Source organism: Homo sapiens, chromosome X (assembly GCF_000001405.40).
Source record: "Homo sapiens chromosome X, GRCh38.p14 Primary Assembly".
NCBI lineage: Eukaryota > Metazoa > Chordata > Mammalia > Primates > Hominidae > Homo > Homo sapiens.
Window position 1 is genome coordinate 33450316 of NC_000023.11, and position 72089 is coordinate 33522404.

A 72089-nucleotide genomic window follows, 5' to 3' on the forward strand; every position below is an offset into this window, starting at 1 on the left:
AGAGATCAGAGAGAATCAACCCAAGAACTCCGGTAACTCAGATGGCTAGAGTGTCGTATGTCTTCCAAACAGCTGCATGAGCTCTCCAACAAGAGTTCTTAATCAGGCTAAATTGGCTGAAATGATAGAAATGGAATTCAGAATATGGATAGAAATGAAGATCACTGAGATTCAGGAGAATGGCAAAACCCAAACCAAGGAAACTAAGAATCAGAATAAAATAATAAAAGAGCTGAAGTACACAATAGCAGGTATAAAAAAGATCCCGATGGATCTGACAGAGCTGAATCACACAAAACAAGAATTTCACAATGCAATTACAAGATTTAACAGCAGAATAAACCATGCTGAGAAAAGGATCTCAGAACTTGGAAGACTGGCTCTCTGAAATAAGACAGTAAGAAAAAATTTAAAAAAGAAAAGAAGAAAACCTCTGAGAAGTAGGGGATTATGTGAAGAGGCCAAATGTATGAATCATTGACATCCCTGAAAGGGTGAGCAAACAACTTGGAAAATATATTTCAGGATATTTTCCATGAAAATTTTTCCAACCTTCTTAGAGAGGCTAAGAGTCAAACTCAGGAAATATAGAGAACCCCTGCAAGATTCTACACGATAAAATCAACCCCGAGACAGATAATCATCAGATTTTCCACGGTTGAAATGAAAGAATATTAAAGGAGCTGGAGAGAAAGGGCAGGTCACTTACAAAGGGAACCCCATCAGCCAAAAAACAGATGTCTCAGCTGAAACCCTAAAAGCCAGAAAAGATTGGGGGCCTATATTCAACATTCTTAAAGAAAAAATATCTTCTACCAAGAATTTCACATCCAGACAATCTAAGCTTCCTAAGCAAAAAAGAAATAATATACTTTTCAGATAAGGTAATGATGAGGGAATTCATTACCACCAAACCTGCTTTACAAAGAGACTTTAAAAGAAGCACTAAATATAGGAAAAAAAAGATTGCTACCAACTAATACAAAAACACTCTTAAATACACAGACCAGTTACACTATAAAGCAACCACACCAACAAGCCAGAATAATAACCAGCTAACAACACAATTACGGGATCAAATCCACACATATTGACACGAATTTTGAATGTAAATGGGATAAATGATCCATTAAAAAGCACAGAGTGGCACTATCTCATTCCAGTCAGAATGGTCATTATTAAAAAGTCAGAAAATAACAGATGGTGGTGAGGTTGCAGAGAAAAGGGAGCAGTTATACACTGTTGGTGGGAGTCTAAATTACCTCGGCCATTATGAAAAACAGTATGGTGATTCCTCAAAGGGCTAAAAGCAGAACTACCATTCAACCAAGCAATCCCATTACTGGGTATATAGCCAGAGGAATATAAATCATTCTACCATAAAGACACATGCATGCGAATGTTCATTGCAGCACTATTCACAATAGCAAAGACATGAAATCAACCTAGATGCCATCAATGATAGACTGAATAAAGAAAATCTGGTACATATACACCATGGAATATTATGCAGCCATGAAAGGAAGTAGATCATGTCTTTTGTGGGAACATAAACGGAGCTGGAGGCTATTATCTTTAGTAAAATCGGGCAGGAACAGAAAACCAAATATCACAAATTTTTCATGTATAAGTGGAAGCTAAATGATGAGGACTCATGAACACAAAGAAGGGAACAACAGACACTGGGTTCTAGTTGAGGGTGGAGGGTGGGAGGAGGGAGTAGAGCATAAAAGAAAACTATTGGGTACTGAGTTTCATACCTGGGTGATGAAATATCTGTACAACAAACCCCCATGACACAAGTTTACCTATATAACAAACCTTCACATGTACCATTGAACCTAAACTAAAAGTCAAAAAAAAAAAAAAAAGAAAACATTTGTGTCAGTGCCAGAAATAAAGACACTGAAAATGTGCACAAAAGAAAAAGACAGTAAAAAATTAGAAATAATTTTAAACTGGCTTTCTAGTATTACCATATTATTCAACACTGCAACCATCTCTAACACTTCCAAATCTTTTTTCCACACCATCCTCTTTTCTACAGCATATGTACCTGTTTTAGTTGAGTCTTCCACCATTATATAGCCTTGAATGTTAAAAAAAAAAATCAAATACTAAATGTCCCTGCTTTGGCTTTTCTACTTATCACATGAATCTATAACATACCCATGAGGTTGACTTTTCAAAATACAAATGTGTTTATATTGCTTCACTTTTAAAATGATCCACTCTATCCCCAATAACTTAAACATAAAAATTAAAAGTCAATATTCCCTCAAATGAAGACATACAAATGGCCAACAAGTATATGGAAAAATATTTAACATTGCTAGTCATCACAGAAATGCAAATCAAAACCACAATGAAATATTTTCTCACCCCAGTTAGGATAGCTAGTATCAAAAAGACCAAAAACAACAAATGCTGACAAGGATGCAGAGAAAACGGAGCTCTTATGTAGTGTTGTTGGGAATGCAAAGTAGTATAGCCTCTAAGGAAAACAGTACAGAGGTTCCTCAGAAAACTAAAATAGAACTACCATATGATCCAGCAATCCCACTACTAGGCATGTATCCAAAGGAGAGGAAATCAGTACATAAAAGTGATATCTGCACCTCCATGTTTATTGCAGCACTAATCGCAATAGACAAGATATGAAATAAACCCAGCTGTCCAAAAACAGATAGGTGGATAAAAAAAAATATGGTATATATACTCAATGGAGAACTATTTATGCATAAAAGGAATGACATCCTGTCATTTGCAGCAACGTGAATGGAACTGACCTACATCAAGTGAATAAGCCAGGAACAGAAAGTAAAACACTGCATGTTTTCACTCATACACAGAAGTTTTTAAAAAAAGTTTATCTTATATAAGTAAAAGTGGAATAGAGGTTACTAGAAGCTTGGAAGGGAAGGGAGAAGAGAGGAATAGAGAGAGCACTGGTAAAGGAAATAAAATTTCTGCTAGAAAAAAGCAGTAAGTTCTAGAGTTTCATAGCACCATAGGATAACTATAGTAAATATTAATGTGTATTTTCAAATAGCTAAGAGAGAGGACAGTAAACATTCCCAACACAAAAAAAAATAAATGTTTGGAATAATCATGAATATGCAAATTATCCTGATCTGATCACTATACATTGTATGTGTTAAAATGTCACTATGTATCCCCAAAATATGTACAATCATTATGTGCCCATTTAAATCATCAATATCAATTCACGTTTTGACCCTTACATGGGCCTCAATTAATAGACTGCATGTGAGATGATTGAGGGTAGAGAACATAAATATCTGTGAGTGTGATAAAATACTTGTTTTACTTGGGGACAGATGTGAAAGTAGAATAATAAAATTGTTAGGAAAATATAAATATGTGTGTAGATAATTTCTTTATAATTCAGATGTAAGTATTTGAACAATACACTAGGTTATTATGCTTCTACTGGTATGAGATATTTAGTCTGTACAATGTACAGCAGGATATAAGCAAAAATTAAACAAGAAATATGGCATTTCAAAAAGTAAGAGGAATGGCAGAGACACATTGGAAAGATAAATCTTCAGTCCAATATCTGATGAACATAGACACAAAAATCCCTAACAAAATACGGGCAAACCAAATCCAGAAGCACAACAAAAAATTAATTCACCACAGTCAAGAAGGCTTCACTCTTGGAATGCAAGATTGGACCAACACACACAAATCAATAAATGTGGTTCACCATAAAAACAGAAGTAAAATCCAAAACAATATGATTATCTCAATAGATATAGAAAATACCTTCGATAAAATTTGGTATCACTTTATGTCATCAAAGGAACATATCTCAAAATAATAAGATCCACCTATGGCAAACCCACAGCCATTATACTAAATCGGCAAATGCTGGAGGAATACCCCTTGAGAACCAGAACAAGACAAGGATGCCCACTCTCACCACTCCTATTCAATACAGTGTTGGAAGTCTTAGCCAGAACAATCAGGCAAGAGAAAAAAAGCGAATCCAAATAGAAAGAGAGGAATTAGAATTATCTCTCTTCACAGATGATATGATTCTAAACCTGGAAAACCCTGAATATTCCACGAAAACTACTAGAACTGATAACTTCTGTAAAGTTTCAGGATGCAGAATCAATGAACAGAAATCAGTAGCATTTCTGTACACCAATAATGTATAAGCTGGGGGCCAAATCAAGAGAGCAATCCTATTTACAATAGCCACAAAAAGAATAAAATACCTAGGAATACAGCTCATCAAGAAAGTGAAAGATATCTGCAAGGAGAATTACAAAATACTGTTAAAGGAAATCAGAGTTGATACATACAAATGGAAAAACATTCCACACAAGGATAACAATAATCAATATGGTTAAAATGGCCATACTTCCCAAAGCAATTCACAGAATCAATGCTCTATCAAACTACTAATGTCATTTCCACAGAATTATGAAACACTATTCTAAAGTTCATGTAGAATCAAAAAAAGAGCCCAAATAACCACAGCAATCCCAAGCAAAAAGAACAAAGTTGGAGACATCATGTTACCCAACTTCATACCCTACTACAAGGCTACAGTAAACAAAACAGCATAATACATGTACAAAACCAGAAGCATAGACCAATGGAACAGTTTAGGGAACCCAAAAATAAAGCCGCATACCTACAACCATTTGATCTTTGACAAAGTCAACAATAATAAGCAATAGAGAAAGGACTTCCTGTTCAACAAATGATGCTGGGGTAACTCGCTAGCCATATGCAGAAGATCGTATCTGGACCCCCTTCCTTGCATCATATACAAAAATTGACTCAAGATGCGTTAAAGACTTCAATGTAAGAACTAAAAGTATAATAATCCTAAAAGAAAACCAAGGAAACACCATTTTGGACATCAGCCTTAGGAAAGAATTTATGACCAAGTCTTCAAAAGCAACTGCAACAAAAGCAGAAATTTACAAGGGAGATCTAATTAAACTAAAGAGCTTCTGCACAGCAAAACAATCAACAGAATAAACAGACAACGTAGAAAATTAGACAAAATAGTCACAAACCGTGTATCTGACAAAAGTATGACATCCAAAATCTACAAAGACCTCAACAATTCAACTTGCAAAAAAAGGGCAGAGCGTCATGGCAGAATGGAAGGCTCCATGCTGATCTCCCCAAAAAGGATGCCAATTTAACAACTATCTACATAAAAGAAAAGCACCTTCATAAGAACCAAAAATCAGGTGAGCACGTACAGTACCTGATTATAACTTCACATCTCTGAGAAAGGCACTGAAGGGTAGAAAAAGCAGTCTTGAATTGTTGACACCACCCTTTTTCCCCTTCCCCCGGCATTGGCAGCATGGTGCACACGGCATTTTTGTGTGATGGATAGAGGGAGAGTGCAGCAATTCTGGGGCATTGAACTCAGTGTTGCCCTGTTATGGCAGAAAGAAAAACTGGTCTACACTCAGCTGACACCCACCCACAGAGGGAGTATTTAAAACAGCCATAGCCAGAGGTGAAGTGCTGATCCCAGCAGTCAGAACTTGAGTTCTCACAAGCCTCACCACTGTGTGATAATGAACTCTGGGGTCCTAAATAAACTTGAAAGGCAGCCCAGGGCACAAGGACTGCAACTCCTAGGTGAGTCCTAGTGGTGAACTTGACCCAGAGCCTGTGGACTTGGGTAGGGGAGTGGCACACAACTTACTAAGACACCAGCTGGTGTGGCTAGAGAGTGCTGGCGTGATAGCCCACGGCTTCAAAGGAGACCTCTTCTTTCTGCTTGAGGAGAAGAGACGGAAGAGTGGGGATGACCTTGTCTTGCATCATGGATACCAGCTCAGCCACAGGAGGATAGGGCACCAGTCAGAGTTGTAAAGCCTCTATTTCAGGACCTAGCTCCCAGATGACATTTCTGGACACACCCTGGGCCAGAAGGAATTCTGCTGCCTTGAGGATCCAGTCCTGGCAGAATTTGTCACCTGTTAACTGAATAGCCCTTGGGTCCAGAATAACCTGCTGTGATACCCATGCACTATGTTAAGGGCCTTGTGTGAGACTCAGATTTGCTGGCTTCAGGTGAGACTCAGCACATTCTAAGCTGTGGTGGATACAGAGAGTGACACCTTCTGCTTGAGAAAAGCAGAGGAAAAAGTAAAGACCTTTTCTTGTACCTTACGTACCAGGTTGGCCACAGGGGTATAGAGAACCAAGCAGGCTCTTGGATTCCCCAATTCTAGAACTTGGCTCTTGGACGGCATTTCTGGACCTGCCCTGAGACAGAGGGGAGGTCATTGCCCTGAAAGGTGTGTCCCAGGCCAGGCAATATTCACCACAAACTGACTGCAGAGCCTGAAGAAAACATTGGCAGTAGTCTGGCAGTACTCCCTGTGGGCCTCTAGTGGCAGTGTCCATGGTGTGAGGCTCCTCTGCCTTTGGAAAGGAGAGGAAAGAGTGAAAAGGACCGCATCTTGTGGTTTGAATGCCAGTTCAGCCACAGTACAATAGAACACCGGATAGAGTTAGTAGGTTTTCGACTCTAGCCCTTGGCTCCTGGACAGCACCTCTGGATCCACCTGGGGCCTGATGGAACTCACTGCTCTTATGGGAATGACATAGGCCTGGCTGTCTTTGCCATCTGCTGATTGTAGAGCCCAAGGGCCTTGAGAGAACATAGGTGGTAGCCAGGGAGTGGTTGCAGAAGGCCTTGGGTGAGACCCAGGGCTGTGCTGGCCTCCAGTCTGACCCAGAGCAGTCCTTGTGGTGGTGGCTAGAGGGGTACTTGTGTCACTCTACCCCTCCTGCTCCAGATAGCTCAGAATGGAGAGACACTGTTTGTTTGGAAGGAAGTAAGGGAAGTGAACAAGAGTTTCCGCCTGGTAATCCAGAGAAGGCAGCCACTTCCCAGAGCTCCACTAGGGAGTTCCCCAGTGGGGACTCTAAGTGTGGGCATCGACTCCACATTTCCCCTTGCACTGCCCTACTATAGTCTCTCTGTGGGAGCTCTGCCACTATGGCAGGCTTCTGCCTGGGCACCCAGGCTTCCTGATACAGCCTGTAAAATCTGGGAGGAAGTTGCCAAGTGTCCTTCACTCTGGCAATCTGTGTGCCTGCAGACTTCACACCACATGGAAACTGCCAAGGTTTACAGCTTGTGCCCTACAAAGTGGTAGCCTGAGCTGTACCTGGGGCCCTTTGAGCCACGGTTGGAGCTAGAGTGGGCTGAATGTGGGAAACAGTTTCCTGAGGCTCCACAAGGAAGCAAACCTGCTCTGCCCCCTACCTTTTCTCCATTGTTTTAGATATTAGCACTTGGCTCCCTTTTAGTCACACAAATCTCACTAGCAAGTGGTTGCTCTGCATCCTGCTTGCATTCTTCTGAAAACGCTCTAAAAAAAAAAAAAAAAAAAAAAAAAAAAAAAAGATAACCAGGCTGTGAATTTTCTGCTTCTCTTTTAATTGTAAGTTCCAAATTTAAGTCATTTCTTTGTTCCCGTATCTGATAGGGTTTTAGAAGCAGCTATTCCACATCTTAAGTGCTTTGCTGCTTAGAAGTTACTTTGACTAGATACTCTAGTTCATCATTCTTAAGTTCAACTTTCCATAGATCCCTAGGACATGGACACAATGCAGCCAAGTTATTTGCTAGGGTGTAACACAGGTAAAATTTACTCCAGTTTCCAATAATTTCCCTATTTCCATCTGAGGAAATGGAAGCCTGGCCTTCTATCAACATTTTGGTGAGAACTACTTAACAAGTCTGTAAGAAGTTTCAAACTTGCCTCATCTTCCTGCATTCTTCTGAGCCCTCCAAATTCTTCCAACCTCTGTTTATTACCCACTTAAAAAGACACTTCCACATTTTCAGTTATCTTTATAGCAATGCCCTACTGATTGGTACAAATTTTCTGTGTTAATCCATTAGCATTACTGTAAAGGAATACAGGAGATTCATTAATTTATAAAGAAAAGAGGTTTATTTGGCTCACGGTTCTGTAGGCTGTACATTAAGCAAAGTGCTGCATGTGCTTCTGGTGTGGTCCTTGTGAAGCTTACAATCATGGTGGAAAGAAAAGGGAAGCAGGTGTGCCACATGGTGTGAGAGGGAGCAAGACAGAGATGGGAATGTTCCAGGCTCTTTTAAGCAACCAGATCTCAACTATCAGAACAAGAACTCACTCATTACCGTGGAAAGGGCAAGAAACCATTAATGAGGCATCTGCCCTCATGACCCAACCACCTCCCACCAGACCCACTTCCAATATTGGAGTTCACATTTCAACATGAGATTTGGAGGGGACAAAATACCCAAACCATATCAGCAAATTAGTTGAGTCACTGTGGAAAGCAGTTTGGACATTTCTCAAAGAACTTAAAACAGAATTATCATTCACCCAGCAATCCCATTACTGGGTATATACCCAGAGGAATATAAATCATTCTATCATAAAGACACATGCACATGTATGTTCATGATAGCACTGTTCACAACAGTAGCAACATGGATCAACCTACATGCCCATCAATGGTACACTGGATAAAGAAAATGTGGTACATATACATCATAGAGTACTATGCAGCCATTATAAAGAATTAAATGATGACCTTTGCAGCAACATAGATACAGCTGGAGATTGTTATTCTAAGTGAATTAATGTAGGAACAGAAAACTAAATACTGAATGTTTTTACTTACAAGTGGGGGATAAACATTAAATACACATGGACAGAAAAATGAGAACAATACACACTGGGACTGTTCCAGCAGAAAGATTAGAGGCGGGCATGGGTTGGAAGGCTAGCTTACAGGTACTATGCTCACTACCTGGATGATAGTATCATTCATACACCAAGCCTCAGTTACATGCAATTCACCCAAGTAACAAACCTGTACATGTACCCCTGGAACCTAAGATAAAAGAAAAAAAAATGGTAAACAAAAAATCATAATAATTTTGTTTCAAAAACACAAATACACAGATTAATATCTAAATACTAAATAAAATATTACAGGCTTGCTTTCACAGAAGAAAAATTGGTACATATACATCGTGGAATACAATGCAGCTATAGAGAATGAAATCATGTTCTTTGCAGCATCATGGATGCAGCTGAAGGCCATCATCCTATGTGAATTAATGAGGAACAGAAAACCAAATACTGCCTGTTCTCACTTATAAGTGGAAAGTTAATGCTGAGTACACACAGACACAAAGATGTGAACAACAAACATTGGAGACTACTAGAGATGGGAGGATGGGATGGGGGCAAGGATTGAAAGCCTATCAGGTACTATACCTGGTACCTGGGTGATGGGATCATTCATCCCCAAACCTCAGCATCACACAATATAGCCATGTAATATACCTGTACATGTACCCTCGAATCTAAAATAAAATTTTAAAAAAATAACAAATAATGAGGGTACAAGGACACATAGATGAAAACAATAGACATTTGAGACTACTTGGGGGGAGAATTAGAGGGGGGAAAGGGTTTAAGTACGATCAGGTAGTATGCTCAATACCTGAGTGACAGGATCATTCATGTATCAAACTCCAGAGACATGAAATTTACCCATGTAAGAAACCTGCACATGTACCCCCTTAACCTAAAACAAATTTTTTAAAAAAGGGAATGAAGTTGTAATTTAACACAAGGAAAACTGACGATTCATTTCATTTGGCTAGTATACAACCTTGACTTCAAGGTACTTTTAAGGATAGTAAAATAAAATTGTAGGCTTACTTTACCTATTAACATAGAAATAAGTTATACAAATCTGATGATTACATTTAAGAGACATATTTTCAAGTAGAGTGATTTGCTTTTATCAGGAGTACATCAGAAAAGGAGAAATATCAAAGCTGTCTTAATATAATTATTACAGTAATTTGAATCAAGGAGAATACGAATTTCAGAAATAATTATGTACCAAAAACCTACAGCAAGCATTTAATGGACAAACTTGAGATATATTCTTTTTAAATCAGAAACAAGGCAAGCATGATTTATATCATCGTTATCGTTTAACAAAGTATTTGTATACCTGACCATTACTATAGGACAACAAAAAGGGGAAACATGAAACCTAAGAATTAGACGGTAGAAATCTGAGTTTGGTACATGTTATGATGATCTACATTAAAAAAAGAAAGAAAGAACAGACAAGGCATTAGAACTAATAAGAGAGCACAGTGAAGCTACTAAATATTTAATCTAACCAAACCAATTAATAATTTTATTCCATGCTAGTAAAACCAAACGTAAAACATAAGAGCAAATTGAGTGCTATTTACAAAAGCAACAGAATTTGTGCAGAGCCCATTATTTAACTTAAAGAATGCACACTAAGATACAGGTAAGGGAATAGGTAAAAGGCTAACGAAACAAGTAAGCTCAGAGGGGAATCTGGGCAAAATATATAAAGGACCCTCTGTGGTATTTTGCAACATCTCATGAATATGTAAATATTTTAAATATAAATTTTTTAAAAAGCTTAAAGACAGACCCACGTATTTAAGGTGAGTTGATGTATTATAAAAGTGATACAAAAAATAAATTGACAAAAAGACTGCTTAGTTGATTTTGTGGGGAATATTGATCACTAATTGGCAAACAATAAAAATGATTTCTGATTTAAAAGAAGATGTAATTACAGATGCCAAATAAACAAAAGAGAAAAATATAAAAGACAATGCTATTTTGCATCAATATTCATCAGGAATATTGGCCTGCAGTTTTCTGTTTTTTGATATGTTTTTGTCTGGTTTTGGTATCAGGGTAATACTGGCCTCAGAGAATGAGTTTGAAAATATCCCCTCCTCCTCTGTTTTTCTGAATATTTTGTGTAGGGTTGGTATTAGTTCTTCTTTAAATGTTTGCTAAAATTTAGCATTGAAGATATTGGGTCCTTTGCTTGTTTTTGCTGGGATACTTCTTATGACTTCAATCTCATTACTTGTTATTGTCTATTCAGGTTTTGGATTACTTCATGGATCGATCTTTGTAGGTTGTATGAGTCTAGGAATTTACCTGTTTCTTCTAGGTTTTCTAATGTATTGGCATATGGTCGCTCATAGTAGTCTCAAATGACCCTTTGAATTCCTGTGGTTTCAGTTTTAATGTCTCCTTTTTCATCTCTGATTTTATTTATTTGGGTCTCTTCTATTTTTCTCAGGTTAAATCTTTTGTTTACTTTAAAAAAACAATGTGTTTTGTTGATCTTTTATATTTTTTCTTTCAAATTTATTAATTTCTGCTCTGATCTTTATTTCTTTTATTCTATTAATTTTGAGTTTGTTTTGCTCTTGCTTTTCTAGTACTTTTAGGTGCATCATTAGTTTCTTTGAAGTTTTTCTACTTCTCTTATGTAGGCAAACATTTATATAAACCACCTTAGTAGTGCTTTTGTTGTATCCCATAGGTTTTTGCATGCTGTGTTTCCATTTTCATTTGTTTCAAGGAAATTTTAAATTTTGTACTTACTTTGTTCATCGACCCACTGGTCCTTCATACTTTTAAACTTTTTGTTTTCTATTTATATCTTATTGCACGATGTCTGGAAAAGTTGTATAGTTATTATTTTTGATAGTTTCATCTTTTAGTATTTATTCTCACGATACGAGTTCATATGACACAGTTGCAGTATTATAATATTCTATGTTTGTCTCTGTAGTTATTATTACCACTGAGTTTTGTACTCACTGGTAATATTTCTTATTGTTTGTTAACATTCTTTTCTTTTAGATTGAAAGACTCCCTTTAGCCTTTCTTGTAGGACAAGACTGGTGTTGATAAAATCCCTCAGCTTTTGTTTTTCTGAGAAAGTCTTTATTTCTACTTCACGTGTGAAGTCTATTTTCACTGAATATACTATTCTAGGATTTTGTTTTTCCTTTAGCACTTTAAATATGTCATGCCACTCTCTTCTGGCCTGTAAGGTTTCCACTGACAAGTCTGCTGCCAGATGTACTAGAGCTCTATTTTATGTTATTTCTTTTTTCTTGCTACTTTTAGGACACTTTCTTTATCTTTGACTTTTGGGAGTTTGAATATTAAATGCCTTGAGGTAATCTTCTTTTGGGTTAAATCTGCTTGGTGTTCTATAACTTTCTTATACTTGAATGTTGATATCTTTCTCCAGGTTTGAAAGTTCTCTGATATCCTTTTATATAAACTTTCTACCCCTATCTCTTTCTCTACCTCCTCCTTAAGGCCAATGACTCTTAGATTTGCACTTTCGAGGCTATTTTCTAGATATTGTAGGTGTGCTTCATTAATTCTTTTTTCCTTTGTCTGCTCTCACTGTGTATTTTGAAATAGCCTGTTTCCCAACTCACTAATTCTTTTGTCTGCTTGATCTACTCTGCTGTTGAGATACTCTAATGGAGTCTTCAGTATGTTAAAGTTTCAGCTCCAGAATTTCTGCTTAATTTTTTAAAAAATATTTCAATTTCTTTGTTAAATTTATCTGATAGAATTCTGAATTTCCTATCAAATGTATGGGTTTTTGTTTGTTTGTTTTTAGATGGAATCTTGCTCTGTTGCCCAGGCTGGAGTGCAGTGGTGCAATCTCAGCTCACTGCAACCTCTGCCTCCTGGGTTCAAGTGATTCTCCTATCTCAGCCTCCTGAGTAACTGGGATTACAGGCATGCACCACCACACCCGGCTTTTTTTTTTTGTACTTTTAGTAGAGATGGGATTTCACCAAGTTGGCCAGGCTGGTCTTGAACTCCTGACCTCAAGTGATCCTCCTGCCTTGGCGTCCCAAAGTGCTGGGATTACAGGCATGAACCACCATGCCTGGCCTCTTGTGTTATCTTCAATTTCATTGAGCTTCCTCAAAATAGCTATTTTCAATTTTCTGCCTGAAAGGTGACATACCTCTGTCTCTACAGGATTGGTCTCTGGTTCCTTATTTACTTCATTTGGTGAGGCCGTGCTTTCCTGGATTGTCTTGATGCTTGTGGATATTTGTAGACATCTGGTCATTGACAAATTAGATATTTGTTGTTGACTTCACAACAGGGGTTTATTTGTACCCATCCTTCTTGGATGGCTTTCCATGTACTCAAAGGAAATTCAGTGTTTTTATCTAAGTCTTTGGTCACCGCAGTCATATCTTATTAGGGGGCACCTCAAGCCCAGTGATGCTATGACTCTTGCAGACTTGTAGAGGTACCACCTTGGTGGTCTTGACTGAGATCCAGGATAATTCTCTGGAATGTCAAGCAGATAAACTTTTTCTCTTCCATTACTTTTTCCAAAACAAATGGAGTATCTCTTTGTGCTGTCTGGGGCTGGGGTGGGGGTGGTGACATAGCACCCCTGTGACCACCACCACTGGGACTGCATGGGTCAGACCTGAAGCCAGCATAGCACTGTTTCATCCAAGGGCCATGGTGACAGCTGCCTGTCTACCGCTGGTGTTCACTCAAGGCCCAGGGGCTCTTTTGTCAGCAGGTGGCAAATCCAGCCAGGCTGGTGTCCTCTCCTTCAGGGAGGTCAGATCCTCACTGACCCCAGAGTAGATCAGTGCTATCTGGGAGCCTAGGCTTGGAGTTGGGAACCTTAGGTATCTCCTTGGTTCTCTATTCTACTATAGCTGAACTGGTACTCAAGCCACAAGACAAAGTCATTCCCACTATTCTCTCTTCCTTCCTGATGCAGGAATCTCTCCCAGTGGCCAAACTGCCCCAGGCCTGTGGTGAATACTGCCTGGTTACCAGTGATGTTCACTAAAGGCCCAAAGGCTCTTCAGTCACCTTGTGGTGTATGCTGCCAGGCCTTGGTCTCTTCCTTCAGGACAGTTGCCTCCCCTCTGGCCCACTGTCAATATATGCCATCCAGAAGCCAAGGCCTGGAATCAGGGACCTCAGAAACCCACGTGATGCTCTACTTCACTGTGTGGCTGAGCTGGTGCCCAGGCAGTAAAACAAAATCCTCTTTATTCTTTCCTCTCCTTTCCTCAAGCAGAAGGAGTTTTTCCCCATGGCCACCAGAGCTGGAATGTGCTGGGTCACACATGAAACCAGCACAGGCCTGCATCTGACCCAAGGTCTGTAGCAAGTACAACCTGGGTACTGCTGATGCTTATTTATGGCACAAGGGATCCTTAATTGAAGGTGATAAATCCTATCAGGACTTGGTCCTTCTATTCAAGGAAGGTGGTTAATTTCTGATCCTTGATATGTCTAGAATTGTTGTCTAAGAGCTAGGGCCTGGAATGTGGGCCTCAGGACTCTGGCTGGTGCCACATTCTACTGTGGCTGAGCTGGTATCCAAGGTACAAGACAAAGCCCTCTTTTTCTTTTTTTTTTGTAATGAACTCACATTTTATTTAACTTCTTGCTCATTTTTAATCCCAAATAAGTTTAGGGAATTCCTATTTATTTATTTTTCTTTTTTTTTCTTTTTTTAAATATTTTTTTTCATTATACTTTAAGTTCTAGGGTACATGTGCACAACGTGGTGGGACTGTAAACTAGTTCAACCACTGTGGAAGACAGTGTGGCGATTCCTCAGGGATTTAGAACTAGAAATACCATTTGACCCAGCCATCCCATTACTGGGTATATACCCAAAGGACTATAAATCATGCTGCTATAAAGACACATGCACACGTATGTTTATTGCGGCACTATTCACAATAGCAAAGACTTGGAACCAACCCAAATGTCCAACAATGATAGACTGGATTAAGAAAATGTGCCAAAGCCCCCTTCACTCTTCCTTCTTCTAGTCTTGAGTGGAAGGAAGGAGTCTCTCCTGAAGCTGTGAGCTGCATTGCCGAAGGTTGGGGGAGGGGTGACACAAGCACTCCCTTGGTCTCCCCAGCTTGTGTCTCACTAGGTCACATGCACCCCAAGTCCACTGGCTCTGAGCCCAGCACAGCAAGAGAACTGGGCTAGGAATTGTAGTCCTTGTACCCTAGATTACCTTTCAAGTTTATTTAGGACCCCAGCATGCTTCAGCCCATGGTGGTGTGGCTAGCTGTAATTCAAGCTCCAACCACTAGGATAGAGGATTCCCTTACAGCTATGACAGAATTGAATTCTACCCATGCTCCCTGGGCACCTGCAGAATTCAATTCTGTGTAACTTTTCTCTGTGACAGGGCAGCACTGGGTTATAATGAAAAGTCCCACAATCATTGTGCTCTCTTTCCCCTAAGCACACAGATTCTCTCTCCTCTCTTAGTGGCCAGTGTCAGGGGCTGGGGGAAGGGTGGTGTTGGCAATTTAAGACTTTTTCTTTTACTCTTTTCAGTGCCTCTTTCCTTGATGTAATGTTAAAACTAGGTACTCTGATTACTCACTTGGTTTTGGGGTTTTATGAAGGTGCTTTCTTGTGTGGGTGGTTGTTTAATCTTGTGTTCCAGCAGGGGGAACAATTACTGGAGGGTTCCTTTTGGCCATCTTGCTCCACCTCTTCCAGGTTGAATATGTTTCTTTTTCTTTAATGCCATGTGATTAAATAGCGATGATAGAGAGACAGATGATGATGTGTGAAAGAGCTGAAATTCTCATCTACGATTATAGGAAATCAATGAACAATGTGAAAAATAATGAACCCAAGCTATCATACTTTCTTCTTTTAAGAATGTAGAGGTAACTATCTGTATAAAGAGTTAATGAAAACATCAGTGATTGCCTCTAGGGAGTAAAATGTGGGGTGGGGGCGGTTAAAGGGAAGAAAAAGCCAAGCATTTATAACAATAAAAATAAACGCTTTTTAGCATGATTTAATACTATAAACTAAAAATAAGTAAGTATAATTTATTGTGCACATTGTTTCAGAAAATATTTTAAGCATTTTACATGTGTAATCTAATTTAATACTCACAGAAAAGCAATGAGTTACGTATTATTTGTTACCTCCATTTCACAGACGAATAAATTAAATCATATAGAAGTTGTTACTGCCTAAAGTCACACGGTGTTGGTTAGTGGTGGTGTCAGTGTTTATTAGATCATAAAAGCATAAGTGGTCAGACTCCAGAAACTTTATTAAGTGTCATTCCATGCTTTGATAAAAACATAGAATATTTTATATTTTTTAATTCATTTACTTATTTAATTAACTTCTTTATTTATGAGACAGAGTCTTGCTCCATTCCACAGGCTGGAGTGTAGTGGTGCAATCATAGCTCACTGCAGCCTCAAACTCCTGGGCTGAAATGATTCTCCCATCACAGCCTCCTGAGTAGCTAGGTCTACAGGTTTGTGCCACCATGCCTAGCTATCATGATATATATTTTGAAGAGGAGCCACATCAGGAGAAAGATGGGGCAATAGTCACAGTGGGAATTAAGAAAATATTTGCTTTTTTTGTCCTTGAGTTTTTTGTGTGGTTATGGGAGTAATTTGGGATGGGAGAGTGATGAGAGAAAGAAACAGTTAGAGACTCAGATCAATTGAACCATACAAATGGTAAAGGAGTATGTACACATCACTGAGAGGAGATAAGCAAGGTAGATGTGCCTCCGAGTGGTGAGAAACTCAAACTAAAAACAGAGGTTATGTATAGGTGTTCCATCTGACAATCACAGCTGAGTTTCCAGCTGACAAATGGCACCAACTAACTATCAGCCATGTAAGTAAATAATCTTGGACATCCAGCTTAGTCTAGCCTTCATATGTTTCCTGTCCCAGCAACAGTTCTTTTTTTAAAAAAAATTTCTCTTATTTTATTAGTTTCAAATTGCTAAATGGATTTTCCAACCACCTCAGATCCCTTAATGTTTGCAAATGGACTAGAAATGGGAGTGGAAGAAGAGAAGCCTGCCAGGTTTCAGAGTCTAATCCAGTTTCACAATTCACTTATAATCTGATACCCATCTATCTCTTTTTGGCACTCAAAAGCCCAGGTCTTTCCTGGAAGCAGCAAGGCACCTCATTACCTACGAGGGACCACACATAGATCTGCTAAGCTAGGTGTTGAGAACCACTGAATCAGAAATAAAAAAAGAATTTGGGCCAAAAGCAGTCAGCACCCACAGGGAACACAGGCACAGCTCATACATGAGCAGCCAGAATATGACAGCCATGAAGAATCCAATATTAGAGGCAAATGACCCAGTTACATCATCTTATATGGCATTTCTTCTGTTATTCCATTTAAAAATGAGATATAATTTATAAACCCCTATTTAGAGTATATAATGTATTTGTATTATATTCACAGAATCCTGCCACAATCACTACAATCTAATTTGAGAATACACTCATCACTCCCTAAGAAATCTTATACACACTAGCAATCACTCCCCATTCCTCCCTCCATGCTAAGCTTCAGAAAACCACTAATCTACTTTCTATCTCTATAAATTTACATATTGTGGACATTTCCTAGAAAAGGAATAACACTATATGAGGTCTTTTGTGATTTACTTCTGTTACTCAACATTTTCAACGTTCATTTATGTTGTAGCATGTATCAATACTACATTTATTTTGATGGCTGAATAATATTCCAATGTATGAATATACCAAATTTTGTTTACTCCTTCATCAGTTGATTGACATCTGGATTGTTTCCATTATTTGGCTACTGTGAATATTTTGCCATGAATGTCTGTGTAAGTTTAGGTTTAAACACTTGTTTTTAATTATTTTTGCTGTATCACTTGGAGTGGAATGGTACCTTTAACATTTTGGGGAACTGCCAAACTGTTTTCCAAAGCAGATGAACTATTTTATGTTTCCACAAACAATGTATACGTGTTCAGATTTCTCTTCATTTTCACCAACACTTGTCCTTACATGTCTTTTTCATCATAGCCATCCAAGGGGGTATGAAGTTGCATTTAATGGTTTCCAATGAATTCTCTACTTAAAAATGATGTTACAGATCATTTCATGCACTTACTGGCCATTTGTATACCTGTTTTAGAGAAATATCTATTCATATATGTTGTCATTTTTAATTATTTGTTCTTTTAATATAGAGTTGTAAAATTTTTTACAGGGTCTAGATACAAATCCTCTATCTGATATATAATTTGCATTTTTCCCATTCGGTGGGTTGTCATTTGACTTTCTTCATTGTGATTTTTTTTAAACATAGAAGTTTTAAAATTTGATGAAGATTAATTAAGCTATTCTCTCTTCTGTTTTGCTTTTGGTGTCATTCTCTAAAACAAGGTCATGGACATTTACACTTATTTTCTCTTAAAAGTTTTTTCTTTCTTTCTTTTTTTTTAGACGGAGTCTCGCTCTGTCGTCAGGCTGTAGAGTGCAGTGGCGCGATCTCAGCTCACTGCCACCTCTGCCTCCCAGGTTCAAGCAATTCTCCTGCTTCAGCCTCCCAAGTAGCTGGGACTGCAGGAGCGCGCCACCACGCCCAGCTAATTTTTTTTTTTTTTTTTTTTTTTTTTTAGTAGAGACAGAGTTTCACCATGTTGGCTAGGATGGTCTCCATCTCTTGACATGATCCGCCCGCCTCGGCATGCCAAACTGCTGGGATTACAGGCATGAGCCACCGTGCCCGGCCAAGAGTTTTATAGTTTTAGTTCTTATATTTCAGTCCCTGATTCTTTTAGAGTTAATTTTTGCATATGAGGTGAGGCAAGTATGCAAATTCACTAATTTGCCTGTGAATATACAATTGTCCCAGCAGCATTAATTAAAACAAAGTTCATTTCTACTTTAATTGTCTTGTTCCCTTATCAAGTTCCATTGGCCAAAATGTGAGGACTTATTTCTGGACTCTCAATTCAATTCCAGTGGCATATATGCCTACATGTACACCACTGCCACTCTCCCTTGATTATAATAGCATTGTAATAAGATGTTAAATTGGAATCTATGAGTCCTTCAACTTGTTTTTCTTTTTAAAAGATTAGTTTAACTACTTTGGATCCCATGTGATTCCACATTAATTTTAGGATGAACAGTTCAATTTTTGCAAAAAATTGAGGTTAGCATTTTTGATAGGGGTTGCATTGATTGCTGTAGATCAATTGTTGTGTACCATTTTGGCAAATATTGCCATTCTAATAATATCAAGTCTGCCAATTCAAGAAGATGGTATGTCTTTTTTTAATTTAGATCAAGCTTGCCCAACCCTTGGCCCAGGGTCACATGCAGCCCAGGATGGCTTTGAATGTGACCCAACACAAGCACCTAAACTTTCTTAAAACATTATGAGATTGTTTTTCCTATTTCTTTTTTTTAGCTCATCAGTTATCATTAGTGTTAGTGTATATTATGTGTGACCCAAGACAATTCTTCTTCCTCCAATGTGGCTCAGGGAAGCCAAAAGATTGGACACTCTTGATTTAGATCTTCCATAGTTTCTTTCAGCAATGTCTTGTAATATTTACTGTACAAATCTTATACTATTATGGTTAAATTTATTCCTAAATATTTCATCATTTTTGAGGATAATGTAAACCAAACCATTTTTAATCTCATTTTCACTTTTTTTACTGCTAGTGCTTAGAAATAAAATTTATTTTTATACATTGATCTTGTAACCTATAACTTTGAAGAAGTTATTTATTAGTTCTAACAGGTTTTTAGTGGATTCTTTAGGATTTTCTATATATAATATAATGTCTTCTGCAAATAGAGTTTTACTTCTTCTTTTTCAAACTTGATGCTTTTTATTGTTTTCTTGCCAAATCACCCTTGCTAGGATGTTTAGTACAATGTTAAATAAATGTTTTAGGAGTGATGTCCACTCACGTCATTTTTTGTCCTCTATTCTATTGATATGGTGTATTACATTGATTGACTATTGAATTTTTAACCATACTTGCATTCCTGAAATCTGGGATAAATCCTCCTTGTATATGTATATATGTGTGTATGTATATATAAAACATGTAATATATGGATATAAATATACATATATGCATACACATACACACACATTAAAGCATGTCTATATGTCTTTGCTTTCTTTTCTATACATTGGATTAGTTTTGTAGTATTTAGTTGTTTAGAATATTTGAATCTATATTCGTAAGGCATATGACCTATAACTTTTTCTTTAGTGATGTTCTTGTTTGCTTTTGGTATCAGAATAAAGCTAGCATTATAGAGTAAGTTGGGAAGTATTCCCACTTCTGTATTTTGGAAGACTTTCTAAAGGATTGGAATTAATCATTCTCTAAATGTCTGATAGAAATGATCAGTGAAGTCATCTGGGCCTGGGCTTTACTTTATATGTAGGTTATCTAGTTATTAATTCCATCTTTTCCATTGTTATTGGTCAATTCAAATTTTCTTTCTCTTTTTGAGTCAACTCCAGTTGTTCGTGTTGTTTTAAAGTATTTATCCATTTTATATGTCATGTTAGTTTACATATGTTTCTTCATAATATTCCCTAATAAGTTTTGTTTTTGCTTTTATGAGATTGATAGTTATGTCCTCTCTTTTTGTGATTTTGATAGTCTTCTGTTTTTGTCAGCCTACCAAAAGATTTGCCAATTTTGTTGATATTTCCAAAGAACAAACTTTGGCTTGCTGATTTTGCTCTCTCTATTCTACACTTCATCTGTGTCTACTCCTTTCTCTATTATGTTCTTTCATATGATTGCTTTGGATTCAGTTTACTGTTGTTTTTCCTGTATCTTATATTGGAACATTTGGTTACTGATTTGAGATTTTTCTCTTGTTAATAAAGGTATTTGTAGGCATAAAAATTATTTCAGCATTGCTTTAGTTGAATTCCATAAGTTGAGTTATGTTGTGTTTTCATTTCTGTTCCCCTCAAAGTTGTTTTTTTTTCTAATTTCCTTTGAGATATTTTCTCTGACCTATTGGTTATTTGGGCACGTGGTTTTTAATTTACACATATTTGTGAGTTTCTAAAATTTTCCTTGTGCTATTCTAATCTAATTCCATTGTGGTTAGAGAACATATTTTATATGATTTCAATTATTTTAAATTCATGAAGGTTTACATTGTGATATAGTATACTGTCTATCATGCAAATATTTCATGTAGTTTTTAGAAGACTGTGTATTCTGTTATTCATGGGCATAGTGTTTTATTAAGGTCTATTGGGTCAAGTTCATTTATACTATTTTTTATCCTTGTTGATATTCTGCCTAGTTGTTGTATCTATTATCAATAGTGGGATATTGAAGTTTCCAACTACTATTATTGAATTTTCTTATTTCTGCTTTCACTTCTGCCATTTTTGTTTCATGTATTTTCCAGTTCTATTCTTAGGTACACACAATCTTATAATTATTTCTTGCTCATAGACAAAACTTTTATAATTCTAAAATGTTCTTATATAGGGAAATTGTTTTCATTTTAAAGTCTATTTTATGTTAGTACAGACACTCCAGTTCTCTTATGATTCCAATTAGTATGTTATGTTTTTTCCCATAATTTTTAAAATCTATTTATAATTTGAATCTATAATGTGTCTTCCACATATATTATATATATGAATCGTTTTAAAAAAATCCAGTATGATAATCTGCCTTTACATTGAACTGTTCAATCTGTTTATCTTTGATGTTATTATTAATATGACTTGATTGGCATTTGTCATTTTGTTTTATTTCTTCTACATTTCTCATGTCCTTTTCTTGTTTTTTTTCTTTTCTGTTTTCATTTTCATTAAATGAATACTTTCTAGTATAACATTTTCATTCCTGTAATATTTTAACAAGAGCTTCTTAGTTATTTATAAATAGTTGCTCTAGGGCTTACATTATGCATCTTACCTTCTCAGAATTAACTTCAAATCTATACTAAATTAAATGGAATATAGAATCTTTACCACTATATAGCTCTATTGTTTTCTGCCCATTTTGTGAATTCATTGCTATAAACATGTCATATATGTATGTGCATATATATATGAAACCTGACAATATATTGTTATATTTACTATTGAATATGTTTTTATATATTTTTAAGGAAGCTAAGATAAGAGAGAAGAACAAGTATATATTTACAAGGCTTCTTACATAATTTTTCTTATTTACACTATCTGGTTCTCTTTATTCCTATAGATCGAAGTTACCATTTAACGTCAAGTAGGAAAATAGTTTTTCCTACCTTCTGCTTTTGTTCCGTTACTGTCAAATATATTACATTTCTATATTGGTCTCACAATACAATTATCACATTTTATAAAATTGCTTTTTACATATGTTAAGAGAGAAAAATGAATATACATTTATATTTTATTTTAACATTGCCTGTGTAACTGCCAACATCAACACTCTTTTTTTTAATGTCGATTCAAATTACTGTATGATGTTCCTTGGTTTTAGCATGAAAAGCTTCCTTTAGTACCTCCTGTGAGAAGAGTCTTTTAGCCACAAATTATTTGATAGTTTTGTTTCTATATTTTTGTAAGATAGTTTTGCTGGATATAAGATTCTTGGATGACAGATGTTTTTCTTTTATTGCCTTTCATTCTTCTGTAATGTCATCCCCCTGACTTCTGGCAGCCATTTTTTTTATGAAAAGCCACCTATTAATCTTATTGCGGTTCACTTGTATATGATGAGGTTTTTTTTTTTTTTTTTTTTGTTTTTTTTGTTTTTTTTTTTTTTTGCTGCTTTCAAGGTTTTGTTTTATCTGTGAGTTTCAACATGTTGACTATGATACTTCTAGGTATGGATCCTGTGTTTATTCCAGGTGGATTTTTTTAAGTTTAAAAAAATATTTTAATGTTTTTCATCAAGTTTGGAAATTTTCAGTTATTATTTGAACACTTTTAATGCTTTTTAAAATCTTTCCTTTTGGTACTCCCACTGCAAGTATATTGTTGTGCTTAATGAGGTCCCATATTTGTCTGAGCTGTTAATTAGTTTAATTGTTTTCTCTCTGTTCTTCAGTTTGCATAATCTCTATTGATTTACCTTGAAATTTACTAATTCTTTCCTTTGTCAGTTCAGGCCTACTGTTAAGCCCTACTAGTCAATGTCATTTTCATTATTGTACCTTCTAACTCAAGAATTTCCTTCTGATTCTTTAAAAAATAAGGTCTCTTTTTCTTGATATTATTCAACAAGACATTGTTACCATACTGTTCTTCAATTTTTTAAAGTACATTATTTCCCTTTGTTTTTTAAACTTATTTATAGCATTTTCTTTGAAGCTTTGTCTGAGAAGACTAACATCTGTGTACCCTCAAAGGCAGATATTATTGCCTTATTTCAATTTTGATTATGGGTCTGATTTTTATATTTCTGTGCATGTTTCATAATATTTTATTGAAAGTGGATATTTTAGATAGTATATTATGTCAACTTTGGATATAAAATTCTGCAAGGCTACTTATTGCTGGTGTTTATTTCTTTGTTGACATGGCTGGGCTACTTCAATGAAGTATCTTTCTCCTGAAGTGTACAACCTTGATATGGTCCTCAGAAGGTCACACTTTGGCATGCAAACAATTTTCCTGACCTTCAGGGATGAGTCTGGCTTTAGCTGGACTTTGACTCTCTCTTTTCTTGATCTTCCCATTAAGCTTATGGTTGATTTACTGTATTGTTATCCCACTGAGATATTAGCCTTCTCCAACTGCTAACTCATGGGTTTATTATTTTCAACAATATTCTCAGACATTACTTGCTCCACATTGATACCCAGCCTCTTGGCAGGAGCTTGGTGTAAGGCTTGCTCTAACCTTCTCCTAGGCAGATCTCTTTGCTATGGAGCAGGAGTTAGGTGGGAAAAACTTGCTTTTCACCAGGCATTCCCTCAGGATTCCCCATATAAAGCAAGCACTGGGCAGGGGGAGGGGGAGTAGGTAGGCGGATCAATGTTGCTCTCTGGTTGCTGCCACCACCCAGTATGGAACTTCCACAGCCCAGAATCTAAGAGAACTGAATATTCTGATTTTGACCAGCTGCTGAATCTACCTGGAATAGTTCTTTAATTATAGGCAACTGGTGGGGATGGGAGCTGCCACCTGCCTAGCAAGCCCTCTGGAGCTCTCCTGATTAACAGAGCTATGTAGGTAATGGGTCTTCTTTCCTCACCTGCTCCTTGGCCTGGATCCATCCTACAGAGCAAGAGTTGCAGACGGGGAATTGAGAGCTACGCTGCTGCTACTAGCCACATGATAGAACTCTTCTACAGCATAGGGTTGTAAAAACAGAATCTGCTAATGTTCACTGGTTACTGAAACTACTCTGAATGGCTCTTCCACCTCAGGATATTGGGGAGATTGGGACTGCCACTCAGTCACCAAGTCAGGGAGTTATAATAATAGTCATTAGATCAAACGGCAGGATCTCTCACAGTTCTTACATAGTTTGAATTTCATTTAATAAATTATTCTCAGTTTGTTGCTAGCCTTTTGATGAATCTCCAGAGGCTTTGAGTAATTGATTTTGATAATTGTTACCAGCTTAATACATGTCTTTTCAGGGCAGAGTTTTCTCTAAGCTTCTTTCCCTACCCTTCCAGAAGAACCACTATTGAGTACAACTACCAAGTTATCCTAGTTAGAACAACCTAGCTAAGCCTAGTCAACACACATAACAGTTAGAGATAATAAAAAATTATTGTTTTAAACAGCTAATTTTGGGGTGGTGTCTTATCCAGTGATAGATAACCAAAACATGTTTCCGGATCTATTTCAATTTTTTTTTAATTGCCTGTTGTGGGATATATGAGTCAAGGCTGTTAATCTTTACTGAGAAAAGGGAAGATAATTATTTTGAACACATAAACATATTTGTAAAAGTAAGTATGTTCACACATTTTTGGAAGTGACATACAATATCCTATCATGACTAGGATTCCTTAAACATCTTTTCTAGTATAAAAAATGTGAAGATGAAAGATATTTATAATCTTGTTCTAAACAACACACTCCAGGTTGCTTTTGGGATCAATCATATGAAGTGCCAGAATTCTTCAGAATAGCTATCATTCTTTATTTTCTATCCATTTTGTCTCATCCATTATAACAAGGGGCACAGTGACAGTCCTTCTATTTCAAAAAAATAAAAAGAAAGGAAAAAAGAAAAATAAGAAGTCCTTGACATTTTTTTTGACATGGGTCTCATGAATTTTCTTCTCATTATATTATGCAGTTTTCAAGGCTTTGTAAATAGAATTTTCCATGTATAACTGCCTACCACTTTAAAAAGGTACACATAGACTTTAACTGCCTATCAAATGTGAATGAACTCCAACTTGGCAGAAAATAGCTAATATATTCAACTTGAATGCCATCCTTTACCAATACTTTTAAATCCCTGCAAATCTCAATTTAAGTCAGGCAGTATTAAATTAAAATACTCTTTGGTAATTCTGAAAACAACAATACTTGTTGAAAATATTTAAAATGTTATGCACATATTTTCTATAAGAAAATTTCTGATGTGAAGAAGACATTTTGTGTTTTTTTCTGATGTTATATTTTTCCTTTGAAGTAAATCAAGAGCTGGCAGTTGTGCTCTTAGTGAGTTTGCTAGCAAGTCAGGGAACAAGATTAAAAAAAAAAAACAGTGAAAATTTTAGATATTTATTTGGAGTATAGTTTCCAGTTCAATATCTCCTGCTTCTTTAACTATATAGCTTTACTAAAGAGAAAAAAATATATGCTTTGGTATATCTGTGCCAAGTTAGCTATATCTACATATGGGTAACTAAGGGAAATGGTTAACTTTAAAATGGAGATGAAATATAACCAAAGTATGTCATTTAAGTGATGATAAACTATAATTTATGAATTACCTAAGAATATGACAGTTTTCAAAAATCTCTTTCAATACCATTATAAAGTATAATACCTATTTGGCCAAGGTGGCTGACCAGAAGCAGCTAGTGTGAGTCACTCTCACAGACAGGAGAGAGAGTGGTGCATAAGCACTAGCTCTTCAAGTGGATTGTACAGGAGTCCACACTGGGATTCATCAAGGAAGGAACAACAGCCCACGGAGAGCAGAAAGGAGACAGGCAGGACAGCCATCTACCAGGGATTAGCATGGAGCCAAAGGAGGCTCCCTACCACAGGGAAAGGGTAAGTGACTGCCCTCAATCTGGGGAGGGAGTGAAGGGCGCATGAACTGTGGCATGCGTCCAGCATGTCACAGCTGCTATACAGAAAGCAGCCAGACTGCTTCTCACTTGGCAAGGCCTCCCAAGTGAGTTTCCAGTGCGGCCACCCTACTCCCACCTGATTACTTCAGTCACTGGAAGCTCTGTGTTTCTTTGGGGTAGAATTCCCAGAGACAACCAACAGGCTCTCTGCCATTGCCGTTGTATTGACACCTGCCCTTGATGTACTTGGCCTGAAGAGCAAACAAAAACCCCAATTGCTTTGCTCACCCCTCCAGCGTGTGGCAGCTACTATAATGTAGAGGAAGCCAGTTTCTCTTCCCTGTGAACCCTTGGACCCCCTCCTCTTCACCAGGCAGGGCCCCCAGCTTGGGCCCATAGCAAAGCTACTCTATCCCTGGCTGAACATTCCCGTTTGCAGTGGCTCTGTCTCTCTTGAGTAGAAATCCCACAGACAACTTACAGCCCCTCTGCCTTGACCATTGCCATGGTACATGCCCTTGCTGCCCTTGGGCTGGGGAGTAAAGACCCTGATTACTTTGCTTGCACCTCCAGCATGCTGCAGCTGTCCTGCAGACAGGAGGCCAGAGTGTCTCACCCATGAGCTTCCCACTCCCCTGCTCTTCACAATGTAGGGACTCCTCGCTTAGACCTGTAATGTGCCACTCCATCCCCAGCTGATCATTCCAATTAGCAGTGGCTCCGCATTTCTCTGGGGTGGAGTTCCCAATAACAAGTGAAAGGCTTTCAGCCATTGTCGTTGCCAAAGTCTCTGCTCCTGCTGCCTACAAGCTGGGGAATGAACAAAAAGCCTGAGCTCACCCCATAGCTGCAGTACACAACTCAGAAATGCCAAGTTGAGATCTGTGGCCAGCACTCCAGCGGGAGAGGAGCCTATACTCTCAGAGCACTAAGAGGGAGCATGGCTGCAAACGTGAGGGAATAGAGAGGAGCCATATGGCTGAGAAGAGCGTATCTGCCAGCCATTATGCTTGAGCGTCATCTACTGAATTGCAGCCCAAACTATAACACCAAAAATACTTTGCTAATATACTCCCCTGTGAAACCAAGGGCAAGAATTTAGCCACAAAAATCCTGCACAATGGCTTGGCCCTCTGAAAACATCCAGAAATAAAGCCAACTGACTATACTCAAATTATACAACAGTTAAAGGAACATCAGCCCACAGAGAAGAGAAAGGACCAGTGCAATAACTCTGGCAACTCTAAAAGCTAGAGTGTCTTCTTATCTACAAGTGACCATACTAGTTTCCCAGTAGTGGTTCTGAACCATAATGAAACAGCTGAAACAATGCACATAGATTTCAGAATCTAGATGGCAATTAAGAATATCAATATTCAGGAGAAAGGTGAAACCCAATCCAAGAAATCTAAGGAATCTAGTAAAATGATTCAAAAGCTGAAAGACAAAATAACCATTTTAATAAAGAACCACACTGATCTGATAGAGCTAAAAAACTCACTTCGAGAATTTTATTACGTAATTGGAGGTAGTAACAGCACAACAGGCCAAGATGAGGAAAGAACCTCAGAGTTCAAACACTGGTTCTTCAAATCAACTCAGTCAGAAAAAAAATTTTTTTAAATTTAAAAAATGAACAAAACCCCTGAGAAATATGAGATTATGTAAACAGACCAAAACTATGACCCACTGGCATACCTGAAAAAGAGGAAAAGATAGCAAGCAACTTAGAACACATATCTGAGGATACCGTCCACAAAAATTTCCTCAACCTTGCTAGAGAGGTCTACATTCAAATTCAGGAAATTCAGAGAACAGCTGTAAGATACTATGCAAGACAACCATCCCCAAGATACATAGTCATCATATTGTCTAAGGTCAATGCAAAAGAAAATTTATTAAAGGCAGGTACAGAGAAAGGGCAGTTCATCTACAAAGAGAACGCCATCAGGTTAACAGAGAACTTTTCAGCAGAAACTCTACATGCCCGAAGAGACTGGTGGGACTATATTCAGTACTCCTAAGGAAAAAAATTCCAACAAAGAATTTTGTATTCAACCTGAAGCTTCATAAGCAAAGATAAATGAAATCCTTTCCAGACAAGCAAATGCTATGAGAATTCATTACCACTAGACCTGCCTTATAAGAGCTTTTTAAGGGAGTGCTAAACATGGAAATGAAAGACTGTTAATGGCCACCACAAAAATGCACTTATATACATAGACCACTGATACTATAAAGCAACTACACAATCATGTTTACATAATAACCAGCTAAAAACATGATCATGGGATCAAATCCACACTTATCAATATTAACAGGCTAAATGCCCCACTTAAAAGGCATAGAGTAGCAAGTTGGAGAAAGAAGCAAGACCCACCTGTATGCTATCTTCAAGAGCCCCATTTCACATGCAAAGACACCCATAGGCTCAAAGTAAAAGGATGGAGAAACATCTTTCAAACAAACGGAAACCATAAAAAAGCAGGGATTGCTATTTTTGTTTCAGAAAAAAACAGACTTCAGACCAACAATGATCAAAAAGGACAAAGAAAGACATTACAGTATGATAAAGTATTCAATTCACAAAGAAGACTTAACTATTTCAAATATATATGCACCCACCACCGGAGCACCTAGCTTCATAAAGCAAAATATCAGAGAGCTACAAAGAGAATGAGATGACCACACAATAATAGTGGAAGACTTCAACACCCCACTGACAGTATTAGATAGATCATACGCAGAAAATTAACAAACACATTTGGGAACTATACTCTACACTTGACCTGACAGGCATCTAAGGAACACTCTGCCCAACAAGAACAGAATGTGCATTTTTTCTCATTTGCACATGGCATATAATCTAAAATTAATGACACACTAAGCCCTAAAACAATTTTCAACAAATTCAAAAAAACTGAAATCATGCCAACCACACTCTTGGACCGCAGAAAAATAAAAACAGAAATCAATGAAAAGATTTCCCAATACCATACAATTACATGTAAATTAAATAATCTGTTCCTGAGTGACTTTTGAGTAAACAAAGGAATTAAGGCAGAAATCAAGAAATTCTGTGGAACTAAAGAAAACCAAGATACAATGTACCAGTATCTCTGGGACACAGATAAAGCAGTGTTAAAAGGAAAGTTTACAGCACCAAACGCCCACACCACAAACTTAGAAAGATCTCAAATTAACCATCTAACATCACACCCAGAAGAAACAGAAAAACAAGAGGAAATCAACCACAAAGCTAGCAGAAAAAAAGAAATAACCAAAATCAGAGCCTATTTGAGTGAAATGGAAATGACAAAAAGATACAAAAAATCAAGGAAACTAAAAATTGTATTTTTGAAAGACTAAATAAGATTGATACACCAGTAACTAGACTAATACAGAAAAAAAGAGAGAAGATCCAAATAAACACAATCATAAATCACAAGGAGGACACTAACACCAACCCTACAGAAATACAAAAGATTTCTCACAGACTATTATGAATATCTCTATGCACACAAAGTGGAAAGCCAGAAGAATTAGATAAATTCCTGGAAACATACAACCTCCCAAGATTGAACCAGGAAGAAAACAAAACCCTGAAGAGACATATAATGAGTTCTGAAATTGGATCAGTAATAAAAAAGCTACAATCAGAAAAAGCTGTAGACCAGTCAGATTCACAGCCAAATTTTACCATGTGTATAAAGCAGAGGATAACAATCTTACTGAAACTATCCAAAAAGTCAAGGAGTAGGGACTCTGCCCTCACTCATGAGAAAGCAGGCATTATTCTCATATCAATACTTGGCAGAATCACAGTGAGAATAAAAAATAAATAAATAAAAAACTTCAAGCCAATATCCCTATTGAACACAGATACAAAAATCCTCAATAAAATACTAGCAAATATCAAGCAGTATATCAAAACCTAATCCACCATGATTAAGTAGGCTTTATCCCTGGGTTGCAAGGTTGGTTCAACATATGCAAATCAAGAAATGTGATTCCTCACATAAACAGAACTAAAATGTAAAACCACATGATCATCTCAATAGATACAGAAAAAGCTTTTAATAAAATTCAACATTCCTGGGTGTTAAAAACCCTTAAAAAACTATGCACTGAAGGAATATGCATCAAAATAATAAGAGCCATCTATGAGAAACCCACAGTAAACCTCATACTGAATGGGCAAAAGTTGGCAACGTTCCCCTTGAGAACCAGAACAAGACAAGGATGCCCACTCTCATCACTTCTATTCAACATAATGCTGGAAGTCCTAGCAAAAGCAATCAGGTAAGAGAAAGATAAAAAGCATGCAAATAGGAAGAGAGAGAGAGTCAAACTATCCCTGTTTGCAGAAGATATGGTTCTATACCTAGAAAACCTCATAATTTCTGCCCAAAGGTTTTCACATCTTATAAACAACATCAGCAAAGTTTCAGGATACAAAGTCAATGTAGAAAAAATAGTAGCAAGCATTTCCATGCACCAATAATTTCCAAGCTGAGAACCAAATGAAGAACACAATTCATTCACAATTGCCACAAAAAGAATAAAATACTTAGAAACAGAGGTAACCAGGGAAGTGAAAGATCGCTGCAACAACGATTGAAAAACACTGCTGAACGGAATCAGCAATGACACAAACAAATGGAAAAACATTCCATACTCATAGGTGGGAGGGATCAATATTGTTAAAATGACCACAGTGCCCAAAGAAATTTACAGATTGAATGCTATTGCTATCAAACTACCAGTAACCTTTTTCATAGAATTATAAAAAAATTCTGAAAATCATATGGAAAAAAAGAGCTTAGCCAAAACAATCTTAAGCAAAAAGAACAAAGCTGGTTATATCACACTACCTGACTTCAAACTACACTACAAGGCTATAGTAATCAAAATGGCATGGTACTGGTACAATAACAGACATATAGACAAATGGAATAGGTTGGAGAACCAAGAAATAAGGCTGTACGCCTACAACCATCTGATCTTTGACAAAGCTGATAACAACAAGCAATGGGGAAAGGACTCCGTATTAAATAAGTGGTGCTGGGAAACCTAGCAAGCCATATGCTGAAGATTTAAATTAGATCTCCTTTCCCTTACCATATACAAAATGAACTCAAGATGGATTAAAGACTTACATGTAAAGCCTAAAAGTGTTAAGAACCCTAGAAAAATAGCTAGGAAATTCCATTTTGGACATTGGCCCAGGCAATGGTTTCATGATAGAGACTCCAAAAGCAATGCAACAAAACAAAAACTGACAAGTGGGACCAAATTAAACTAAAGGGCTCCTGCACAGCAAAAGAAACTATCAACAGAGTATACAGATAACCTACAGAATAGGAGAAAACATTTGTCAATGATGAATCTGATAAAGGTCTAATATCCAGAATCTATAAGGAACTTAAACAAATCAACAAGCAAAAAACAATCCCATTAGAAAATAGACAAAGGACATGAACACACACTTTTCAAAGGAAACCATACACATTGCCAACAAGCATATAAAAATGCTCAGCATCACTGATGATTAGAGAAATGAAAATCAAAACCACAATGAGAGAAAATCTTCACCAGTCAGAATGGCTATTTATTAAAAAGACAAAATAAAAACAGATGCTGGTGACTTTGCAAAGAAAAGAGAACTCTTATACATGGCTGGTGGAAATATAAATGAGTTCATCCACTGTGGAAATCTGGAGATTTCTCAAAGAACTTGAAACAGAAATACCATTTGACCTAGCAATCCCATTGCTGGGTATATATCTAAGGGATTATAAATCATTCTACTATAAAGATACATGCACATGTACATATATCACAACACTACTCACAATAGCAAAGACATGGAATCAACCTAAATGCCCATCAACAGTGGACTGAATAAATAAAATGTGGTACATACACACCATGGAATACTATGTAGCTATAGACAAAGAACGGGCTCATGACCTTTGCAGCAACATAGATGCAGCTGGAGGACATTATCCTAAACAAATTAATACAGAAACAGAAAAACAAATACTGCTTCTTCTCACCTACAAGTGGGAGCTAATCATTTAGTACACATGGGCACAAAGTCAGGAAAAATAGACACCAGGGCCTATTTGAGCGTAGATGTTGGGAGGAGGGTGAGGTTCAAAAAACCACCTATTGAGTACTATCGAAAAACCACCTATTGAGTACCACATTCATTACCTGGGTGATGAAATAATCTGTACACCAAACCTCTGTGTCATGCAATTTACCCATGTAAGAAACCTGCACATATACCCCTGAACCTAAAATAAAAATTGTAATGGAAAATATGGACCTATTCAAACTTAGAAAAATATTATAATTAAATGGCTGTCAACATAAGAAACACTTAGCAGAGAGAAAATATTATGAAAATGATAACATCTCTGGTTACCTTATAGCATATTTTCCCTTTCTGCACTTTTCTATACTCAGTTTCATAAGTATAATAATAATTGTATAAATTAAAATTAATATGTCAAACTTACAAAGAAAAGTGTTGTGTTATAAAAACCATATGTTTTAAAAGTGCTATGGTATATTTTCTCTCTTAAGAAAATTTTGACTTCTTGCAGTTTTTTAATGGTAACCTTAATTAGAGAAAACCTGTTATTCAGTTAGGTAAGTATCCTCAATATTTCTGTAGAATCTCCAAAGTGGTAGGTTTTAAAATATACATTTCAGTATCAAAACCCCTCAAAACTACCATCAAATTTGTCAGATAAGCCTACAGCACAAACCCACCAAAGGCCCCCATAATGTAGAACAATAAGTTTAGAATATTTTCTTGAGTTTATTCAATGGACTACAAATTTAATTAATAGTTTAATAACTCCATAGTATTACATATTCCTTGAAAAAAATACATACATATATTTTAAACAAAAAATTGTATTTCAACTAAAATGTTTATAAAGATCACAATGTTCAAGTATAAAATTATGTGATACTGTCTAAAAATCATAACAAAAAAAAATTCCAGAAGCTAAAAAACTGAACACACATACTCTCCCCCAACTTTCAAATTTGTTGCTTTGGAAGCCCATATGCTAAAATCTCAGCAAGGAATGCATAGCAATCAGCAAATAGGTATGTGAATTCATAAATATGTTTTTTCCCACATTAGGAATCCTAAAAGGATGGGATTTTTAAAAACGATATTTGATTATTTATTTAGAGACAGAGTCTTGCTCTGTCTCCCAGGCTGGAGTGCAGTGGCATGATCTCGGCTCACTGCAACCTCCACCTCCCAGGTTTCAGCAATTCTCCCGCCTCAGCCTCCCGAGTAGCTGGGATTACAGGCGCACACCACCACACCCGGCTATATGCACCAACTTTCTTAAAAGCAGACTTTAAAAATCTGATTTTTAAGAAAAGACATATAACTTCAATTGGAGCTTCATTCTGGTTTTGTGCCCACTTTGTGATAGGTCCTAGAAGTACTAAAGATAATATATTCACTTTTAAATTTCATGAGAGAAGCCTGGGCAGGAAAAAAAAATAAAGTTAAGCAGAACATTTACAGATATTTTGCTTTCTGTTTTAAAAAGAGTTTAAAAAGGACACTCGTGGCCTCATATATTTACTTATTAATGTTAGATTAGAGATGGAGAAGATAAAAATGAATTAATCACAGATTATGGAAAAACACGAATAAGTCAGGTAATATAGTCAATATAATTTATAGAAAACTGCGCATTTTCCTTGGTGCTGCAAAACCTGGATATCCATATATAGAAGAATAAAACTAGACCCAAGTCTCTTACCATGAACAAAATTCAATTCAAAATAAATAAACATAGGACATGAAACTATAAAACTAGTAGAATAAAATACACAGAAAACACTTCAGAACGTTAGTCTAGGCGATGATTTTATAGCTAAGACCCCAAGAGCACAAGCAACTAAAACAAAAATAGACAAATGAGAATATATTAAAATAAAAATATTTTGCACAGTAAAGGAATCAATTAGATTGAAGATCCAACCTGTTCAATTATAGGGAATATTTGCAGAATAGTCATACAACAAGGAACTAATGTCCAGAATATACAAGTAACTCAAATGACTCAACAGTAAAATAAACAAACAAAAACTGAATACTCCTATTAAAAGGTTGGTAAAGGAGCTAAATAGACATTTATCTAAAGATATACAAATAGCCAAGAGGCATATGCAGAAATGCTCAACATCATTAATCATCAGGGAAATGCAAATCAAAAACACCATGAGATATCATCTTACTCCTGTTGGAATGGCTATTACTAAAAAGAGAAAAAATATCACAGATGATGGTGAGGATGCAAAAAGGAGACTCATATATTGTTGGTGGGAATGTAAATTAGTACAGCTAGTATGAAAAATAGTATGGAGATGTCTCAAAATAAGAAAAATTGAATTACCATGAAATCCAGCAATCCCACTATGAGGTATTTATTCAAAGTAAAGCAAATCAGTATGACAAAGTGATACCTGCACTCTCATGTTTATTGCAGCACTATTCACAACAGCAAAGATATAAAAGCACCCTAAATGTCAACAAATGAATAGATCAAGAAAATATGATTATTAACAGAATGTAATTCTATTCAGCCATAAAAAAAGAGTTAAACCATGTTATTTGCAGTAACATGACTGGAACTGGAGGTCATTATATTAAGTGAAATAAGCCAGACACAGAAAGGAAATGATCACATGTACTCACTCATATGTGGGAGCTAGAACAGTTGAATTTATGGAGATAGTATGTAGACTGATAGTTACCAGAGGCTGAAAAAGATGTGGATGTGGGAAGTGTCTGAAGAGAGGTTGGTTAATGGATACACACAGAAGGAATAAATTCTAATGTTTGATCACAGACTAGGGTGACTACAGTTAACAACACTGTATTGTACATTTCAAAATAGGTAGAAATGAGGACTTGAATGTTCTTAGCACCTAGATATGATAAATGCTTGTGGGTTTGGATATCCTAAATACCCTGACTTTATTATTATACATTCTATGCATGGTACAAAATATCATATGCCCCCCATTCCTATGTACAAGTGTGTAACAATTAAAAAAATACCTAAAGCAGAATTGACACAGATGATACAATTGGTAACCAATATGTTTAAGAAGCCAGAGAAAACATATATAATATTAAGTAAAGACATAGAATACAAAATATACTCTAAAGCCAATTTTATTGCTAAAAACGTCAGTGACTAAGGTGAAAACTATACTGGGATTAAATATAGAATAGACAATGAGATGTAAAGATTAAGCCATCTGTAAACATGCCAATATAAAGTATCTAAAGTGAACACTAGAGAGTAAAAATACTGATAAATGTGAAAAGGAGCACACCAATAAGATTTGGCACAACTTAAAGCAAACTAATATACATGTATTAGGACCCCCCAAAGGAAAGAAAGGAGTGAAAGGAAATTATATTTAAAAATAATAGACAATATAAACTCAATATTTCTACAAAAGCTAGGCACAAGGAACCTGAAAACAACTATAGCAATGAACATCTTAATCAGACTATGTAACAACAGTGGTAAAAACAAACATTCTAAAGCACCCAGGAAATAAAAGACATATCACAAGCAAAGGAACTAAAACAACGAGTAAAGGAAAAAAGATAACAGCATATCGTTTTTTGTTGTTTTTGTTAGAAACAATGCTAAGAAGTAAGCAGTGGTACAATATATTTATAGTATTGAGGTAAAAACGGCCGTCACCTTGTAATTCTGTATCCACTGAAAATATTTTTCAAAAATGAGAGTGAAATAAAGGCATTTGAGATACACAAAAGCCTCAAGAATTGGCCACCAGTAGACCTTTACTACAAGAAATCTTAAAGGAAGTTATTTATGTAAAGGAAGTTATTCATACAAAAGGAAAATGTTACCAAGTGGAAATCCTGGGTTATGCAGAAGAATGAAGAACACTGGAAATGTTTCTTATTATTTAATTAGTTTTAAAAATAATTTACTCTTCACAGCAAAAATAATGAGTTCTGGGTTTTATATGTAAAAATGTGACAATGATAGCACAAAAACTAGGAAGAGAGAAATGCAAGGAGAATGTTCTAAGTTTCTTATACTATATATGAAGTTGTATAATATCACTTGAATGTAACTGTTGTAATTTAAAGAGGTAGATCATAAACCAAAAAGAAAGCACTAAAATAGCCTAAGAATGAATTTAGCTAATAAAAATCAAAGGATAAAATTAAATTATTAAAAATACTCAAGAATAAAAAAGAAAAAAATGAAAAAAGAGAAAAAATAACAAAGCAAATAGAAAACAAATAGCAAGATGGTAAATTTAAACCCAAACCTTTCAACAATCGTATGAAATATACATGGTCTAAGTGAGCTAGTAAAAAGGAAGATCCTATAGAACTGGATAAAATAGGAATACCAAACTATATTTTGCTAAAAAGAAACTCACTTTAAAGACACAAGTAGGTTAAAAGTAAAGAGATGGAAAATACCTAATCTGGTTATACTAATCATAAGGAAGCTGGAGCATCTATATTAATATCTGACAAAATAAACTTCATAACAAATGAATGTTCCCAGGGATAAAAAGGGCCATTTCTCAATGATATATTGGTCAATTTAGGAAGAATATATAATCATTCTAAACTTTCATGCACCTCAAAACAGATTTTCAAAATAAGTCATACAAAAAGTATTTTAATTGTAAGGGGAAATAGAAAAATCCATAATTGCAGACAGAAATTTCAACATTCCTCTCTTTACACTTTATAGGACAAGTAGATAGGAAATCAGAAATGAAATAAAAGTTTTATAGAATACAATAACCAAATTAACCTAATTTACATTTGTAGAACATTTTCTCTCTTGATGGAATAATGTATTCTTTTCAAATGCATACAGAGCATGCACCAAAGCCAAACCTACTCTGGACAATAAAACAAGTGTCAAATTTAAAAGGATTCAAATCATACCACATATGTGCTGTGACCACACTAGAGTACAATTAGAAGTCAATTACAGAAAGACAGCTGGGAAATTCTCAGATATTATACTTTTAAATAACTTAAGCAGTAAATAAAGATCATTGAAATTGGCCAGGCGTGGTGGCTCACACCTGTAATCCCAGCAATTTGGGAGGGGGAGGCGGGCGGATCACTTGAGGTCAGGAGTTCGAGACCATCCTGGTCAACATGGTGAAACCCCGTCTCTGCTAAAATTACAAAAATTAGCCAGGTGTGGTGGCGCGTGCCTGTAATCCCAGCTACTGAGAAGGCTGAGACAGGAGAATCACTTGAACCCAGGAGGCGGAGGTTGCAGTGAGCCGAGATCACGCCATTGCACTCCAGCCTGGGAGACGAAGCCAGACTCTGCCTCTAAATAAATAAATAAAATAATAATAATAATTGAAATTATTTTGAACCATATGAATATCAAAGCAAAACATATGAAGAAATGTGTGATGTGGCTAAGGAAATGATTACATTGGAATTTTTAGCACAAGGTGCCTATATTTGAAATGAAACAAGGTGTTAACCAACCTCAGTGTTTACCTTAAGAAACAAACGAAAGAACAGCAAATTAAATCCAAACTAAACAGAGAAATATAATAAAAATCCAGAGTGAAAATTAATAAAAGATATAGTAGAAAAACAACAGAGAACACATGTAATAAAAATGTTAGTCTTTGAAAACATATATGGATGGCAAATGAGCACATGAAAAGATGATCTATAGTGCAAAATAAAATAAGATACAGTGACATACCTATAAGAATGGCTTATTTTTTTTAACTGACTATATCAAATATTGGCAAGAATATGGGATGACTGGACCTCTCATCTACTATTAGTGGGAATTCAAAATGATACAAATGCTTTCAAAAGAAGTTCAAAGTAGTCCTGAAAATGTTAAACATGCACTTACCATGTGTCCAGTCATTCTGCTCCTAGTTATATCTTAATAGTAGTAAACTCATATTTGTATACAAAGGCTTTACAAATGTTCACAGCAACTTTATATGAGCAAAAGCCACCCAAACAAACAGAACACACACACAAAATAACAAAGCAGAAGAACTCCAAATTATCCATCTACAGGTTTATAAATAAAGTATTTTGGTATATCCATACAATGGAATATTATTTAGCAAAAATAAAGGAAGAAACTATTAAACAGGCAATAACAATGATGGATTTCAAAATAATTATGCTGTGTGAAAGAAGTCAGACAATATAAAGTGTAAATAGTACATAATTTCATTTATATAATGTTCTCAAAAATACAAATGTATAGTGACAGAAAGCAGATGAGGGGCTACCTGGGGGTGGAAGTGAAAGGTAGGGGTAGTTGTGAAAAGATGAAAAGGAGGTTGGAGGAAACTTTTGGAAGTGAGGCATTTGTTTATTTTAATTATGACTGTGTTATCACAGAAGTATATATCAAAGCTTACAAAATTGTACATGTTAAATATGTGCAGTTCTCTGTATACCGAGTATCCCTCAATAAAGCTAAGATTTGTAATAATCGATTACACAACCTAACCTTTATATGTATAAATCTATAAATGTTACAAAATGTAACGGAGTGGTGCAAGATGGGATGCATTTTGTGGTGAACTAATTGTTTTTGAAATTGTACATATTCTTCCCTATGTCTAGATAGTGTGACATAATTGAATGTAAAATATCAAAATACCAGAATAATAGCCACTGATCTCAACTAAACAGCTAGCAAAATTTGGGCAGTATATTTATCCTCTCAGTTCATTTATGAAACATAGGGGTTTTCCTCAAACTCTTCCCAATTCTCTTGTTCTATATCTAAATCTAGGCAAAAAAATAAATAAACTTCTGGTGGAGCCCCACCCCTCAGTTGATGTATGACTATGTCAACAATGCCCTTAGATTAGACACAATGATACTCTTTCTAAAGTGCTAAATTTTCCAAAGTCTCAAAATATTCCGAATATGAGATTGATAAAGGAAGCAAGAAAATGTAAAACAAGGCCTATCTCCAGTATTGTAGCTCTCTTTTGGTAATCTTTACATATCTCTCTCTTCTCTCAGTTTCCTTTCTTACATGGAGGTATTTGTTTATATTTTCCCCAATACTTTCCATTTTGAACGTTAGTTATCATGGTATAAGGTTTCACATTCAACATTTCAGCAGTGATCACAGGAGTCACTAATTGTAACTGAAGTTTGAACGTTCAAGCATCTCATTACCCAAGTCTCTAGTTAGATATTAAAAAGTAAAGTAACAATTATAATTCTTAAAAATTTAAGAATTGCACAAAACTCTAAGGTAGGTATTATTTAGTTAACTGTACAGAGGTGAAACTGATAGAATAATGATTAAGTTATACTATCTATATGATGCTCTATACCCCACTCACATTTAGTCTAGATTGAAATTAAAACTATCCCTGCACAGTACTTTATCTTACAAAAATCACTCATATTTCATAAGCTATAATAAGATAAAAGCTTATGGATTTTGATGCCTAGCCTTCACCTTTCCTATTGCCATTATGTACAAAAGAAAAATTGATTCTGACCTTGAAGTCACAGTGTTAAAAATAAATCTCTGCAGCACTGATGTTTCTTTTCTGTCTCTGAAATAACTGTTTAAGCTCACTCAGGGGATTACTCTAATGATCTACTAGCTTTTTATAAGTTCTGAAAAGAAGTAAAAGAGAGGTTTGTGTAGGGAAGTGTTTATCAGTTCCTAACACATTTCAAGGAAAAATATACGTGTGTGTAAATGGTGCTGAGTATCCCCACACAGATATTTCATGTGGCCTATATCAATCAAGTTAATATCTACTATTGAGAGAACATGTATTTTCCAATCACCTTGGGGGAAAATTAATGTTTTATAATCCATAAACATATGGAATTCACAATGACAGAATATTTATTTAAAATATTTACTTACAAAGCCAACATGATTTTCAATTGATGGCATACATAAAGATGGGACAAATCATGCCTAGTAACAAGCAAATACACTTTATTTTAAATTTTCTAATTATGGTCCTTCATTAATCTTGATGTAAATTTAAATTAATGTTTTACTAACATATGCCTAATTGATCATTGTGGTACACATTCACTATATTACTTTTTATACAAATTTAGTTATGTTTATTGTAGAAGATAGACAAATTACACAAAAAAAGTATTAAAAGAGAAAATATACATCCCCTGATATATTACAAGAATGTAATTCTCTAATTTGAACTCCTACATAAGAAATCAACTGAGATTACAAAGGAAGTAGAAACTGACACAAAAAAATACTGTACAATCACCATCCTTGAGACAACTACGACTTTAATGAAATACATTTATTAAAACACAGAGATCTTTTTCCAGTAATGACAGAATAAGGTCTTACCAGAATGCAGAAAACAAATAAAAAACTGAAAATTATACCAAAAGAGATATATGAAGGAAATGGAGAATGAAGAGAAGATTCCAGAATCTAGTGGTGAGTACCTACTCAAAGAGGGGAGTGTAAATGAAGTGAAAGTCCATTTTCATGAATTTGAGCCTGGGGTCAGGTACAATTATTCAGTGTGTGTTGTTGCAGGATAACTGCTGGGAAAACTGTGGTGTTTTTGGTCCAGAAAGTCAGAAAACTGAAGCTGAGGAAACTGTGCCTGAAGAACAGCATGAGGGAATCCAGGAAGTGGAAGTTACAGAGAGAAAACACCTAATTCTCTCTGTCCATATTTGCGCCTGATCCCTGACACATGCATGCACAGTGTGTATGAGCCATTGTTTGCCAACTCTAGCATAAAGGACAGCGGATATATGGACCTATAGGACTGAATAGTTTCTACAATTCATGTAAAGTGATAAACTATTTACTATAACTGGAAAGTACAAAGTTAAAGATGCTTGATTTTTCAGTAATAATACAAAGACGTAGAGTTAAAATAAAAATTATCACATAATTTTTTTAGTATACTTTAATGTTTCCAGTAGAAATAAAATTTGAAAATATAAAACTGAAAGGTAGACAGGAAAAGAGAAATAGATAAAAAGAAGAAATAGGAAATAAAATAATAAAATAATAAATAAATAATAAAATAAATAATAAATAAAACAATAAATAATAAATAAAATAAACAATAAATAATAAAATAAAAAGAAAAACACAAACTAAACCATATAAATAGTACATTTAATATTAGTAGACTTCAATCAAAAGGCAGAGATTTTAAGAAGGGATTTTAAAAAAGAGACCTAGCTTGCTGTCTACAAGAGATGCACTCTAAATATAGAGTCACAAATAGGTAGAAAGCAAATGGATAGAAAACGGTATACCACAAAAATAGTAAGTATAAGAAGGCTAAAGTGGCTATATTAATGAAAAAATAGATATTAAAACACACATACTACCAAAGATAATGAGAAATATTTTCTAGCAATAAAGGTGTCAATTCTACAGAAAAATATTATGAATGTGTATGACTCTAATAATAGAGTTTCCAAATGCACGAAGAAAATATTCACATAAATAAAGCAATAAATCAATAATTCCAAAATCAGAATTGAGGATTTTAAAAGCCCACTCTCAGCAGTTGATATAACTGAGCAAAAATTCAGCAGACATACAAAAATAAAAAAAATATACTTATCAGTTGACTTGACTAGTATTTATGGAAGTCAAACACAATAACATCAGAATATTTATTCTTTTCATGTACACACAGTATGTTACATGATAGACAAATATGCTGAACCATAAAGCAAGTCCCAATGATGTTTAAAAGAATGGAATTCTGACCATGATATAATCAAATATGAATAACAAAAAACTAAAAAGAATTTGGAAACTAAAACACACCTTTCTAAATAATAGATGAGTCAGAAAAGAAATCAAAAAAGAAATTATGAATTGTATTGAACTGAATGATAAAAAGTAAAAGTTGAGACATGTAGCTTAAGCAGTTTTTAGAGGGAAATTTATACCTTTAAGTATTTGTGTTAGAAAAGAAGGAAGTATAAGAAGTAAAAGAAAGAATGGCAAATTAAACTCAAAGTAAGTAGACAGAAGGCTTTATAAAGCTAAGAGCAGAAATCAACACAATTGAAGAAGTAAACCAGAGAAAATGAATGGAACTAAATTCTGGTTCTTGGAAAGATAAGTAAAATATGTAAGCTATTTTAGAAGGACCAAATTAAAAGAAATACAATGGAAATACCAATTTCTGGAATTAAAGACCAGGCATCACAGCAGATCCTACAGAAATTAAATGGATAATAGGAGAATATAATGAATAACACTATGCCCATAAATTTGACAACCTAGAATAAATTTTTTAAAGGATAAAAATGAACAAAACTATGCAAAGATAAACAGAAAACTTAACTACTCTTATGTTAAATATGGACATAGCCCTAATGAACATAGATACAAAATGCTTTAATGTTTTAGCAAGACGAATCTAACAATATGTAAAGATAATACATCATGACCAAATGTAGTTTATCAAAGTAATATAATGTTGGTGTACACCTCAGTAAGATGACAGACATCCCAACTGTATGTATGTATTTATGTATTTATTTGTATGCCATTTGTCATATTCGTTTTTTAAGCTTTGTCAAGGTATATATAACAGACATACAAAAATTTACATTGTTAATGCCTACATTTTGATGAATTTATATATATAAATATATAGTATCATCACCATCTAGATACTAAATATATTTATCACTTCCAAAAATGTCCTGGTGCTTTTGTGTGAGTGTATTTCTGTGTGTGCATAAGAACACTTAACATGAGATATATCTTAACATATTTTAAAGTGCAGAATACTGTACTGTTTACTGTATTATGCTGTACAACAGATCTCTAGAACTTACTCGTCTAGCACAACTGAAATTTTATACCCATTGAGCAAAAATTTCACATTACCCCTCCCCCATCCTGGCAACTATCATTCTTCTGTTTCTATGAGTTCAAATATTTGTGGTACCTCATATAAGTGGAATCATGCAGTATTTGTTCTGTGATTGGCATACTTAACATCACTTAGGTTTGTCTATGCTGTTCACAAAGAGTAGGATTGTCTTCTTGTTTAAAGCTTTGTGATATTCCATTGCATGTTTTCAAATCCATTCATCTGATGGATATTTGGGTTTTTTTCCATATTGTGACTATTATGAGTAATGTTGCCATCAACATGGAGGGGCAGATATATCTTCGAGATCCTGATTTCAATTTTTTGGGCTACATATCTATAAATTGAATTGCTAGTTAATATGGGAGTTCTATTTTTAATTTTTTGAGAATATTCACACTGTTTTCCATAGTAGCTGCACTATTCTTCATTTCCACCAACAATGTATAACAGTCCCAATTCCTCCACATCTTTATCAACACTTGACATTTTCTGTTTTTTAGGTAATGGTCATCTTAAAAGGTATGAGGTGATATTTCATTGTTCTTTTGATCTGCATCTCCCTGAAGATGAGTAGTGTTGAGCACCCTTTCATATATCTCGTGGCCATTTGTTTGTTTTTTTGAGAAATTTCAATTCATGTCCTTTGCCATTTTGTAATTGGGCTTTCTTCCTACTGAGTTGTAGGAGTTTCCTACATACTTTGGATATTAATCTCCTATCAGATGCACAGTTGCTAATATTTACTTTCAACACAGAGCTTGACTTTTTACTCTACTGTGTTGACTGTCTCCTTTGCTGTGCAGAAGTTTTTTAGTTTTTCTATTTTGGGGTTTTTGCTTGTGTTTTGGTGTCATATCTAATAAATCATTGCCAAGACTAATAAAGAAGGTCATAAACAAGGTTTTCCTTTATGCTTTCTTCAATAAGTTTTACAATTTCAAGTCCTACATTTAAGTCTTTAATCCATTTTGAGTTTATTTTTGTGCACAGTGTAAGACAGGGTTCCAATTGTATACTATGCATGTCAATACCTAGTCTTCCCAGTATCATTCACTGAAGAGACTATTCTTTCCACACTTTGTGTTCTTGACATCCTTGTCAAAGATATATTGACTGCATATCTGTGGGTTTATTTCTGGAATCTCTATTCTGTTTCATTGGTCTATGTGTCTGTCTTTATGTTAGAATCCCACTGTTTTAATTATTGTAGCTCAGTAACATATTTTGAAATCAGGAATTGTGATGCCTCCAGCTGTGTTCTTCTTTATCAAGATGACTTTGGCTATTCTTTTGTGGTTCTATATAAATTTTAGAATTGTTCATTTCTGTAAAAAATGTCATTCAGATTTTGATAGGAATTGAATCTGTAGATCACATTGGGTAGTACAGACATTTTAACAATATTAATTTTTTCAGTCTATGAACATGAGATGTCTTTTCATTTATTTGTGTCTGCTTTAATATATTTCATCAGTGTTTCATAGTTTCCATGTATACGTCTTTCCCCTTCTAAGTTATATTTATTCCTAAATATGTTATTATTTTTGGATGATATTGTAGACGTTATTGTTGTCTTATTTCCTTTTTAGTTAGTTCATTGCTACTCTGCAGAAATACAACTGATTTTTATATGTTGATTTTCTATCCTGCAACTTTTATACATTTGTTTATTAGTAACAATCTGAGTTTGAAATGGGCAAAAGTTTTAAATAGACACTTCACAAAAGTACATGCAAATAAATAAAAATCACATGGAAAGCCACTTAAAGTCTCCAGGCATCTAAGAATAAAAACTGTCCATGGAATGAAAACACTACAGATACAGTAATGTGGCTAACGTTAAAACTATTGAACATATCAAGTGCTACTGAGGATGTGGAACAAGCAGATCTATCATACATGTTTGGTGAGATTGCAAAGTGATCAAATATTCTAAAAAACAGTGAGGCCGTATCTTATAAAGTAACTGAGACAACAACCATAAGACCTTACAATTTTACTCCCAGGTATTTTCTAAATTAAAAATATGCTGATATATTATGTATCCATTATTTTAATAGACCAAAACCAGAAACAATCCAAATCTCCGTCAGCTGGTGAACAGATAAGCAAATTGTGGTATATTCCACACTGTGGAATACTATACAGCAAGGGTAAGATATTAATTAGTAACACATGCAAGAACATGGATAATTTAGTGAAGGAGATCAGACACAAAGTACTACATATTATATGACACCATTTGTGTGAATTTCTAAAAAAATTTAGGGTAACATGAAAAGGACAAGTGGTGTCCTGGGACCAGTGGTTGGTACAGGGAATCAAGAGTTCAGAATAAAAAAAATAGAGTCATGAAAATATTCCACATTTGGAATGTGGTAGAGGTTACATGCCTATATAGAATTATTAAAATTCATCAAACTTTACACTTCAAATGAGTACATTTTATGATATATAAGCTATATGTCAGTAAAATGAGACAACATTTTAAAGTCTCAAAGCACTCTTGTTGGTTTTTTGCTCTACATTATTTACATCCCAGTTTGAGTATTTTAGATTTTTTTTTTTTTTTTGTATTTTTACTCCAAGCTTTTTGTTTTCTCCATCTTGGTAACCTCTCAATTTTAGGACTTCAACTATTACTTTAAGTTGTCATGTTTAGGCTATAGGCCTCACATAATGACCTGGGTTCTTATATATCTCTCTGGCATTTCAAACTCAGCATTCAAAAACTGAAATGAGTCTAACCCTTTCAGATTTATCTCCCCAGTGTTGCCAGTATGATCTTTACGAAGAGCTGCTCTCATCATTTAATTCTTATTATAAGCTTCAGTGGCCCCCTGCAGCTGTAATGATGCAATCTCTACTCCTCCATCACAAGGAGTAGGCTTTATGATTTGACTTTGGCTTAGTTCTTCATTATCTACATCATGGCTCAAAAATTAAAATGTTTCAGGGTGTGTGTGAAGGAGGCAGAATGAAAGGGAAAAAAGTAGTACAGGCACATTTCATCAATGTCTCCATTGTCAGGAATCCACAGGTGTGCTGGTGAAATGGAGAGTGAAGGCATCACCTGGGGACTTTAGGAAGTTGTCCTACAGCTCTGTCTACTGGGCCCAGATTTCATAGTAAAATGTTATAACTAGATATTTGAAAGAAAAAAAACATACTTATAAATGTTAAACACTGAGTAAACCAAGTGAAATCTTCCAGCAGTCTGGATTGTTACTCTGTAGAAATGCAGTTGATTTTTGTATGTTGATTTTGTTTCCCGCAACTTTGCTGAATTCATTTATTGGTGACAATCCAAGTTTTAAATTGGCAAACATTTTAAACAGACACTTCACAAAAATATGTATGAATGAATAATAATTTAGACTTTCCACATGGAAAAGCCACTCAAAATCTCCAGACATCTGAGAAATAAAAACTGGCCATGATATGAAAACACTATACACGGTAATATGGCTAACATTAAAGCTATTGAACATACTACCTGCTACTGAGGATGTGGAACAAATAGATATCTCATACATATTTGGGGAGATTGCAAAGTGATCAGATACTCTGAAACACAGTGAGACTAGCAAATAATTAGCCCAGCAAAACACTGTCTTTTGTCACCTGAAAAAGCCTTATGTATATATACATTCTTTAGCATTTAACTTAGTTATCACTACTAAGGAAGGCTTCTTTAATTTCTTCTTTAAGAAAGTAGTATGATTTTAATGCCTCTTGTTTGTACTTCCAGGATATTTAATACTTACTGTCTACTCTATCAGATGTAGTTTATAAATACTTTACTAATACTAACTCATTTAATCTCCTTCTCAACACAATGAAGTAGGGGCTTTAATTATTCCCACTTCACAGATTGCGTAAATGTAGCACATAGCGGTTTAGTAACATTCCTAAAATATACAGTTAGTAAATAGTGAAGTCAGGATTCAAATCCTGATAATATAACAAGAGAGCCCATATTATTATTCACCATATTGCAATGATTCTCAGATTTTATGACATGGTACTGTAACAATCAGTGTGTGTATGTTTGCTCTCTGAACTGTTAAATACTTAATATCAGGGGTTCTGTTTTACTTTTTCTTTAATTCACCAGGCTTAGAACTTATTAAGCACCTACTAAATATGAATTGAATGAATGAATGCATGAATTATTGAATAAGATGAAGAGGTATGGAACATTTTCAATACTGTTTCTATTATGTTTAATGTTCAGAGGCTACATACGCAATATAAAATTCCAAACAATACAAAAAGTTGCAAAGTATAGATTGTATGAATTAAAATTCCTCTATTTTTTATTCTGTCTTGCTTCCCCTGTCCCTAAGGATAATTTCCAGAGATTTTATATTCTTTGAGAAATTTTACAAGAATCCCTATGATTTGAAAAAGGAATACAGAATCAACATAAGTAAATATTAGGCTCTATTTTAAGAAAAATACTCAAATTCTAGTCTCAAAAGAGATTAAAGTAAACATTCTATAGCCTTTATTTTTCTTTAAAACTATTAGAAAGTCATAGTGTAGCTTATCTTAACTATTTTATCTAGGGAAATTAAACTACAGTGTTTATTTTAATATTGCCAATGCTATTAAATTTAAACTTGAATTTGAACTGATGTAGGAAAAATGAGCTAGTCTAAGCCACTCAGAAAATAGTAGCCTATTGGTTGTCCTGCAACATGGAAGGGAAAACTAGCAGGATCTGGACTCAGGACAGACGCTGCTTAGCAAATTCCAACTACAAATTAGTTGGTGGGAAGGAGATCAAAAGACCTAAGTATACAAACACTTATAGATTGATGACCAGTACTCTACATGTATGATCAGGATTCCAGATAGCTTGATGAGAAGACAGAATTGAGGCATAAAGAGGTACAAGGCTGAAACATTACTTAGGTAATAAGTACCAGACAGATAAAAACTTCTTATTGTGTGATACAAGAATTAACAACACCTGCTATAAAGACACATGCACACGTATGTTTATTGCGGCACTATTCACAATAGCAAAGACTTGGAACCAACCCAAATGTCCAACAATGATAGACTGGATTAAGAAAATGTGGCACATATACACCATGGAATACTATGCAGCCATAAAAAATGATGAGTTCATGTCCTTTGTAGGGACATGGGTGAAATTGGAAATCATCATTCTCAGTAAACTATCGCAAGGACAAAAAAACCAAACACCACATGTTCTCACTCACAGATGGGAATTGAACAATGAGAACACATGGACACAGGAAGGGGAACATCACACTCTGGGGACTGTTGTGGGGTGGGGGGAGGGGGGAGGGATAGCATTAGGAGATATACCTAATGCTAAATGACGAGTTAACGGATGCAGCACACCAGCATGGCACATGTATACATATGTAACTAACCTGCACATTGTGCACATGTACCCTAAAACTTAAAGTATAATAATAATGATAATAATAATAAAAAGAATTAACAACACCAAATACAAGGCAATACTGTTGCTATATCAAATCTCCAAATAAAACCTCAAAATAACAGTAAATATATTCTACTTCTTTGGAGTGCCTATGTTTGGAAGGAGTTGGACTATTTTACTCAGTGCCTACAGGCTGACTATGTCTGGTAATCCATCAATCAAATAATTACTTTCCCCAAGGCTCCCTTACGGCCCATCTCCAGAGAAAAGAATCTGCGGCTCTGCATCTGAGCAAGAATGTGTCAGATACATTTTCAAACAGCCAATTCTGCCACGTGCAAGCATGCCTAGGACCTAAAGCATGTTGCTCTTTTTAGTCAACAATACAGATAATTAGGGTTATCCCTGGGCTTCTGTCAGGGATTTCAACCATAAACTGATGAAATCCAGGGCTTGTCAAAATCATGCTGGCAGCATCTGTTAGTTGTGGGAAAATTTTAACTATTTATTAAGTATCAATTAGGTATCAAGCCACATGTGGAAAAGCATTAGGTATTATGAATATAAAAACTTTAGGAAGATAGGCAGGAAAATGGCAGATAGGAGACAAGACTAATGTGAAGCTCCCACTTGACAGAACAGTACGTGCAGACTCACATTGTGAACTTTTGCTCCAAGAACTAGCACAGGACCATACTAGGAAAACCAAAAGAATTCACAGACCCTTTGAAAGCAGAAGCTTGCTGCTGCAAACTCCATAAGACATCTGAAAACTGTTAGTTCCCAATGTGTGAGAGGGGAAAATCTGCCTCCAGACACTCATCCCCACTGGGGAACCTTAAAATCCAGATCACGGAAGAAGGATTTAACCTTACCTAGAGTTGAAACAGATTTAGAGAGCCAAGTGAAATATAAAGTAGAAGAAGCAATGGGAAGAGCCCCGTAGGCAGTCCTGGCTCCCAGCTTGAGCCCAAGGAAGCCATCCCTGGCTTTATTTCACAGGGGTCCTTGGGGAAGGCAGCCAGTGGAATGGGGGAGGGGCCACAGGGTGAAGGAAAGTTCTAGCTGAACTTTACAATAATTTCCACTGAGTATGAATTTTCCTGAGCATAATCCAGGGGGGCGAACAAGAAGTGCAGATAGGATACGAGCACAGAAGCCACAGATGATGGTGCAGGCAGCTGGCGAGGGGTGAGAACTGAGAATTCTGTTTGCTTTCTCAGTGGGGAGGCTGGTAGCCTGGGGCAAGATCTGAGCCCTGTGCACCAGCAGCCTGGATATAAACTCTGACCTATGGCAGGGCGCAACAGCGAGGCCTGTCACTGCCGGATATACCCCAAACTTCCCTGACAACCTGTATGATGCAGCAGAGTCAGCCACAATCCCCCTTGGAACATAACTCCATTGCCCTGAGAACCAACCCCCCCGCCCCACAGAGGCCTTAGCAAGCCCCACCCAAAGACAGCCTGAGCTCAGGCCTGCCTAATTATGCCCCCAGCTGATGGTTTTTCTCTACCCACCCTGGTAGCCAAAGACAAAAGACATGAACTGGGAGCTACTTGGCCCTGCCCATCACCTGAGAAACCTGAACACCTATCCTGGCCAAGGTAGGCAAGCTTATATCCCACTTCTACTACTGCAGCTGGTGCTCTCTTGAAAGTGTCACTCCCTGGCCAGAGGCCAAAGATCTCAAGCCATTACATCAAGTGATAACTGAATAACCCTGCTCCAAAGAAGGAGAAAACAACAGCTACTTTTACCACTTGCAACTTCTTGGCTAATCAGAAGTCCTGAGTCTGTCCACCTGGCAACTTCACTGCTAGCATAACCAGCATTTGAGAAAACCAGCACACTAACCAAAACTACAACTAAGGACCCTCACAGAGTCCACTTCACTCCCTGCAACCTCCGCTGAAGCATGTGCTGGTATCCATGGCTTGGAGGCCTGAGGATGGATCATTTCACAGGATTTTTTGCAGACATTCCACAGCACGAGCCAGAGCCTGGTAGCCCTGATGGGTGGCTAGACCCAGAAGGGCAATAACAATCACTGCAGTCTGGCTCTCAGGAAGCCCCTTCCCTAGGGGAAGGGGGAGAACACCACATCCAGGGATCACCCTGTAGGACAAAATAATCTGAACAGTGGGTCTTGAGATCCGTTCTTTCCACTGAAACAGTCTACCCAAATGAGAAGGAACCAGAAAAGTAATTCTGGTAATATGACAAAACAAGGTTCTATAACACCCCCAAAAGATCATACTAGCTTTCCAGCAATGGATCTAAACCAAGAAATCTCTGAATTGCCAGATAATGAATTCAGAAGGTTGATTATTAAGCTACTCAAGGACATACCAGAGAAAGGTGAAAAACAACATAAAAAATTAAAAAAAAAAAACCAAATACAGGGAAAGGATGAAAAAGTCTCCAGAGAAATAAATGTCATAGAGAAAAGACAATCACAACTTCTGGAAATGAAAGACACACTTAGAGAAATATAAAATTCACTGAAAAGTTTCAACAATAGACTAGAACAAATAGAAGAAAGAACATCAGAGCTTGAAGACAAAGCTTTCTAATTAACCCAATCTGACGAATACAAAGAAAAAAGAATTTTTAAAAGAATAAAGCCTCAAAGAAACTTGGGATTATGTTAAACAACCAAACATAAGAATAGTAAATATTCCTGAGGAAGAAGAGCAATCTAAAAGTTTGGTAAACTTATTTGAGGGAATAATTGAGGAAAACTTCACAGGCATTGCTAGAGATCTAGACATCCAAATACAAGAAGCTCAAAGAATACTCAGAAAATTCATTGCAAAAAGATTATCACCTAAGCACATAGTCATCAAGTTATCTAAAGTCAAGACAAAGGAAAGAATCTTAAGAGCTGTAACGCAAAAGCATCAGATAACCAATAAAACAAAGCTGATCAGATTAACAACAGGTTTCTCAGCAGAAAATCTACAAGCCAGAAGGGATTGGGGACCTTTATTTAGTTTCCTTAAACAAAAGAATTAGCAGCCAAGAATGTTCTATGAAGTGAAACTAAGCTTCATAAATGAAGGAGAGATAAAGTCTTTTTTCAGACAAACAAATGCTGAGATAATTCACTACCACCAAGCCAGAACTACAAGAAATGCTAAGAAGGAGTTCTAAATCTTGAAACAAAACCTTGAAATACACCAAAATAGAACCTCCTTAAACCATAATCTCATCGGGCCTATAAAATAATAACACAATAAAAGAAGGTATTCAGACAACAACTAGAATGATGAATTAAAAAGTAACACACATCTCAATACTGACATCACATGTAAATGGCCTAAATGCTCCACTTAAAAGATAGAGAATGGCAGAATAGATAGAAATTCATCAACCAAGAATCTGTTGTCTGCAAAAAACTTATCTAACATAAGGACTCACATAAACTTAAGGTAAAGAGGTGGAAAAATATATTCCATGCAAATGGAAACCAAAATTGAGGAGTAGCTAGTCTTATATCAGACAAAACAGATTTAAAAGCAATGACAGTTAAAAAAGACACAGAGGGACATTATATAGTGATAAAAGGATCGGTCCAATAGGAAAATATTACAACCCTAAGTATATCAGCACCTAGCACTGGAGCTCCTACATTTATAAAACAATTACTGCTAGACCTAAGAAATGAGATAGATGGCAACACAATAATAGCAGAACACTTCAATACTCCACTGACAGCACTAGACAGGTCATCAAGACAGAAAGTCAACAAATAAGCAATGGACTTAGACTATACGATAGAACAAATGGACTTAACAGATATTTACAGAACATTCTACCCAACAATTGCAGATATACATTATTTTCATCAGCATATGGAACATTCTCTAAGATAGACCATATGATAGGTCACAAAACAAGCCTCAATAAATTTAAGAAAATCAAAATTATATCAAGTACCCTCTCAGATAATGGTAGAATAAAATTGGAAATTACCTCCAAAAGGAACCCTCAAAACTACACAAATACATAGAAATTAAATAATCTTCTCTTGAGTGATCTTTGGGTCAACAATGAAATCAAGATGGAAATTTTAAAAATTATTTGAACTAAATGATAATAGTGACACAACATATCAAAACCTCTAGGATACAGCAAAAGTGGTGCTAAGAGGAAAGTTCAGACCATTAAATGGTACATCAAAAAGTCTGAAAGACCACAAATAGAAAATCTAAGATCACACCCCAAGGAACTAGAAAAACCATGAACAAACCAAACTCAAACCCAAGAGAAGAAAATAAATAACAAAGATCATAGCAGAACTAAATGAAATTTAAACAACAATGACAACAACAAAACAATACAATAGATAAATGAAACAAAAAGGTGTTTCTTTGAAAAGATAAACAAAATTGATGGACCATTAGAGAGATTAACCAAGACAAAAAAAGGAAGACCCAAATAAGCTTGATTAAAAATGAAGCGGGAGATATTACAACTGACACCAGAGAAATACAAAACATCATTCGAGGCTACTATGAACACCTTTACATGCACAAACTAGAAAACCGAGAGAAGATGGATGAATTCCTGGAAATATACTACACTCTCAGATTAAACAAGGAAGAAATAGAAACTCTGAACAGACCAATAACAAGTAGCAAGGTTAAAACAGTAATAAACAAAATGCCAACAACAACAAAAAAAAGTCCAGGACCAGATGGATTCACAGTGGAATTTTATCAGACATGCAAATGGGAATTGGTAACAATTCTACTGAAACTATTTCAAAAAATAAAAAGAGAATCCTTCCTAAATCATTTTATGAAGCCAATATCACCCTAATACCAAAACCAGGAAAGGAAATCACAAAAACAACAAAAAACTACAGACCAATACTCCTGACGAACATAAATGCAGAAATCTTCAACACTTATACATTGCTTGTGGTAATGTAAACTGGTACAACCACTATAGAAAATAGTATGGAGACTCCTTAAGGAACTAAAAGTAGAACTATCATTTGATCCAGCAACTTCACTACTGGATATCTACCCAGAGGAAAAGAAGTCATTATGTGAAAAAGACACTTGCACATGCATGTTTATAGTGGTACAACACACAATTGCAAAGATATGGAACCAGCCTAAATGCCCATCAACCAATGAGTAGATAAAGAAAATTTGGTATATATAGATACCATGGAATACTATACGGCCATAAAAAGGAATAAAATAATGGCATTTGCAGCAATCTGGATAAAGTTGGAGATCATTATCCTAAGTGAAGTAACACAGGAATGGAAAACCAAACATGGTATGTTCTCAAAAGTGGAGCTAAGGAATAAGAATGCAAAGGCATAAGAATGATATAATAGACTTTGGGAACTCAAGGGAAAGGCTGAGAGAGGGGTGAGGGATAAAAGACTGCACATTGGGTACAGTGTACACTGCTCAGGTGATGAGTGTACCAAAATCTCAGAAATCACCATTAAAGAACTTACCCATGTAACTAAACATCTCCTGTTCCCCAAAACTATTGAAATACTGAAAGAAAGAAAGAAAGAAAGAAAGAGAGAGAGAGAGAGAGAGAGAGAAAGAAAGAAAGAAAGAAAGAAAGAAAGAAAGAAAGAAAGAAAGAAAGAAAGAAAAAGAAAGAAGGAAGGAAAGAAATTCTTTAATAAGACTTTGATATGGTTTGGCTGTGTCCCCACCCAAAATCTTATCTTGATTTGTAATCTCCCAAATCTCCATGATCCCCATGTGTCAAGGGTGGAAACAGGTGGAGTTACTTGGATCATGGAGAGGGTTTTGCACATCCTGTTCTTGTGATAATGAGTGGGTCTCAAAAGATCTGATGGTTTTATAAGCATCTGGCATTTCTCCCACTTGCAATCACTTCGTCCTGCCACCCTATGAAGAAGGTGCCTGCTTCACCTTTGCCTTCCATCATGACTGTAAGTTTCTTGAATCCTCCCCACCCATGTGGAACTGTGAGTCAATTAAACCTTTTTCCTTTACAAATTACCGAGTCTTGATTATTTCTTCACAGCAGTGTGAGAACGGACTAATAAATTGGTACCACAGATTGAGGTACTGCTATAAAGATACCCGAAAATGTGGAAGTGACTTTGGAACTAGGTAAAGGCAGATATTGGAACAGTTTGGAGGGGTTAGAAGACAGGAAGTCGTGGGAAACTTTGGAACTTCCTAGAGACTTGTTGAATGGCTTTGACCAAAATGCTGATAGTGATATGGACAATAAAGTCCAGGCTGGGGTGGTCTCAGATGGAGATAAGGAACTTGGAACTGAAATAAAGGTGACTCTTGCTATGCTTTAGCAAAGAGACTGGTAGTATTTTACCCGTGCCCTAGAGATCTGTGGAACTGTGAGCCTGAGAGAGATGATTTAGGGTATCTGGTGGAAGAAATTTCTATGCAGTAAAGCATTTAAGATGTGACTTGGCTGCTCTTAGAAGCATTCAGTTTTATGCATTCACAAAGATGGTTTGAAATTTGGAACTTACGTTTAAAAGAGAAGTAGAGAATAAAAGTTTGGAAAATTTGCAGCCTTAGGACGTGATAGAAAAGCCTATTTTCTGAGGAGAAATTCAAGCTGGCTGCAGAAATTTTCATAAGTAACAAGGAGCCAAATGTTAGTCACCAAGACAATGGAGAAAATGTCTCTCGGGCATGTCAAAGGTCTTCACAGCAGCCTCTGTCATCACAAGCCTGGAGGCCTAGAAGGAAAAAACTGTTTCATGGGTTGGGGGCCTTGCTGCTTTGTGCAGTCTTGGGACTTGATGCCCTGCATCTCAGCTGCTTCAGCTGCAGTTATGGCTAAAAGGGGCCAAGGTACAGCTTAGGCCATTGTTTCAGAGGGTACAAACCCCAAGTCTTGTCAGCTTCCATGTGGTGTTGAGCCTGTGGGTGCACAGAAGTCAAGAATTGAGATGTAGGAACCTCCACCTAGATACCAGAGGATGTATGGAAACACCTAGATGTCCAGGCAGACATTTGCTGCAAAAGTAGAGTCCTCATGGAGAACCCCTGCTAGGGTAGTACAGAAGGAAAATGTGGGGTTGGAACCCCCACACAGAATCCCCACTGGGGCACTGCCTAGTGGAGCTGTGAGAAGAGGGCCATCATCCTCCAGACCCCAGAATGGTAGATCCACTGACAGCTTGCACCGTGTGCCTTGAAAAGCTGCAGACACTCAATGCCAGCTGATGAAAGCAGCAGAGAGGGGACCTGTACCCTGCAAAGCCACAGGAACAGAGCTGCCCGAGGCTGTGGGAGCCCATCTCTTGCATCAATGTGACCTGGATGTGAGACGTGAGACATGGAATCAAAGGAGATCATTCTGGAACTTTTGTTTTGTTTTGAGATGGAGTCTCGGAGTCTCGCTCTGTTGCCCAGGCTGGAGTGCAGTGGGACAGTCTCGGCTCACTGCAACCTCTGCCTCCCAGGTTCAAGCGATTCTCCTCCCTCAACCTCCTAAGTAGCTGGGATTACAGGCACGTGCCACCATGCCCAGATAATTTTTGTATTTTTAGTAGAGACAGGTTTTCACCATGTTGGTCAGGCTGGTGTCAAACTCCTGACCTCATGATCCGCCCACCTCAGCCTCCCAAAGTGCTGGGATTACAGGCGTGAGCCACCACGCCCAGCCCATTATGGAACTTTAAGGTTTAATGATTGTCCTATTCAATTTTGGACTTGCATGGGGCCTGCAACCCTTCTGTTTTGGCCAATGTCCGTCATTTGGAGTGGGTGTATTTGCCCAGTGCCTGTACCCTACTGTATATAGGAAGTACCTAACTTGATTTGATTTTATAGACTCATAGGCAGAAGGGACTTGCCTTGTCTCAGATGAGACTTTGGACTTCGACTTTTGGGTTAATGCTGGAATGAGTTAAGAATTTGGGGGACTGTTGGAAAAGCATTATTGTGTTTTGAAATGTGAGGGCATGAGATTTAGTGGGGGTCAGGGGCGGAATGATATGGTTTGACTGTGTCCTCACCCAAAATCTCATCTTGAATCATAATTCTCATAATCCGTATATGTCAAGGGCAGGACCCAGTGGAGGTAACTGGGGCATGTGGGTGGTATCCCCTGCACTCACTCCATCCTGCCGCCCTATGAAGAAGATGCCTGCTTCTCCTTTGCCTTCTGCCATGATTGTAAGTTTCCCACATCCTCCCCAGCCACACATAACCATGAGTCAATTAAACTTCTTTCCTGTTATAAATTACCTAGTTTCAGATATTTCTTCATAGCAGTGTGAGAATGGACTAATACAGACTTTAAGAAGCATAAACTATAGAAAGAAAAATTATTGAGTTTGCATCAGTATCAAAGATTTCTGAATAACAAGAACGATCAATACAGTTAACAGATGAGTGACCCTCTGGAGAAAGATACTTATGGCATCTAAAAGGGACAAATGGTTAATAAACAATATACGAGCAATTCCTTTTTTTAAAAAAAAAGCTTTTGGATGAACAAGTGTGTAAATTCACATTATTTTTTGAGTAAGGACAAAGAAAATGAGACAAGATTTTGCTTATGGAAAAAAAATGCCCACTATAGTCCTATTAATTATAAATTGTGTAGAAAATTATTATTCAAGGATGTAACTTATTACCTAATTTTAGCAGAAAAAATAAATCAGGGATTTCCATAGGCCTATCAAAATATGGTGCAACTTTCTATAATGATCTAATAAAATTTGTGTATAAGTTTCTTGTGGATATAATCTATATCTATTCAACATTCTCATCCATTCTTTGTCTAACATACTGCATCAGGCACTTATAAAAATAGAACAAACGTTTTCTTAATAAATAATAGACCTCAATCATAAAGTCCAGAAAACATACACTCATTCAACAAATGTTGATTAAACTATATGTTCCAAACATTGTGCTATGTACTAGATGTAGACTGCACAAATATAAGCATAATGCTGTTTTCATGAAACATACAGGTTAATGGAGACAAAAAAGCACAGTGATGATAAATGATATGTGGCATAAATAATAGAATTCTATGATAATTAATAACTATTACTGAGATAATATTGTCATTGAAAAGGGTTTTCATCTTCTCTCAGGAGTTGTCATTAAAAAAGGAGTCAGTCCTCCAGGAGCTGGTTATTTGAAAAGATCAACAAAACTGATAGACTGCTAGCCAGACGAATAAAGAGGAAAAGAGAGAAGAATCAAATAGATGCAATAAAAAAATGGCAAAGGGGATATCACCACTGATCCCACAGAAATACAAACTACCATCAGAGAATACTGTAAACACCTCTATGCAAATAAACTAGAAAATCTAGAAGAAATGGATAAATTCCTGGACACATACACCCTCCCAAGACTAAACCAGAAAGAAGTTGAATCTCTGAATAGACCAATAACAGGCTCTGAAATTGAGGCAATAATTAATAGCCTACCAACCAACCAAAGTCCAGGACCAGACGGATTGACAGCCGCATTCTACCAGAGGTACAAAGAGGAACTGGTACCATTCCTTCTGAAACTATTCCAATCAATAGAAAAAGAGGGAATCCTCCCTAACTCATTTTATGGGGCCAGCATCATCCTGATACCAAAGCCTGGCAGAGACACAGCAACAAAAAAGATAATTTTAGACCAATATCCCTGACGAATATCGATGTGAAAATCCTCAATAAACTACTGGCAAACCGAATCTAGCAGCACATCAAAAAGCTTATCCACCACAATCAAGTCGGCTTCATCCCTGGGATGCAAGGCTGGTTCAACATACACGAATCAATAAATGTAATCCATCACATAAACAGAACCAATGACAAAAACCACATGATTATCTCAATAGATGCAGAAAAGGCCTTCGACAAAATTCAACACCCCTTCATGCTAAAAACTCTCAATAAACTAGGTATTGATGGGCCGTATATCAAAATAATAAGAGCTATTTACGACAAACCCACAGCCAATATCATACTGAATGGGCAAAAACTGGAAGCATTCCCTTTGAAAACTGGCACAAGACAGGGATGCCCTCTCTCACCACTCCTATTCAACATAGTGTTGGAAGTTCTGGCCAGGGTAATCAGACAAGAGAAAGAAAGAAAGGGTATTCAGTTAGGAAAAGAGGAAGTCAAATTGTCTCTCTTTGCAGATGACATGATTGTATATTTAGAAAACCCCATCGTCTCAGCCCAAAATCACTGTCAGCTCATAAGCAACTTCAGGAAAGTTTCGGATACAAAATCAACGTGCAAAAATCACAACCATTCCTATACACCAATAACAGACAAACAGAGAGCCAAATCATGAGTGAACACCCATTCACAATTGATACAAAGAGAATAAAATACCTAGGAATCCAACTTACAAGGGAAGTGAAGGACCTCTTCAAGGAGAACTACAAACCACTGCTCAACAAAATAAAAGAGGACACAAACAAATGGAAGAACATTCCATGCTCATGGATAGGAAGAATCAATATCGTGGAAATGGCCATACTGCCCAAGGTAATTTATAGATTCAATGCCATCCCCATCAAGCTACCAATGACTTGCTTCACAGGATTGGAAAAAACGACTTTAAAGTTCATATGGCACATGTATACATATGTAACAAACCTGTACGTTGTGCACATGTACCCTAGAACTTAAAGTATAATAAATATATATATATATATAAAATAAATAAAGTTCATATGGAACCAAAAAAGAGCCCCCATAGACAAGACAATACTAAGCAAAAAGGACAAAGCTGGAGGCATCATGCTACCTGACTTCGAACTATACTACAAGGCTACAGTAACCAAAACAGCATGGTACTGCTACCAAAACAGAGATATAGACCAATGGAACAGAACAGAGCCCTCAGAAATAACACCACACATCTACAGCCATCTGATCTTCGACAAACCTGACAAAAACAAGAAATGGGGAAAGGATTCCCTATTTAATAAATGGTGCTGGGAAAACTGGCTAGCCATATGTAGAAAGCTGAAACTGGATCCCTTCCTTACACCTTATACAAAAATGAATTCAAGATGGATTAAAGACTTAAATGTTAGACCTAAAACCATAAAAACCCTAGAAGAAAACCTAGGCAATACTGTTCAGGACATAGGCATGGGCAAGGACTTCATGACTAAAACACCAAAAGCAATGGCAACAAAAGCCAAAATAGGTAAATGGTATCTAAATAAACTAAAGAGCTTCTGTATGGCAAAAGAAACTACCATCAGAGTGAACAGGCAATCTGCAGGATGGGAGAAAATTTTTGCAATCTACCCGTCTGACAAAGGGCTAATACCCAGAATCTACAAAGTACTCAACAAATTTACATGAAAAAAAACAAACAACCCCATCAACAAGTGGGCGAAGGATATGAACAGACACTTCTCAAAAGAAGACATTTGTGCAGTAAACAGACACACAAAAAAATGCTCATCATCACTGGGTCATCAGAGAAATGCAAATCAAAACCACAATGAGATACGATCTCGCACCAGTTAGAATGGTGATCATTAAAAAGTCAGGAAACAACAGATGCTGGAGAGGATGTGGAGAAACAGGAACACTTTTACACTGTTGGTGGGACTGTAAAATAGTTCAACCATTGTGGAAGACAGTGTGGTGATTCCTTAAGGATCTAGAACTAGAAATACCATTTGACCCAGCCATCCCATTACTGGCTATATTCCCAAAGGATTATAAATCATGCTACTATAAAGACACATGCACACATATGTTTAATTGTGCCACTATTCACAATAGCAAAGACTTGGAACCAACCCAAATGTCCATCAATGATAGACTGGATTAAGAAAATGTGGCACATATACACCACGGAATACTATGCAGCCCTAAAAAACGATGAGTCCATGTCCTTTGCAGAGACATGAATGAAGCTGAAAACCATCATTCTGAGCAAACTATCGCAAGAACAGAAAACCAAACACCGCATGTTCTCACTCTCAGATGGGAATTGAACAATGAGAACACTTGGACACAGGGTGGGGAACATCACACGCTGGGGCCTGTCCGGGGGTGGGGGGCTGGGGGAGGGATAGCATTAGGAGAAATACCTAATGTAAACGACGAGTTGATGGGTGCAGCAAAGCAACATGGCACATATACACCTATGCATCAAACCTGCATGTGGTGCACATGTACCCTAGAACTTAAAGTATAATGATAAATAAATAGATAATAAAAAATAAAAAAGGTGTTAGTCATGGGTGCCAGACTACAGCAAACAAGGAGAATCACTTAAGGGGTTAGATAAGATTCTGTTTTTCACTCTTTAAAAAGAATTGTAATTTTTAATTTTTATGGATACATAGTAAATATACATATTTATTGGGGTACATGATATATTTTGATACAGGGTAAATGAGGCAGCCATCACCTCAAGCATTTATCCTTTGTGTTACAAACAATCCAATTATTCTCTTTTAGTTATTTTAAAATGTATAACAAATTATTGTAGACTGTAGTCACCTATTATGCTGTCAAATACCACATCTTGTTCATTCTATCTAACTATATTTTTGTACCATCAACATCCCCACTGCCCCCTGCCGACTACCCTTCTCAGCCTGCGGTAACAATCATTCAACTCCCTATCTCCACGAGTTCAATTGTTTTAATTTTTAACTTCCACTATACTACACAAATGGGTGGGAGCATGCAGCTTGTTTTTCTGTGCCTGGCTTATTTCACTTAAAATAATGTTCCCCAGTTACATTCATGTTGTTACAAATGAGAGGATCTTATTCTTTTTTATGGCTGTCTATTACTTCATTTCATTTATTTCATTGGAAGTTCATTTATTTCTGCTCTGACGTTTATTATTTCTTTTCTATACTTCTGGGTTTGCTCTCACTTTTCTATTAATTTTTTGTTTGTTTTTTGTTAGCTGATGTATTTATCATTATACTTTAAGTTCTGGGATACATTTTCTATTATAGTTCTTTAAGGTGCACCATTAGGTTGTTTATTTAAAGTTTCTACTTTTTCATGTAGGCACTTATTGCTACAAACTTTCTTCTTAGTACTGCTTTATCTGTATCCCATAGGTTTTTGTATGTTGTGTTTCCATTTTCATTTAAGAAATGTTTAAATTTCCTTCTTAATTTCTTCATTGACTTGCTGGTCCATCGGGAGTATGTTGTTTAATTTGCATGTGTTTGAATAGTTTCCAAAGTTATCATTATTGATTTCTAGTTTTATTCCACTGTTGTCAGAGGAGATACTTGATATTATTTCAATTTATTTGAAATTTTTATGACTTGCTTTGTGGCCTAATATATGGTCTATCCTTGGGAATGATCCATGTGTTGAGGAGAAGAATATGGATTCTGCAGCTGTTCTGTAAATATTTATCAGATGCATTTGGTTTATAGTGCAGATTAAGTCTGATGTTTCTTTGCTGATTTTCGGTCTTGATGATATAGCTAATGCTGAAAGAGGGCTGTTAAACTCTCCAGCTATTATTGTATTGTATTGGAGTCTCTTTCTCTTTAGTTCTACTAATATTTGCTTTATATATCTGGGTGCTCCAGTGTTAGGTGCATATTTATTTACAATTGTTATAGCCTCTGGTTGAATTGACACATCTATCATCATATAGTGACCTTCTTTGTCTACTTTTACAGTTTTTGTCTTGAAATCTAGTTTGTCTCATATAAGTATAGCTTCTCCTGCTCTTTTTTGGTTTCAGTTTGCATGAGATACCTTTTTGTTTTCAGCCTACCTGTGTCCTTATAGATGACGTGTATTTCTTATAGGCAACAGATCCTTTGGTCTTGTTTATTTATCCATTCAGCCACTCTATGTCTTTTGATTGGAGAGTTTAGTCCATTTACATTCAGTGTTATTGATAAATAAAGACTTACTCCTGCCATTTTGTTATTGCTTTCTTGTTTTTTTTTTTTTTGGAAGATTTTTAGAACATAATTTTAAGATATTTTCTAAGAAAAATGTTCTGAAAATGATTTCTAGCTTACATGTTCCATACCTGAAAGAAAGCATAGTATGTGTAGAAAGTATGTGAATGGAGATGGAAAGATGCCTGCAATACTGTCCATTCTTTCGTATCACACAGTGTTTGAAATTTATAGGAATCCATGTTGTTGGGAGATGCTGAAATTTGCTGCCAGTAAATACTTCTCCTTTAGCCTGGGTATACAGGTAGCATAAAAGAACAGGGAAGCCAAGGATTTTAGAAATCAAACATTCAGTCTCGTATTTCCTGGCTTTTTTTTTTTTTTCACAAAAGTATATGCTGAAATTAAGAAAATTTGTTTTCCTACTTTCTACTGAAATATGATCTCCTTGTAACATTTGGCTTCGTGTCGTTCCTGTATCATTCTGTTGGCACTGTTCATACACTTACCTGTGTGGCACTTGTTTGTCTATAAACATGTTTTTTTTTTCCAATAGGTTGGAAGCTTCAATAAAGGTAAGGATTGGATGCCAATTCTAAAAAGATACTAGCTGCCTCCAATGAAATCTGGTTAAGTGCAGAATAATTTCTACAGAAAACAACTCTTTTATTTAAAATGATTTTTTACTGTTAAAAAATAGAAACAGTAGCCTGGAAATGGAGAAAAATCTATCTCTGAGTTTCACTGTAAATACTAAAAACTCAGTAGGCTTGTTTCAAGGGAATGGGAACTGGACCTTTTATTTGCTTTTCTGTTACCATTTAGGCAAATATAAAATTTACAGCTGGTCTCTCTTATGCTGTCAGAGCAATTTGACTTTTCTTTTTGGATTTGACAAGAGGGAATATTCTTGTCTTGAATGCCATTAATAGTAATGTAACAAATGTACATCAGCTATGAATGAATCCCAAATGCTTTAAATAGGTCTATGTAAAGAAATGCATAAAACAAAGGATGAAAAGAAAGTGCTACCAAGGGAAGGGGAGCTGTAGTTGTATGCTGTTACGTTCTAAGCATCAGTTGATATTCGGATTCTGTTTCACCAAAAAAACAAAACAAAACAAAACAAAACAAAAAAACAAAAAAAAAACCCTAAAACACCTATTTTTTGTGTATGAACTATTAAGTGACAATCACCTCAAGACTAGCTTGCTTTCTTTTTAACATAAGAATCTAAAATACACTAAGAATGAAAACTTGCAGGAGTCCTTTGATAAAGAAAAATTCCGTCTCTTATATCAAGTTTAATATTTCTAATAAGCAGGTGCCAACATTTATCTAACATGACATTCCCATTCCCTGCAGTAATACAATGCTAATTGATCAAAGTTTACGAACGCAAAATGTATTTTATTAAACATAGCATGAGAGCAGAATATGTAGAGTGTGCTTGTGCTTGTATTTGGTTGACATAACACTTAATTTTTTTTTCGTCTACTCAGCATGAATGTTAAACTGTTGGGAAATATATCTAGCTTAGGCAGTCTATGGTCACTTTTGCAAGCAGAAAAAAAAGCATCTCTTAGTTCTGGCATCAGGTGGACCAGATCCCTTCATTTTTACTTGTAGATATTTTAGACAAGTTAAGCATGTGTTAGATTTAAGCCACTGTCTTTCAAAATACCAACTTCTTTATTAAAGTCTTTTATTTTCACATGGCAGTCCATAAACCTTTCTGATTTTTTCAACAGGTCTTTCAAGTTCTATTGCTGATTCTAAAGAATTGGATTTTTTAGGAGGAGGAAGAGTGGGAGTAGCTAGAGACAGTGTGTTAGTGATCAATAGCCATATGCTTAGATTCATGCAGTTTATGTTTATATCCTATTTCTACCTCTTGTGATTTGTGTTAACTTGATTAATGGGTACTTTTCTCTTCCATCAAGTTTTCTTTTCCATAAAGAGATACAATATCAGCACTTCCCTCATGAGGTAGCTGTGAAGGTCAAATAAGGCAACATAAATGAAGTGTTTAGTGTGGGGAATGGCAATTGTAAATGCTTTATTAAATTACCTACCATCTTGTTATTACTATTATCACAAGTAAAAAGTTAAATGTCACATAAATGGAGGCTATACTTAGAATGAGTGTGTTAAGAATGTATAGTTACCTTATATGCATACAATTTCTACTGAATAAATTAAAAATTATTTTTAAGAGTTAGATTTAAAATAATTTTCATTGATAATATGATGTAGATTTTTGTCAAATTTAATGGTATATTAGAAACAAATTTATTTCAAAGGTTGATTTCCTGATGGAAGCAGTGTATTACTACAAATACTCTCATTTTCTACATATTGCCATTATTTTAAAATAATCTAGATTAATTTTCAGGGGTAGTAAATGTTACCAGTTGTCATCTTTCCACAAAAGCAGTCAGGTGGCCGGGCGCGGTGGCTCACGCCTGTAATCCCAGCACTTTGGGAGGCCGAGGCGGGCGGATCACGAGGTCAGGAGATCGAGACCACGGTGAAACCCCGTCTCTACTAAAAATACAAAAAATTAGCCGGGCGCAGTGGCGGGCGCCTGTAGTCCCAGCTACTCGGGAGGCTGAGGCAGGAGAATGGCGTGAACCCGGAAGGCGGAGCTTGCAGTGAGCGGAGATCGCGCCACAGCACTCCCGCCTGGGCGACAGAACGAGACTCCGTCTCAAAAAAAAAAAAAAAAAAAAAAAAAAAAGCAGTCAGGTTTCCTTTTATCTTATTAGCATGACATTCAAATCTTATTTTCTAATCAAAACATTTTGGGATCAATTATGCTAACAAAGGTTAAATGGAAATATGAAAAGAAAAATTAGTTTTTTCTTGAACACATATTTGAATTCAATTTTGAAAAGGGGACATGGGAGTTATCACTATTTGAATTAGGCAATTTCTATTAATTTTAGAAAATACAGTACTACTTGTTTGATGGGAGCAACAAATATTTTATAAAGATTTAATGTTTATAAATTTATAAAATTCCTTACAATAGAAAATGATTACTTTTATATTCAAGCAGAATTTACCATACAAAAATATACAATAAATATGCTAAGCGCACAGCTCCAATCTCTCATGACAATTCCACCAACTTTCTTAAACAAAAAATTTCCTGTTTTGTTGTTGTTAATGCACTCTCACAGTAGAAAATAATTTTCTATTTTTCATTGATAATATGATGTCAAGGCAAAATTAAGACACAAGTAATGTTACTTCATAAGGATTTCCCAAGAATTTGTAAATTATCACATTTGGTGCTCAACCTACTAGACCATAAAATATCAATGTTGCCAAAATAAAATGATTACAACGATTACAATGACAATAAAGACAATGACAGTGATGATAGGAATTCTTACCTGTACTGAGAGTTTTCTACATGTCAGGGACTGTGCTAAACACATATACATATCCCTGTTCCATCATTATAGGAACTTTATAAGGTATGTACTTTTATCTATCCCATTTTACAGATAAGGAAATTACTATAGTTTGAATGGATGTGTCTCTTCCAAAATTCATATGTTGGAACTTATACCCTAACACGATGGTATTAAGATATGGGGCCTTCTGGGAAGTGATTAAGTCATGAGGACTCTCCCTTCATGAATGGCATTAATGCCTTTATGAAAGAGGCTTAAGGGAGCTGCCTGCGCCTTCTCTATCTTCCACTACGTGAGCACACAGCATTAGTTTCTTTTGCCTGTCTTCTCTTATGCCATGTGAGGTTGCAGGACAAGGAGTTATATTGTAAGGAGAGGTGGACCCACACCAGATACCATGATTTTGGACTTCTCAGTCTCCAGAATTCTGAGAAATAAATTTCTGTTGTTTATAAATTACCCAGTTTATGATGTTGTATTATATAGCAGCAGGAAAGGACTAAGAGAAATTAAAGCTTAAAGAGGTGAATTTGACTTTACCCATTTAGTGTGTTGTAGAAGTGGTATTTAAACCAAGGACGGTAAATGTATGAGAGTCCAAGCATTTAACAACCAATGCCTTATAAGCAACAGTCAAAGTTGTGTAGAAGGATGTTCTTCAGCTCTTGCTAAAGAGGACAACATTCAGGTGGTACAGCACATCCTTGGCCATGCTTACCTCCTCAAGGAAAAAGCAATGAGAGTTGTATGTTGTTTATCTTTTTCAATAACCGAGGTCCTAACAAGGGCTCCAAGTTAACACCTAAGGGCCCCTGAGGTATGTCATTTGACTCTGTTCCACTCAGGCAATCATCAAGGCACCAAGGAAATGCCCACTCCCAGATATAGGTGACTACAGCAACTTGTCTGTCTTGAACACTGGAGGAAAGGTGAATGCACTGTGTCATGCCCATTACTCATTCATGGTTCTATATGCCATGACACACTGATTGAGATTTGCTCCAATTTACAGTAATTTAGTAACTGTCATTTACCTACCAGACGAATATGTTGATTATGTCAGTATCACAGACCCATACAAAGAAATTGCTGTATTCTATCAATTTGAATATGTGTCTTTTCTGAATCACTATAGCTCTCTCTTCCCTACAATACAATCAATCTTGATTATACATTGCCATATAGTTTTTACATGTACTTTTCTCTTTTAAAAAATATACTATAATTCCTTGAGTTTCAGGCCTGGGACCTCTAGATTTCTTTCACATTCCCCACAGTTCTGAGCAGTTGGGCCCAATAGCTCAGCATAATTTTGCTTGATGATCATTCTTCAAGCCTGTATTTTATGCTTCATCATTCATAGCCAAGGTGGAATTAATGCTTTGAGTTTTAATAGTAGGAATGAATGTATTCATATGTATATTTCTTTTTACTCAACCTGCCTTGAGACAACAACTCCCACTTTTCAGATGCTGGCCAGGAGGTGGAATGTACTTTCTTATAATAGAACACAGTAAAGTCCACCCACCTTCAGAAATTCAATCCCTTGATCAGGATGTAAAAGTAGCTATTATGTGTTTGGCGCTGTAATCGGTACTAAAGTTTATAAGAGAGAAGATAGATGCTGTTAGAAATCTGAAATCTCATTGGAGAGCTCTGTAGCACTTTAAAACAAACAAATTACCCACACTGTAGCAGAAAACATATGTAAAAGCTGTAGGATACATTATAAACATGCCAACATGGAGTAATATAAGACGATATGTACCTACTTAACTATTTCTGTGAGACACTACAGTCAAAGCTTGCAGCTTTGCCCCTAAACACATCATATTTGCTTGAACCCTTTTTATCTTTTCTATGGTAGCTTAATCACATTAGATCGGAGCTGACTGCTGGTTGACAAAAAGCTATGTCCCATCTTTTATTCAAACCAAGTAACATGATATCCCAGAATTAAAAGGTCCAAACACTTTTCTGTTGCTCTTTTTTTACGTACATATTTTCACTTTTGAAATATATATATAACTCAGTGGTTGGGAAACTAAAACCAGCAGTCCAAGTTCAGTCTGCTTCCTGTTTCTGTTAAAAAATTAAAAAAAGTTTTATTGGAATACAACCACACCCATTCATTGATGAAGTGTTGTTACTGCTTTCATGCTAGACAGTATTTTGGAGACCACATGGTCTGCAAAGCTTTAAAATATTTATCTTGTCCTTTATTTATAAAGCTTGCTGACAACTTTTTAAAATTAATATTTAGTTCAATAAAATGTAGTAATGTGTTTCTCAGACATTTACCATCTATATGTATCAACAAAACATCCTGAAGATTTTTTTTTTTTTTTTGAAACGAAGTCTCTCTCTGTCCCCCCAGGCTGGAGTGCAGTGGCACCGTCTTGGCTCAAGCAGTTCTCGTGCCTCAGCCATGTGCAAAACCACACTCAGCTATTTTTTTTTCATTTTATTTTTTTTAATAGAGATGGGGTTTCTTTTTGTTGGCCAGGCTGGTCTTGAACTCCTGACCTCAAGTGATCTGCCTGCCTTGGCCTACCAATGGGCTGGGATTACAGGCGTGAGCCACCACACCTGAAGACCATTTCCTTGAGTATGGATAGGGAGTCACAACCCCCAAATACAGTAGTCATTCAGAATTGTTTGCAATGTGTCATTTTCTATGAAGTATAAAGCATTTATTCTAGGTTATTTATATGCTATAGAAAGATTAGATAAAAACAACCAAAGGTGGTAGCTTTAGCATTTTCATAACCTTCATCAAGTTTACAAATAGCAAAATACTTTATTTCCTACTGTGGACGTGTGCTGGGTTAGGGTCTGAGGATATTGAAGTAAATAAAATATAGTTTGGTCTTTAATGTTTTCACACTCTAGTTGGAAGAGAGAAAATTATAGTAGAAAACAACATTTTTAGTGTGATAAAGGCCCTGTAGGAAAACAGCATATAAATGAGGAGGTAACCCCTCTGTCCAAGGGAATTGGGGAAGATCTGCATAAGACATGGTATTTGACCTGAATTCCAAATGATGGACAGTGATAATCAGGTAGGGAAGGTGGTCTAGGCAGAGAAAGGGGCACATTCAAAGGCAGAAACTTTAAAGGGTATACTTTATTGTGCTCAGTGAGGCTACATTTATGACACTGTTCAAAACATTAAATATCCTGTATGTCATAATTACTGTTGATAAAATCAGAGGAGAGATTGGAGAAAGAAGACCAGTATGTGAGGGACTAAGAAAAGTGAGAATTAGAAAAAGTATAATGTTGGAAAAGAGATAAAGGTTATTAAGTAGATTTCACAGAATTTCTTGACCCATTGCACATGTAAATTAGAGAGAGAGCAATCAATATTTGAGGCAATTAATTTAATACAATTGCAAAATGGTTCAAACTGTATGTACAAAAAATGGTTGCTTATGTTTACATAAAGGTTCAGCTGTAGAAAATGATAATAAAAATGAAGATACAGTCAGCCCTTTGTATCTCTGGGTTTTGCCTTCACTTTTTTTTTTTTTTTTCTTTTTGAGATGGAGTTTTGCTCTTGTCGCCCAGGCTGGAGTGCAGTGGCGCGATCTCTGCTCACTGCAACCTCTGCCTCCCAGGTTCAAGCGATTCTCCTGCCTCAGCCTCCCGAGTAGCTGGGATTACAGGTGCCTGCCACCACACCCAGCTAATTTTTATTTTGTATTTTTAGTAGAGACGGGGTTTCACCATGTTGGCCAGGCTGGTGTCGAACTCCTGGCCTCAGGTGATCCACCCGTCTCGGCCTTTCAAAGTGCTGGGATTACAGGCATGAGCCACCGCACCCAGCCTTGCCTCCACTGCTTTAATCACTGCATAACGAAAAGATTTGAGAACCAATCAAAACACAAATTTGAACACAATACAGTATTATAACTATTTGCACAGCGCTTACATCTTTTTGGTATTGTAAGTATTCTAGAGATTATTCAAAATATATGGGAAGTTGTGCAATGCTCACATGCACATGTTATGCCATTGCATATATAATGGACTTAATGATCTGTGAACTTTCTTATCGCTGGATCCAATCCTCTGCTGATACTGAGGAATGACTATATGTCAAGGGAAAAACTAGAAGGAAGAAATAAAGATAGCTTTTATATCAGGAACATAATGTGGTTCCCATTGGTACTGGGAAACTTCTGTTTGTGCCCCAGACACATTCTCCCCCACCCCCCGTTTTTACATCATACTCCGCCAGGGAACGCTGACATGTATGGATAATATCTGTGGGTTTAAGTGATCTTTGACACCTGGTGAGGTTTGGTCAATGGATATCCTCAGAGGGAGAGAAGAGAGTGAGCCACGATTCCCCTGCTTCTTCCCAGGTGAAGTTCTAGTAGGTCAGTTTTCTCTCTTAAGAGAAGGTTACTGTTCCTCTCTCAAAGAGGCTTTCTCTGGAAGCCTCTCTGCTTATGAATAGTGAAAAATATCCATTTTTTCTGCCTCTTTTGGCCAGAGGAGGTGACAGTTCTGCAATTCCTAGCTCTGTGTTTCTGCTCTTTCACTTTTTAGCCCTTTTATAAACCCTTGTTGAATTAGCTTAGTTTGAACGGATCAGCTGTTACTGTCGTAAAATTTAAGATTTCTTCATCTATTTAATAATAATTTATTCTCTACCTACTTTGTGCCAGTATTCTTCTGGGTGTTGGGGAGTCAGCCTGGAACTCAATGAAGTATCTGCTCCCACAGAGTTTATAGTCCATGAGGAAAAAGCAAAGAAGATGGAAAGGAAACTCAGGTATTTGGGCTTCTTTCTTTCCAAAGCTTTAATAAAATTACAGTAAAGAAATACAAAAGAAACATTTTATAAACAAGAGAGGGAGAGAAGACTATTAGGAGATAAGAGATTCCAATGAATTTTCAGAAGATAGAAATGAGATGGAAGCACAAGATGAATTATACTATACAAGAGACACAGATACAAGTTTATTAATATACATAAGGCCCACACAAACTTCTTGCAGGGCCTACATTATGTGAAACTTAGCAGTGTGATACAATCTGGACTGGGGATCACCAACCTTGGCCCAGGGATTTCCAGGAGACAAGGCCACCTCAATGCAGATGCAACATTCATAAACCTTAAAACAAAGCTTGCCCTTAATATTCTTACCTTTACCTAAAGCTATTCTTATAACTTACACTCCTTTTATAAAAGAAATACCTGGTAACTGACCCAGACTGAATACAGGTATAAATAAGGGGGAAGAAATCCCCAAACTTTGAGAATGATCCTCAGATGGATACCTTCCAGTCAACTGGTCATCTGAACCCTTGACTCTATCTGGACCATGACACCAGCCTGCTCCCGCTGTCCATCTTGTAAGAGCCCTGCCAGAATAAACTGCTTGAGCATCAGGCAGTGTCTAAGACATATTTGATGCAAATGAAAATAAATGGGAAAAAATTACTCCTGCAGAAGCTGGTTAACTAGGACCATCTGAGAGCCCTAAACAGGACACAAATAAAATTATAACTAAACAAAAATACAGAAAACATGGGCCATCAAAAAGGGTGAACCAATAAAAACAAAAACAAACAAACAAACAAACAAACACAAATAGGCATTCCTAGAAGAGAGAATAAAATAAATGCAAAGAAAACTTAGAAAATAAAAAAAATAGGTTGGCAAAAACCAAAATGAAGCATGAATCCCCAGACAGCCCAATGGTGACAATGTCCTTGTGCTGAGTAAGAATAAAAATCCCCACAGCTCAACATGGCATCTTAAATTTTGAGAATGCCAAGGATAAAGGCAAGCTCTCAAAAACTTCCAAGGAGGTGAAATCTACAGAGACAGATTCCTGACAAAGGAATGAGAATTGGCCTACAATCAATTGCCCTAGCATTACTGCATGGTTGTTGTCTAAGTCCTGTGACAGCGACTTTGAAAATAATATTGTATATACATTTAATCTGCCTATCAAGTGTAAGGACAAAATTTAGGTACATTCAGAAATTCAAAAACTGAAAAAGTTACGGCTCATGCACCTCCTCTGAAGAAATTGCTTGAATCTACTACACTAAGAAACTAGAGGATGAAAACCAAGAAACAGGAAGAAAACAGGATTTAATAAATGGAACTCATCTAGGAGTCAAGTGGCAAAAATTCCAAGATGACATCTCTATGGTAGGCTTAGAAAGTAATAACTGCAAATTAAGTTGAGAGTCAAATGTCTCTAAGATTGCTTTATTGAAGAAAACAACTGTAAGGAATTCCAATAATAGAGTGTAAATAAAAAGATGTAAGTTATTAGTGATGCTACAAAACAGGCTTTCCCACCAATCTTAAAATAGAAAGAGAAAACCAGTAAATTCAGGGGTGGGGGTAGCATGATGAAAAATAAAGTCATGGTTTAATTGTGAAACAAAC